Source organism: Malaya genurostris, chromosome 2 (genome assembly GCF_030247185.1).
Source record: "Malaya genurostris strain Urasoe2022 chromosome 2, Malgen_1.1, whole genome shotgun sequence".
In the NCBI taxonomy this organism is placed as follows: Eukaryota; Metazoa; Arthropoda; class Insecta; order Diptera; family Culicidae; genus Malaya; species Malaya genurostris.
The window spans coordinates 125885039-125957127 of NC_080571.1; the positions used below are offsets into that span (position 1 = coordinate 125885039).

Below are 72089 nucleotides of genomic sequence, written 5' to 3' on the forward strand. Positions count from 1 at the left end.
TCTGTATCCTACATGAAATTCGCATGGACGTATACAAATCAATATATTATAGGTAATTCTGTATGAATGGCAACTCTGTTGGTAAATGAAAAAAAAACACAGTCTAGATGACTGAGTGGATGTTTTTGATAGGGTAACGTGGCGCCATCATAACACATGTGAGTACTGTCCCAACTGAAGGAATATTCGAAATGACCGTTAAAATGATTGAAGAATCTAATTTGAGTGTCCTCTTATATATATATATATATATATATATATATATATATATATATATATATATATATATATATATATATATATATATATATATATATATATATATATATATATATATATATATATATAGTAACGCACAGGTGAAGCAAGTCCTCAAATCAATTCGTAAAAAAAGTAATTCATAGAATGACTGGATTTTACAAGAATGGCTTAACCCTGTGGCAATCATACATACTAATTCATTATTGCAAGTTTCAGCGTAATTTTACTGAAGTTTGTCAAGCTGAAATGTCAACAAATACATCCAACAAAAACTGCTAGCTGACGTTTCAGCAAATTACAACTGTCAAAATTTCTTTGAAAAATCAGTGAATAATTATCCTCTTTTCTGAACATTTCAGTGAACCAATGCTGAAATTAATGACTGCATTTAACAAAAATTGCAGTAGATACGATGCACACACACAGAAAAATATTGTAAAAGTAACTAAAGCTTGGTTTCACGCAACGATTAAGTTTATTGAAATAGAGACAAGAGAGAATTTAGTTTCAAATAGTAAGTATTGTTGCTTGAAGCTACAAAACTAGACATTTGATTGGATTAGTTTGTTTTGATAAAAAATTTAATAAAAAATAACTACTTTACTTGTGCGTTCCCGTCAATTACTTGACAAATAATTTGTGTTTGTTCCAATCTTACATTTTAGTTTTGATTAAAATGATTTGTTTCCAAAAAAAATTTAAAGATTGTTTTTGACGCATAGTTTATTGATTTATTAATTTTTTAGCAATTCCAATTCCTCATATTTATAATGTTCCAAATATTTACATACCACAATCAAACCCCGGTATATTACTTTTTATAGTATCCAATGATTCAAATGTCTCTCAGTCCAACTTTACCAGCGCACATTCATGATTAAATTATAGACCAAATGACGATCTATGATTAAATTATAGACCAAACTGATTATGACAATGACAATGACACAAGACACAATGACAATGACACAAGACACGATTCACATGGAGTAGAAGTTTTCTACATGTATGTAGTGTTTATTTAAAAAATAAGTAGATAAAAAATTTTAAAATTCTCCAGTAAAACTAGACTCCATATCGTTATATTAAAAAGGCTCAACAATGGACCTCATTTCTGCCAAATTTGTTGAACGAAAAAGAAAATGGCGCTCGGTTTAATGGTCTGTTTCATAATCAGCAAACGAGGGTCCCGTGTTGGCCGTTGAACGATTAATTGACCGTTGATTGGACCAACGATACAACGTATTGGACCAACGAAAGACCACCGTTGAACGCTTTTTTCTAAGAGGGTGAAAACGATCATAAGCATGAATGAAAGATAACGCCTACAAATGAACTAAAAAAAGTTAAAAAAAATCCAACCGTTGAGTTTTATTTCCTCTCTTTGTAAAGTTTATTTTAGCTTGCTTGGTTCAGATCCAACATCGATTTACCTGTATGAGTTATTCTGAAAATATAGCAACACTGTCGCGCTATACTATTTTTAGCATATATCTTCAGCAAAACGAGGGATACCGAACAAGTCACGATTACTGTGTCGTTTTGAATAAAATTGCATTATATTAGTATCAAATTTGCGCAATTTGCTTTTCATTTCTTATCAATTCGAAGCACAGATTTAATTGAAAAAAAGAGGTTCGTTTTGTTTGATTTACCTGTAATACGTAGAAAAATTTATTCTTTTTTATACTACTAATATCAAAACCAATCTATTGATGAACCCCTTACTAAACTTCATTATTCCGTTGACACTCCAGATGCAGCTAGGTAAAATTTTGTCAATTTGTTGAATGTGCTAGCGGCATGAAGGTCGGTGTGCGTTTTGAACACATTTAGCAACTGCGTTGTTTTCATATAAGTATGTAAAATTGATATATTTAATAGTGAGATGTGAATTATGATCCTTTATGGAAATACGGCAAGAAGCAAGTTAAGGTTCGATAAAAATTAATTCAGTGAGGCTCGTTTTGTTGGGTTCAAAACAAATTCTGCTTGGTAAAATATCCGCACTAAGTAGGCGAAAACAATGATTCTATTAGAACTCATCAGTGCCGTGTTGTCTATGATTACGATGACGACTCTACTATTGTTTATGTTCTTCATCATATTTCTGGCTTCGATGGGAAAATCAATAGGTGTTAGAAGAATGTACGTAGATTTGCTTGTCAAGGTATTCGAGGTAAGGCGTTTTTATTTATTTTGTTTACTTCTATTTTACGTGTTATTTGTTAAAACCAAACACAGTTCATTATTCATCAACAAAGACTAGGAATGCTTGTCTGACCAAGAAAAAATATACTTTGATAATGTACGAGCTTAACAAGTTTTGTGTTTCCATTTGGTTAACTATGAAATTAATAGTCGATTTTTTTTCGCTACGGATTTGATTAAAATTACATCTAAAGATATTTATTTGAATTTAGATAAGAAATTAGTGTATTTTGAAGGGTAAAGAATGAGTCTATATCCATTGGTGTTCTTGAAAGTTTCTAAGTATCGTTTCCTCAATAAGGCTGCATGACCATGTGCTTTCCAATGTTATCAGTGTCACTATTTACGAGAGATAATTGGCACGTGTAATAAGCAACTGCTCATTGACCTGTACTATATTTTCATCTGGCAGAATTATATTCAATTTAATTTGACTGTGCATAATGCCTATTATTTCGGTGCTAACATATGATTAGGGCACATCGTACGATGGGCCTTTTCAAAAGTTTCAAAAAATAATGCTCATCACTCGAGTTTTAAGCATTGAATTCAAGCATATCGTACGTGATTTCGTAGATTCGGTTTCCATCTACGAGATCGTATCGATTATCGTGCACATGAAAATTATGCATATGAGTAATATGCATTATAATTTGTAACATTCGCAAAGGCCTGTTTTACCTTAAAAAAATTTATGATTGCCAAGAATTAATATCAACAGTAAATATATGCGACTTATATGTCCGGCATTGTTCAGCATTTGATTATTCTGGTGTTTATTTTTTTAATATTTGGAAAATAGATTATTGATGGTTCGAAAAAACATATTTTAAAATACCATTATGGTATAAATTGCAATAAATTGACGGTTCTATTGTATTGCTCTAGGCATTTGTTAGTGAAAATGTAAAAGAACATGCGTAAGTCTTCAACATTGTCACCCCTAACTATAATTAAACTATGAACACGCTCATTCTTTGCCTTTGATACGTGAAAGCAGTTGCTTTTTGGTGAACAATGATGTTCAAATTCATATATGCATGTATATGTTTATACATATGCATAAATACATTAACTTCACCAATCTATGTATGTATAAGGATATACACATATGTGTTCTAATACGTGCATATATGAATACACACACATAATAATAACATAATAAAATACCAAATGGATCCTCCTCGCAGTCTAAACTATATCTGTATCGCAAGAAATATCTGCACGGTTATAAATTTCCGGCGCGTCTTAAGCTACGTCCTTGCATTACATTCCTTTCGTGGAATTTGGCCTTTCTGTTTCAACAGACTTTGCAGCCGATTCATAGCGTACAGAATCATTGCATGGCTAGTGCTAGGGTCCTATTGACACTAAGAACCCATTCAGGTCGAGGCTCGAACATACCGCCAACCCGGATGCGTCTTAAACTTAGCGTTTAACCCGAAGAAAGATAAATTTAACATTCTTCCAAATTCAAATCATATTAGTAAATCATATTTCCAGCGCTTTCCATTGTATCGTAGGGTAGGCCCAATAAGTAGGGAGAAGAGTATCGTATATATTATAGTCTCTTCGTTGTTTCCTCAAGTTCCCGGGCTGACGGTTCAATGCATAGGACGCTGGTCTTACAAGCCAGCTGTCGTATGTTCGAGCCCCGATCTGGAAGGATTCTTAGTGTCAGTAGGATCCATAGTACTAGCCATGCAATGATTCTGTACGCTAAGAATCGGCTGCGAAGTCTGTTGAAACAGAAAGGCCAAATTCCACGGAAGGAATGTAATGCCAAGACTTTGCTTTGCTTAGACCCATATCAATGCTACAGAATTGATTGAATTGACTTCCACAAACTCAGGTTCTACTGTAATCTGTACGTCAGATGTGGTATGTTCGAGTCCTGACTTGGACGAATTCTTCAAGACCATAGGATCGTATTACTGGTCATGCAATCTTCTTGTGCAATGATTCTGTACGCTAAGAATCGGCTGCGAAATCTGTTGAAACAGCAGGTTTATTTATCGAAACGCAGTACCTAGACTTTGCTTTGCTGTCAAATAGAATCCTAAACATTTGGTTGATTATTAAGATCATTATTGTCTATTATTTGGATTATTTGAGTTACAATGTCTTTGTGATTACATTGTTCACAGTTCCATATTTCCAGTTATCTTTAAATTGTACTATTCCATTATCACGTAACTATCGTTTGTAAGTTTTTGTAAGCCACTTATCTGCATTGGATTTATGAAAACATCAGCCAGCAGTTCTCCAGTCCTCAGTCGATTTTTACATTTCCACTTGAAACAAGTTCGCGAACAAAATGATGGTTCTTTTCAAAATGCGTCGTACAATTATTCACTTGATGACATCGTAACCATACTAGCTGACAGGATTGCCGAATACGACAAAATACGAATTCACGCACAATCTGTATTAGAAGCCTAAAGAATACTCAAAGAAAACATTTTGCTTTCCGATTCGTAGCGAACACAATAATGCTCGTAAACGAAAAAAATAATATGTTAGACTAGTGTCATAAATATAATAACACATGGATCAATAAGTCCCGAGACTAAAGCGGAGATGGCGCTCGTAGTAAACCAGTAACCACGTCTTTCTAGAGTACTAACCTTTGCTTGAAACGGGTCAAAATTTTAAGTCGATCCGACCAGAAACAGCTGAGTTATCGAGGTTGGAGTAAAGTCGTTTTGTAGTTTGTTTGAAAAATGGAAAAAACTGAGTTTCGTATTTTGATAAAACATTGTTTTTAATGGGTAAAAACACCGTGCATGCGAAACAATGGATTGAAAAATGTTATCCGCACTCTTGTCCATCAGAAGCAACGATTTGTCGGTGGTTCGCCGAGTTTACACGTGGTCGTACCGACACAAATGACGCGGAACGCTCGGGGAGACCTGTGGAAGCCGTTACACCGGAAAATGTGAGTGAAGTGACAAAAATTATAATGGAAGATCGTAAAGTGAAGCACCGTGAGATTGCTGAGATGACACAGATATCATATGGAAGTGTATTTACTATCCTTCATGAAAAATTGAGTATGAAAAAGGTTTTTTCCAAGTGGGTGCCGCGATTACTTTCGACAATGACAATGCACCCTGCCACCCTGCACAAAATAATGGCGAAATTGAACGAATTGGGCTTTGATCTGCTTCCCCACCCCCCATACTCGCCAGATTTAGCCCACAGTGACTACTGGCTCTTTGCTGATCTTAAAAAAATGCTCCAGGGAAAAAGATTTGGCTCAAATGAGGAGGTCATCGCTGAAACTGAAGCTTATTTTGAAGCGAAAGATAATTTTTTTTATAAACATGGTATTGAACATTTTCTTTCTTTGTTTTCTTTTCATGTGTTACATATACAAGAAAATTGGCGAAAACGCATGGTTAAGTTCGAAGGTGATTCAAAGCGGAACTCCAGATTTTTTGGTAGCTGGTCGTTAGTACTATTGTTTCTTATGGCTGACTGTTATGATTTCCTTCATTATGATGCGGCCAAATAAACTTTGTCCATGAACACCGCATTAGTAGCACTATTCGTTAAATTGTTTCTGATTATTTCCAGAAAATTCAACCGAACTCTCTTTACCAATAATTTTTCTTGACGATCTGAACGTTTCGATTCTACAGCAAGCAAATTTCATTCACATTTTCTAGTGCTGTCACCAGTGGGTCAAATGAATCTGGTAACTTAAAAAACAACTGAGCTACCAAATCACTGAGTTAGTGTGGTACCGACCTTCCTAAGCTTCCTGGCTAAGTTGTCGAACTCGATGCTGCTTTCTTTCATTCGGAGATATACCTCATCATTAACGTCTGAGTCGCACATTATGGGTAAACGCTTGAACTAGCTTGAACAGAACTATTAACTTGTAAATTTTCACACGTGACTTTTCCAACGTATTCTACAGTTCCTTGCCTTTTGAACTTTATACGTGTGTACGTGTGTCCTGTGCTATAGTTTTACTCGAATGCAGCATCTCTTACAAAAAGCTGTGATCCTTTAAACAATTCAGAAATCCATTTTGGCCATTTTTTCCTTCCGATAAACAGATAAACGTTTGTTGTACCGATTCAAAACACGAGATACCGTAGATTGTGATGAGAGAGATACGGATTTTCCAGGTACATGCGCAAAATTATTTTACGGCGCTGCTATTCCTCCGAGTCCATCTTCTCAACGATTGCAAAACTACTACTGTCACTCACACAGTGTAAACATTACACGTTATATTAGTTAATTGCGGAATTCCATGTGCTCCTTTTGTGTAGCATCCATAACCTAATGGGATTCGATTACCGGAACAAGAAAAGTCAACTTGTAGAACTTGACCTATTCAAAAATAACCTGGGGATAAGCCGTTATGAACCAAATTATTCTGATACCTGATGATAACGCCTTTCTCCTGTCATTCAAACAGTCTTGTTATAGCATACTTTTTTCATTAAAAGAACTTCTGACACAAATTTGGATTGATAATTTCTGACAAAAATTCATTCAGATTGATTCGGTTAGTTTACAAAAGCTTTTTTCAGCACTTACTAAAAGCTACATTATTACATTCTTGTGAGTCTGCTAGAAACGATGCAATGATATTTCCACGATAATTGTTCAGTTCGTTTTCATTCGTATAGTAGGAGTAAAAACTAAAAAGCTGTAGTACACATTTATTACGTTCTAGACGTTTTAGTCAACACCGTGAAGTAAACCATATTCTGGGTTTATTGACACTAAAAATTTCAAATCGAATTATAATAAAACAAAACAAAAATGTTATCACATACACCTTCGATTCGTACAGGCCATAGATTAATTGGTTATTCATTTATACATGTTAAGGAATTGCATCGCGTATCGAATGGAAACATCTCACCCTATGTCACATACGTAATAGTTAAACTATCTTCAATAAGAGTCATCACCCGATGACAATCTCAAGTTCAAGGCAAGTTCTGATCGGAATAGTACCAAAGTACACGCATAGAATCATTCGAGGGTCATTATCTAACCCTCGCACACGGTATATCAACGAAAACATGCATGAAAGCTAAGTAGGTAATCGCCATGACGCCTATCAAATAATTTAAATTTCATAATATTCATCGTGAGCACTGCTACGACGTCGAGTTCACATTGTTTTGTTCTTTTACCAAACGGGCTCATAAGTAACATCTGAGCTCGAATGTTTGTCCAAACGCGCAATGGTTGACGCGTGATCAGAGAACACCTTATCACCAGAACCCATTATACAGCTTGTTACGATTCGATTGTTGTTTTGTGCGTTAAACATTTTTCAATCATCAGGTGCACCATAACTGCTATTTCTAGTGTTGAACGATTAGATAAGTTAAAAGAAAGAGTAGGGCAATAATTTTTCTTACCCTGTCATACGATATTGCCTGATATTTCTCAGAGCTGCTAGGATCGAAAATGTTAACGGAAATTTGAATAAGAACTGCTGAATCATTATGGAATTGAATCTGTTGATAACGAATAGAACCTACATAAATTGGACGTAATCGGAATGAGCACGAAATTGCGAAAACTTTTAATGTGGAACACTTTTGTTTTCTATGTAGGAGTGCGAATTAGAAACTCAACAAAAATACACTTTGAAATGTCAGGTTTTGAACAATTACAGCTCAGTCAATTTTGTATCAATTATCAATATTATGTCACCATTTGATTCAAAATATTTCTACGAATTGATTTGAGCGTTCATAGCCATGTATTTTTAATTATGTATCATTGAAATGTTGATTAATAGCTAGCAGTGTCCTATTTTGTTTGAAAAAAATCTCCGGCATACCGAATTTCCCTGCCATAGTCGACGGTTTTGAAGGAGTAAGCGATATATCAAAGGGAAAGCATCGCTCTGATTGGTCAATCGATGCAAATGCGAAACTGTTGGAAGCACGCGAAGCTGTAAATATAAGCAACATTATAGCGTTTCAGTCCTACGCGTAGCATGCTAGATCTAGGTTGTTGCAAGATCGGATGAAATTCCATGTTATGTCGTTTCGCCTGAGAAATTGACAACTACCCCAGGGTAAATTTTGAGTGCATAAGATTAATTTCTAATTTATATAAGATGAGCTCGATTGATAATGAGAAATAGTTTGTCGTTGCAACCGAAATCGCAGAATGGTAGAGAAACGCTATAAAAATAACTGCTTGCATACAAGCTTGGTGAAGAGAAGCTTAAATATCGATATCCGTATCGCAAGCATGTACAAACATATAATTGCATACATTTGGGCTATTGCTTTAATTTCGTCGGCTACAAAACAAATACAAATCACGACAAATAGAGTCAATATTCTGGGTTCGCTTGTTCGGTGTTGGTTCCTAATAAAGATCAATATAAGCAGACTATCGTGCATTTGCGGATTCAAAAGTGTGACGATTAATTGAAAATGTCGATCACTAGAAATTTCGGTTGCCTTGGTCCACATCAATGATCCTTGTAGTTTTTTAGCGTTCGCATCATATTTCTAACCACTGATTCAAAATATCAATGTTAACCTCTATATTCAATATATTTTCTGGTGATTATGTTTTATACATTTGATAATCAACGACCAACGAATTTTTTTTATCCAATTCTACGACCTACCTAATTATATTTTCGATTTAAATAAAATGAATCAACCAAATGCTCATTATCCACGCATATTTTCAAAAAAAATTCATCAAACCAAGTATATGATAGGACTGTTAAACCACAAATTAGACCGTGATGAATTTATTACATATAAATTTTGTTATATCATACAAAAATAATCATAAAGAGTGATTTTTTAAGAGGTATAGGATTTGATTTTAAAAAAAGTTGAGAAAATTGTGCAATCTTTATTAGAATCGATATAACGATCAATATAGTTTATTGTTTAAACATGATTTGATGCAAATGTTGCCCGCGGCTCCGCTTTAGATGACCCAGTTTGACATAATCTCTTAAACATATCGGCCGGATTTCATGAATAATACCACCGGTCCGTAATCCATACCAAACAGTGACTTTTTTGGGATACGTTGGTAGCTGCTGGTATTCACTCCAGATGTGGCAACTTTGCTTGTTGACGTATCCATTCAACCAGAAATGAGCTTCGTCGCTGAACACAATTTTTCGATAAAAATGGATCTACCTTCCACTTTGCCAGCGCCCATTCATGATTAAATTATAAACCAAACGACGATTCATGATTAAATTATAGACCAAACAGAACAAGTTTGACATAGACACAAAACACGATTCACGCGTGATCTCTCAAAAACCATGTTGTCATAAAGATACCAGCAAAAAATCACACTTTATTTTGTAGACTACATTCAAGTTTATTATCACATTCGTATAATTGCTCTACGTTTTTTTTCCAGAGTATTGCAATTTTCAATCATTGCATGTTTACGTAACTAAAACTCTTGTATCTGTGTTGCAGAATCCGAGTGCGGTTTCTGGTCTCCATGTTTCTATCCAGTTTTTGCATTCAAAAGATATAAACGGGGTTTTCAAACTAAGTTGCACTTATCCGATTTTTGCATTCAACCGTTTAATTTTACTAACGGCGTTTCAACCTACACCATCTACACGGCGTTTCAACCTACATTTCTACACCATCTCTATATCTCGATTTCTCGTTAGCTTCAAATAACGCTTCAGCCTCAGCGATGAACTCGTCATTCGATGCAAATCTCTTTCCAGCAAGCTTCTTTTTTAAATCTGAGAACAGCAATCGGGTACTGTGGGCCTAATCTGGTGAATATGGTGGATGCTCTAGCAATTTAAATTTTAAATCATGGAATTTAGCCATCAATTTATGACAGGATCCTGATGATTTTTATACCGGGTCTTTTTAATTAATTCAGTTTCGACTATAAACCGACCCACTACTGTTCATTCGGCTGACTGTCGATTTAATAGGCGAATGATGGTGGATCCATGTTTCATTCATTATAACGTATCGACTCAAGAATTTCGATTTATTACGGCTAAACCTGCCCAAACAGTCTTTTGTACCAGCGATACGCGGCACCCAAATAATTTTTTCATGTTCATGTGTTCATGCAAACTTGTGACTACACTTCCATTTGTTGTCTACGATGTCATCTACTTAACACATGGATCAATAAGTCCCGAGACTAAAGCAGAGATGGCGCTCGTAGTAAACCAGTAACCACGTCTTTCTAGAGTACTAACCTTTGCTTGAAACGGGTCAAAATTTTAAGTCGATCCGACCAGAAACAGTTGAGTTATCGAGGTTGAAGTAAAGTCATTTTGTAGTTTGTTTAAAAAATGGAAAAAACCGAGTTTCGTGTTTTGATAAAACATTGTTTTTTAATGAGTAAAAACACCGTGCAAGCGAAACAATGGATTGAAAAATGTTATCCAGACTCTTGTCCATCAAAAGCAACGATTTGTCGGTGGTTCGCCGAATTTAAACGTGGTCGTACCGACACAAATGACGCGGAACGCTCGGGTAGATCTGTGGAAGCCGTTACACCGGAAAATGTGAATGAAGTGACAAAAATTATAATGAAAGATCGTAAAGTGAAGCTCCGTGAGAATGCTGAGATGACACAGATATCATATGGAAGTGTATTTATTATCACTTCATGAAAAATTTAGCATGAAAAAGGTTTTTTTCCAAGTGGGTGCCGCGATTGCTTTCGATAGAACAAAAACAGCAACGAGTCGATGATTCAGAAATTGAACGAATTGGGCTTTGATCTGCTTCCCCACCCCCCATACTCGCCAGATTTAGCCCCCAGTGACTACTGGCTCTTTGCTGATCTTAAAAAAATGCTTCAGGGAAAAAGATTTGGCTCAAATGAGGAGGTCATCGCTGAAACTGAAGCTTATTTTGAAGCAAAAGATAATTTTTTTTATAAACATGGTATTGAAAAATTGGAAAAACGTTGGAACCGTTGGATGAATAAAAAAAATTTTGCAAAAAAATGTTGTTTCCATTGTTAGTCTCGGGACTTATTGATCCATGTGTTACTGCAACATAGCTTTTCGATTTTCCATGACGATAGAATAAACTTTTAAAGCAATTTCTGGAACTCATTCGAAAATAAATGATTTGTTTCGAGCGGAGTCCAGATAATGCTTATCAAGCCCTTTTTTGCTTGCGCAGTCATTTTTTACTGTGCATCAGCACACGAAATTGGTTTTTCTTTATTGTTACTAATTTTCCAAAAGTAGCGTAACTGAAACTACAATAACTAACGCGCTAATTAAGCAAATGTTATAAAATTTTGGCATCTGACTTATTGTTCGACGTGTTTGAAGGACCATGTATTCAGACTTCGAAGCTGTTTGACCAACAATCTTTATATTATTCGCTACTGATACAGATAAACAGATGGCTGAACCGATTTTCACAATCGTGAAAGAATATCCTGCATCATTGGATGTTATCATAAATAAAATAAACCCAGATTCCCCAGTGTAATAGTAATGTAGTTTAGCAACCTGTGACACCAAAAGCGCCGTCTGGTGGAGAATGGTTGCGTAAATGCTCCTAAAATGCATGCATTAAGGTGAAATGTAGCGTCATGAAATGCGCGCAAAATTGTTTCCGCTTCAGTTGAACGAACCGTCACACAAAGCATAACAAGGAAAACCAACACATATAAACCAGAACTTTTTTCAGTGATTGAGCGCAGTGGGCTTACCTCCCGTTATGTTGGTTTGTAAAAAAGACTCGACGTAATGGATTTTTAAATCCTTTACACTTTAAATATATGCTAATTCAGTCGTTATTGTTAGTGATTACTCTTACACTAGATCTATGAATCATGAGTAATTATGAATAACTAACATGAAGTTATATGTATATGTATTGACTAACTTACTAACCATGTATATGCCTGAGTTTATTAGCAAGCATGGACTCTTCTTCAAAAGAATGATTGAAGACAAGAGAAAATTCAAGTATTTTCGATATCTTTGCCAGTAGTCCACCAAGTTACATTGTTTGTATCACAGGTTATATAAAAGTTATATTTTCAAATATTCTACATGACCGATAAGACTTGGCTTGTATTCATTCCATTCAGTAACCTGTCATGGTTGAAGTTTTATTTTTGTTTTAAACTTGATACAATCTAAAATAATACCTATTATATGATATTACACAGCCAAGTATTATCGCTTCAGCAACATCAATGCATTGAGCTCAACAGAGTTGGACATTTTCTGCTTTATGAATGAGAGTTACTTAAAAAATAAACGATTTCTTACAACACCCATTTTATTGTATTCAACTCGTTTTCATTTTACACAAAACCCAATGCTGCATGAATTATTTGATATGTAATTTTTGCTCAGGATATAATGCCACCGAGTCCACCGTGCATTTCTCACACCACCTCAATACGAAACAGCAGCGCGCAAGCAATAAAAAAAATGCGGAAAAGTTTATCTAAACATTTTCAAATTTCGGTTGTTTTGGCTAAAATTTTATAATTTTGAGTTGCATTTTCAGATTTTTTGTGAAATTCTTCTACAAACACTACTTTTCAGTTCTAAAACCATCCCACCAGAAACTTTTCCTGGTGAATGGGAACTTAAAATAAACAAATAATAAAACAATGTATATTAATTCGCTATCATTTACATGTTTTCAGTGTTAAAGTCCAATGACCATATTGGTTCTCGATATTCTGTTGCAAAAGTTAAAAAAAATAGCAGTGAGAATGTCCAACATGGAACTCACATCGATTTCTCAGAGATGACTTAACCGATTCAAATGAAAGGTTTTACAGTACCATAGCTTTTAATTGAATAGCAGAGAACTGACATCTAAGCAAGAACATATTTTCTTCAAAAAAGATGATGTATAACATATTAGTAAAAAATAGTTACAAATTCCCGTTGCGTACGATTTTGTATGCATGATTTTCCATTGTAAGCAAGTTCGAACCAAGAGCCCATAAGCGATTGCTGGACCGCCTGAAGTGTTATTAAAGGCGATTTACTACTTGGATATCACTTTTCCAAGCAACAGATAAATTTCTTACACGCATTAACATCTTTACGAGGATGTATGTTCTCTATGAAGTTTATCCGGATACAGCTTCCGGATCATTCTGTTTCACCTGACGCAGTCGATTCTTAGCATACAGAACCATTGGTATATTAGTGCTTCGATCCTAAATGGTGTACAGACTCAAATTGCATCACAAGAGAATATCCGGCCAAATCATCCATTCAACCGATCATCTCAAAACTTTCTGGGGATCAAAAATATTATTTAACTTTTCAATCTTCCGAGTAATGACATGAGGCTAAACCCGGACTGAAACGCGTAGGACCATTGTGTGACCTTTGAAGTGGTAGTAGTTGATTTTGAAAGTATTCCTTTTCAATTGGCCGCAGTTCCGGTGCGTTCGGTGGATTGAAGTCCTTTGGCACACTCCTAATCATGCATTTTTAGGAGAACTTCGATATCTTATACTTTCTAACGCCTTCTTAAGATGAACTAGTTTCATCCAAAATTCTAAATGAAAATTCCCTATGGGTGAAAAGTTACAGCCATTTGACAGTGATACAATTTGAGTCCGTATACCCTTTATTGACACTAAGAAACCTTCAAAGTAGGGATTCGAAGATACGAAAACTGTCTTGTATGACCAGCGTCCTGTGTAAAGAACCGCCGAACCGGGATAATACGAGTGAAAACGCGTAGAAATCGAATGTGGATAGGTCATTCTGTCATTGTCGTAAGTCATAGCTTTGATTGAATTCCAACACAGCACAATATTCCTCGGAAACATACGATTTTGAAGCTACTATCCCGCTTGTGTGTTTCGACTGAATATGAAATTTGTTCTCAAAGTTTGCTAACGGAGATTAGGGTAACATTCATATCTCACCATTTTCGTTTATTTTGAAACATAGCAAATGACTTTCATATACTCTGACAAAAGCTAGTTAGATATTTACTACGAACTTTAAAGGTAATAAAAATATTATTATTAGAAATTATATAAACCTGTAATGTGAAACTCAAAGTGATTCAATAACAGGTTATAGCCGACTTCGAAGAATGTTTGAGTTGATTCCTTTGATAAAATTGAAACCGATTGCTTATCTTAGGCAAGTGGTGTTAGATTATCATATGATAAAATAATATAAAATGACAGCCTTCTGTAGATTTGGAATTAGTGGAGTAGAAACATCATGACTAGTAATATCAAAGTGTAATCATGCTTGTAAAGGAAGGTCTTGGTATTGCATTTTTTGTGAAATTTGACCATTCTATTCCAACAGACTTCACTGCCTATTCTACGCGTACATCATCGTTGCATAGTAACGATCCTATTAACAATGTGAATTCTTACTGATCTGGGCTTGAACATACGACAAGTCTAGTGTTAAGGACTTCAATTCAAAAAGTCAGAGACATGTTTTATCAGTACTGTGTCATATAAAATCATCGATTAAAAAATTGATTGTATTCGAGGAATACCCCCAGAAAGATAAGATTAAGAATACTCATAGAAAGATAATATGATAGAGCGTTTCCACCGAACCGATGGTTTGTTTTTAATTTATATTTTATATTCGTTGATTTGTCTGAAATTTTGTATAATCAGTTCATCGTTCATCGTTTGACTTTAGCCTAACTTTTGAGAAGGTCCTGAGCTGAGCTGAGCTGAAGTAGATCGCCCGTAGTTGCACTTCGTGATTGACCGAATGAGTGGAAATGTGCAATGAACCAAGAAAATGAAGCTTGGGAGAAACAAATCATTTTCACTGTACATACCCACGCACTCCTTACTTTTTATTAAATGATCAATAACGACGCTGGCTACGACCAAAGGCTGTGCTACTGAGGGAAAGAAAGGAATATTAGTCCGATACTTATTGTTTCTAGAGACCGCGGGTGCCACTGTATCTCCACGAGCATCACGGGATAGGAGATTTGTTAGTAGAGAGGGAAAGAGATCCGGATATGTTTTGGTAAACAATATGATCTCAACAAAACCTGATTTTCGATACTCAGTAGAAGTATAATAAGTAAGAAAAATATAAAATATCTCCGAGGAACGATCTCACCAGTATCCCTTTTCTCCTGCTGGCTCTGCTGTCAGTACCGCGAGATGAAACACGACCACTGAAAGAATAAAATAAAAACACTCGCGAATGTGTCCGCTGCAGACCAACCCTTGACCTTCAGTCTGAATGACACGTAAACTTTCACACATTGTATAGAAATCCGACAACACCGACAATGACAATTAACATCGTTGAATTTTGGGGCGGTAAATTCTCAGTTTCCGCCACTTGAGCATCTTTAGTTTCGCGGATCAATATTATTCAATAAATAGCACTCTCACTACTAAACACACACTTGCTACACCTGCACTATCACTCAAAATAACTATTTCAACCAAATTTTTAACTATACGTATCAAACAACACATTGAAATTATAATTTTTTGAGAGCAGCACCAGGACAACGCATCGCACTCCCAGTGATGTCTACTTTCCTCTAGCCTAACTTTTGAGAAGGTCCTGAGTAAAAAGTATTCGGAAATTTTCAAGAAACTAAAGGGTGATCTTTTGCTGGTGTCGTGTTAGCCACACTGTTTTTGAAAGATCACGCGTGAATCGTGCCTCGTGCCATTGTCAAACTTGTTCAGTTTGGTCTATAATTTAATCATGAATCGTCGTTCGATCAATAATTACTCGACTCATACTTTTCTCAGCACAATATTTACCAATCCTAAGCATTCAGTTCTGATTCAAACAATAAGTTCAATTTTCATAAAAAAATAAAATAAGTTTTAAGAAACTAGCCATCTTTACACGTTTTCTTCGCTGTTCACTGCTCGTTTTGCTTTTTTGTACCATATCACTTACACGGTCCCAAATACATCAATCGCTTCACTGGATCTGGGTGTGACCGAAAACAAACCCTGTCAGCTTGGAGCGAAATCAATCTTCAGTTCAGCAACGCCATCACACGGCATCACATTCAACATATCATGTCAATTGTATGGTTGCGCAGCCCTGCTATTTTGGCGCGCACGAATTTGACATTTCTCCTCTATGTATGAGATTTGATGCGGATATACCTGAGGGCGACATGCTCGCAAAAAAGGTTGTTGCCAATGATTTGTTCGGGAAATGTGAGAGCTGGATATCTTGTTAACATGATGTCTTTGCCGAAACGCTCACACTAGACAGAGGAGTTTTTAGCAATGGGTGTAACAGGTGTGTTAGACCGACAAAATAGATTTTTTCAGGAGTCACGCATAAACCAAGACGTCGGTTGTGTTTTTTTTTTCATAAATACGTTTATTTATTAAGGAAATTACATAAGTTTTTCTTCGTCGTAGCATCACTTTTACATAGAATTCTTATCCTAATATAATACTAATATAGTCACAAGGATTTGAGTTTAATAAAACATATTCCTCTTAGTTTTTAAATATCATATTATTTGAACCAAACGATTAACTGCTATAAATTATATAATAAGCTGAAATTTTTATACATTTTGTTGTTTATTTCATAACCTATTTCGAGTTTGTTTGTATCAGCACATCATTTTTATTAAAATTTTGCTATTGGATGAATTAATGGACGCAGTAGGAGTCAGAACTAAGACTCAATAGGGTCAATTATTAAATTAAAACTTTAATTGTCTTTATGAAATGATAAAGAAGTTTCATGTAAGAAAGGTTACGACAAGCAAGAATGTCTCGAACTGGGACATTGGATGGTCTACCTTGGGTACGCAAAGAATTTATTAGTTGAGATCTGACATCACGATACTCCACGCATGTCCAATCGACATGATCAATATCGCGATATCCTTCGCCACAAGCCCAATGATTAGTCTCGGAAAGTCCAATTCGAAGAAGGTGTGCATCTAACGTGTAATGTAGTCTGGACATCACACTAATTAAGTCCCTACTCACAACCAGCCCCCTGAACCATGCTTTTGTCCATATTTTAGGGATAATTAAGTGCATCCACCAACCCAGATCATCTCTGTCCCAAGAAGCTTGCCAGCTGGTAAGTGTTCTTTGGCGAAACGCGCCATAGAATTCGTTGAAAGCATTCGGTCTCTCATAAATTTAATCCTCAATAGCACCACTTTTGGCTAAAATATCAGCTCTTTCATTGCCTGGAATGGAGCAATGAGTCGGGACCCAAACTATTGTGATTTGATAATTATTTTTCAATATGTCGTTCAGGCACTGTTTTATTTTATCCAAGAAAAACAGTTCATTTTTGCGAATGGCTTCAATTGCGCTCAGACTATCTGGGAAGAGGAAATAATGGTTTGGAGATAATGTGACGATTACACTCAAACTATAATAAAATGCTGTCAACTCTGCTATAAACAGATGCTGGTTTTTGAAGCCTAAATGAGACCGAAACATTAATGTTGAACATACCAAACCCAGTAACTTCTTCAATTCGTGATCCGTCCGTGTAAAATATTTTCTCAGAGTCAATATGCCTGAACTTACTTGAAAATATTTATGGGATTTCCATCGAGCGTAGGTGCATGGATGTGTCGAAAAATAACGAACATTTAGGAGGCTGACACGGACAGGAATATATTTTCCTGTGACATATGGTACGTCGGTTGTGGTGCCGAGGCATTTTTTATTATGAATTGTAAACAATACGCTTTTAAACGTGTTTTTATCAAAACACGATCTTTTAGAACTGTTGCTGCTGTTTTTGCCTTTCTCATATAGAAAGGTTATGCAATCACTTGAAAAACCGACTAGTACAAGTGTCATATACCATTCGACTCAGTTCATCGAACTGAGCAATGTCTGTATGTGTGGATGTATGTGTGTGTATGTGTCAAATAATCTCACTAGGTTTTCTCGGAGATGGCTGAACCAATTTCAACAAACTTAGATTCAAATGAAAGGTCTCATGGTCCCATACGGAATTCCTGAATTTCATCCGGATCCGACTTCCGGTTCCGGAGTTAGATGGTAAAGTGTGTTAAATATTGTACACCGTTACTTAAACTGACGAAACAAAAACCGTAAAAACATGCTTAATCCACCTAGCAGTGAGATGATATCTTTTTTTATCAATCCACATATATTTTTTGCATTAATATTCTTCGTTGTTTTAGTTCTCATGGCATTATTTTAATGACCGTCGTTTTAAGACACAGTTTGAGATTTCAGTCATTCCGACATTACCGTGTAATGTCGAAACTGCAAATCGGATCGAATTTGAATTTAAACGTGTGACAATCGAAGGAACATTCCATGAAATGTCGAAGTAAGTTCCACTTTAGAACCGGCATAACCTAAAAGAATTCGTATAGCCAGAAATAATTATGACGAATGAATTGCAATAATTTGAGTCCAACTATGAAGCTTTGTTGGGATGGTAATTTTGTATATCGGTTTGAATTTCAAAAATAGCATCACCCTGCAATTACAAAATCGGAAGTCAGAATTGGAAAAAATTCATTAATTTTTTATGGGTTCATAAATTCTATAATTTGAATTTTTGTTTTTGAAAGTCGATTTGGCCTTTTTTGAGAAAACGATTGAGCTTTGAGAAACGATTAGATACTGGAACCGGAATTCAGAAATCGGTGTAGCCGAATTCAGTTAAATTCACCTGAGAAGCTGTATAGTTTACATTTGATTCAAAATGTTTAATAATCAGTGTAGGCATCTTTGAAAAATCGAAGCCTTAGGGGACGGGTGTGCAGTGTAATGGGTAAATCGATGCCTTTCGCGCAGCCTACCTGGGTTAGATTCCCAACCCCGCATGACCTTAAGGTTAAAACCTCTACAATCGAAACAAAAAAAATCGTAGCGCGAATTAAATTTTTAAATACCTTCCGAATCGAAAACTGAATACCACTAAAACCGATATAAGTTTATTTGGTTATCTATTATACACATCTGCAAACCCGATAAACCCGATTAATTTATGTGGAATGAACATTTTTAAACTAATCACCATGTATCCCTCTAAACCGGAAGTTGAATCTGACTAAAAAGCAAGATGTTTTACAGGATCTTAAGACTTTTCATTTGAATCTTAGATGGTTCTTAGATTTCATTTGAATCTTAGATCGGTAAAGCCATCTAAGAGAAAAATAAGTTACACAATTTTAAATTCGTTTCACATATCATCCTGTAGTTCCGGAACCAGAGGCCGGAACCAAATATGATTCAGAAACCTTGTTCGGGAGCTAACAAGCTATTCATACGAATCTGAGTTTATAGAAAACCATTGAGTCATCTCCGAGAAAATTGAGTGATATTATTTGTCACACACACATTCGCTGATCTCGACGAACTAATTCGAATGGTGTATGGATGTTATGTTTTTTCAGCATTTATTGCTTTAAGTAGTTTAAATAAATATAATTATGGAATTACTTTCAACTTGAAAATACTGCCATCATCTGGTTTACATGTCATATTCGAACGAATATGTTGCCAAAAATGAACCATGCTAAAATCGGTCCGAGGCAAAAAGTCACGAACAAAGGTGCTGTACACAGTCTTTTTGGTACTTAGAAACAATTGTATGTTACAGTATAAAAACTCATGTTTCACGTTGCTCCCAAGCATTGCTTTGTCATACAGCGCTCAAAACTCCTACTGCTGAAATAGGGGGATAAGTCACTTACACAAAAATGTCGACATCTCCGTTTAAAATGGACGGATTTCAACAATCGATGGCTTGTTGGATAACTATTACCGTGCGGAATCTAAGTCTAAAAACATATTCTGTTTTCAAGGTCAATTGTGACAGATATTGGCGAAAAACCAAAAATTACTGCATATTTCCGGATACAACAAAAATTTAAATAATCGTTTAGAGTACTATGGCAAAATTGTATAAAATCATCAAAATTTGAATAAAAACTAATAGAATTTGTACGTCATGTTAGTTGGTGGCCGTACGAACTGACATCGATTATACCGGTTCTTGGGTTCCAGTACCGGAAGTGCATATAATAGTGAACTCACTTTGTTTTCCTAAGAATGACCAACGCGAGCAAAGCACTGTTTCATTCTGTATTTTTTAATAGTTATTGCACAAACAATCCAGCAATTTGAATAGAATACCACAATATTATATATGAGAAAGGCATCATTACACCACTAGGTAGATTAAAACAGGTTTTTTTTTAATGTTTCTGCTCAAATGTGTAAAGAATCTATATACAAAATCAAAGTAGACTAAAATATTTAAGATAGCTTCGTTCAAATTTTAGCACTTAAATTGATCTCAAAAAATGAGAAAAACTAAAACTACTTTCTGAAGTTTACAAAAAAGCTTTTTATTTTACATTTTTTCTTCATTTTATTTCCGCGCAGAGTCTCAAATTTCACGAAAAAAAATTGACCTATATCTTTTTTATCTGTTTCTGTTGATCGATGTACCTCCGAAAATATTGTGTGTAATAATTTCAAAACAATTTCAAATCTTGTTGAAAAGTGTTAAAAAAAGATATGAAATATAATAATTGTTGCTTTTCAACTGTTTTTCCCAAAATAAACAAACGGCTTCATTTGAAGAAAACAAAATCATCAAATTGAAGAAATTTGGTTTCGATCTTCTTCCTCATCCAGCATATTCTCTAGATTTAGCCCACAGCGATTTTGATCTAAAAAAGATACCTAATTTGAGGACAAGGACAAATAATGCTATATGCATGGCATCGAAAAGTAACAAAAGCACTGGAAAGAATTTTTGCACAATAAATGTTGTTTTTCTAGTTAGTTCCGGGACATTTTGAACGATGTGTTATATAGAAAAAAGTTTTTAGACGATCCTGCTGCTTTTCCGCTGGTCACACGAAGAGGAAAAATTGCATGGAATGAACTGAATATGTAATATGAAATATATTGCTATAAAGGCTGGTGTCTTTTTTTCGGAAGACATCTCCATAGAAATGACGCGTGTTTGACACATTTTTCTCTTGAACTTATGCTTTGTGATTGTGAGATAAACAGTTTTTCACTAGAGAATGATGGCAGATGATCGATATAAGTCATATCATTCCTAGACTTCATCATCATTTCTGTAAGATCATTCGGCGCCATAATATCTCGTGTTAGATTTAATATCCCATATTTTACTATTGAAAGCAAATCTGTCGGAAAAAAAATGTTATATATAATAATATATGTATGTTTTTGGGTAAGAATGTCGGAATGTGCCTAGTTTAGCATCTCATAGTGAATTAATCATCGATATCATTTTAATGTTATCATGTATAAGAAACAACTGATTTCCTTATATGAAAGTTATAATTTAAGTGAACCTAGAATACCTTGCGCTAGCATAGTTCAGCAACGCAGGAAGTATTTATCTACGATTGGTATACATAGCACATTGCACAAACGCACTAATGATAAATCGTGTTCACCTTCCAGCCGGTTATCCTCGAAAGTTTCATCTACTATGCACTAGGCGTAGGAATCCATTAATAAATAAAAACTAACTGCTACGGTAATATTGCATACTAAATGGATGCTATAGTTTCGTCAAAAGCATATAACGTTTTGTTCATCTCTCAAAACGCAATACATATGACATAACCACTCATTTTAAAATACGCGATATTAATGATGTTTACGATATCGGTATGTTTAATTTGAACGAAATCATAATTAAAAAGTATTTTTTTTCTATTTCACCATCACCAATTTTTGTTCTGATGAGTTTATTGATAATTTGATATCATACAGTAATCCTGTGAATATTCTATTTGTCAGCGATTTCTTTGTGTGAATTACTTTAGTGTTTCGTGTTCAGCTTCGAGCGTATATCGAACCTATTATTCAATATACTTCTCTTGAAATCAAAATTACAACAATAGTATTTTCATTGCATTTTTTATCACACAGTATACAAGTTCTGATGGCATCTTTGCCTTTAATCGAATTAAATTAGCTGTTTCTAAATTTGAGTTCAAAATATATATATATATATATATATATATATATATATATATATATATATATATATATATATATATATATATATATATATATATATATATATATATATATATATATATATATATATATATATATATATATCGCGCACTTTCAGATACTTCAGTTATATTCGAATTTAGAATGAATTAAAATAACTCTAGCGACACAAAACATTACTATTTATGATGGTAAAAAAAAACAAGAAAAGAGCGACACCGATTTTGCTGTTACTTGTTATACGAATTTAACAATTTTTGCGATTTCTTTTTTGCGGTAATGTTCTAAGTTGTGTGATATAATCCCGCAAAAATAGATCTTAGATTCGAATATTATTCATGTGCTGAACAATTATATCCAAATTTTATTTTTGTGTATTTTTAATTAGCTCAAATTTTGCATAAGTGTTATTTATTGCCAAACGAAACAATTTGCATCATCGTTTGCCATTTCAACTCTAGCCTTACTTTTACGAAAAGACAAAGAAAAAATCACTTGAACATTTTCCGTGGACCCGATCAATTTGGTATCTTCTGCAATGTATATGGTAAATATAAGGACTATGTAAAAAAATTAGTACTGGTGACAATTTTTATGTGTTTTAAAAATAACACTTAAAATTCAAATATCTCAAAAAATGTATATTTGATTTTTGTTTTTCAAAAAAGTGAAAACTTTTTATTTTTATTTTTGTAAGATCAGGAAAAATATAACAAACTTGCGCTAAGAAAATAACAGGTATGTTTATAACAGAGAATTGGGAAACACATTTTCTGATTCTTTACGAAAAATATAGACTGCCTTTCTCATATATTTTAAATTCTAATATTAGAAACATATTATAGAATGAATACTATCTTTTGATTAACTATTTATCTACTGTGTCAAGAAAATTTGTTTCTATGTTAACAAGATTCAAGGATCATCCAAAATCGTTAAAAAAATTTAAAAAAAATCAAACCGCTGTATCTCTAGAGATGTAATGTTATATGTGACGTAACCGACAAATCCCAGTGTTTTTTAATGCAACAAAAATTCTCGGAGATAAATGAATCGGTCCTGACCTATACTCGTTCGAAAGTTGCTATTAGGTTATTTGATAAGCTCACAATACTAATGGCCGAGGATAGAATCTTACAAATGTTTCAATGAGACAATTTAAATGTTAAAAGAAAACATCATCACACCACTAGGTGCATTAAGAAGGGTTTTTGTAAATCGGAATTATGAACAAAATCGTCCAAAAACTTTATTATGCCGTATTTAAATCACCCCCTGCTATGGAAGTTGGTTCCTGAAACCGACGCATTTTGTTTTGGTGGCGTTGTTGCCAACAATATGTTAAGCTGCGTTCATACCATACAATCAAACCACACTGGTGTCAAAAGTTAATTTCTTCAAACCCAATATAAATATAACTCTAGTCTAGTATTCTCTATAAAACAAGTAATTTGACCTCTTTTTGAATAAGAAAAAGAAATTGTGGTTTATTATAATTTGATTATATTCCATCGAAATCGTTTCATTATGTTGGTGCAACCGCATGAAGAAAAATGTGAACGTGTGAACACTGCTTAAACATAGCATTTGACAGCGAACTAGAACCAAAGAACCAAAATTTCCGGCTTCAAGCCAATTGTATACAGATGACAATCGTGCCATCGGGGTGATTCAAATAACATTTCAATTAAAAGTGACGCAAAACTACCCACGTTTCGACTATCCTGCTTCCATACTGTCCTATAACACTTGCGGAGATGCAGTGGTATCCGTGGTCTCCAGAAACGAGAATCGAACTAACATTCCTTACCTTCCCCAACAGCACATCGTTTGGTCGTGGCCAGTGCCGTCATTGACAATTTAATGAAAAGTTTTGAGTGAGTGAGTATGCACAGTAAAAATGATTTACTTTCCAAACATCAGTTTTTGGTTCGTAGTTCATTTTTACTCATTCGTTCAATCACGAAGTGCAACTACGGGTGGTCTGCTTCAGCTCAACTCTGAGAATATTTTTAAATTAAGACGAAACTGGAGTTTTAAATAAAATATCACAACCGGATGTGCTATAATACCTTTCCCGACTCTCGTACTTCCAGAACCGCAAACTGAAGACCGACGCAACAAAAATGAGTTTGACACTCCATTGAAAAGGTTTACAAATTTTGTCTTTGTTTTCTATAAAGAGGTGCAAATTCGGTCAAACAAACCCGTACAATGGTCAGGTTTTAAACATCTACAAGTCGACAGTCACTACACAACCAAAATTGAATTATTGACCCGATTTGCTCTCTGTGCAGTTCGTTAATGTCGTAGAAAAGGTTGCTGTGATTTCATAGGAAATCCGCGATTCTTTATGGGAAAGGTTACTATATATGCGAACATGTGCACAATGTGTGGATTTAGTTTGAGAGACAATTATTTCCATCGGATTTCGGCTTTATTTCCGAATGTAGGGGAAGGTGTTCGGTTGCCGGCACCCCACCGTAACTTTTGACAGAAAGCAGATAGCGTCATTACGACTGTTTGAGACGACGATCGGAACGTTGATCCGTCGGTGATGGATTCACAGCGGAATTTTGGTTTAAGCGGTGACGGTGAATGATTCTTCTTGGAAGAATATCACGGCTTTCGGTGAACAGCAGGAACGAATTATAAACGCGTGTGATAGCTTCAATACTTTTAATACGAGTCATTCAGTTGACGTTTGTGTTTCTCTGTGTGAGTGTGAGTGTTCTGCTTTAGCAGAGTGTGCATATAAAAGATGGGATGTAAATATAGGGTGTGTGGTTTTAACATAAGATAAATATAAAAGGTAGGATGTGAGTATAGGGTGTTACAAAATTCAATATGCGCAAAGTGTAATACAATGAAAGTATTCATTTATTTAACATTCGTGGAATCCCGAACATGCCGGCCCTCGTTGAAACCGTCCGTTTCAACCATCATCTGCTAGTGGAGAGACGACTAGGATCGTTGAATGTCCTCCACGTCGATAGGAAGCACAGCGATTTGCGTGACTGCTCTTTTATAAACACCCGTTGCCGTTCGCACCACTACTATACGGACATGTTCATCTGGACCGTGCACTTTTTGTATAATCCGCCCGAGCGGCCACTGAAGCGGAGGAATATTTTCTTGTTTCAGTAAAACCAACTGCCCGACTCGAACATCCGTTGTAGCTTGCTTCCATTTCGACCGTTGTTGTAGCTGGCTTAAGTAGTCCCTAGACCAGCGCTTCCACAAATCTTGAACGGATCGTTTCATATCCTGTAAGCGAGATAAACGATTTGTATTCAGTTCGATTAAATCAGGCTCTTGATTTGAAAATAACGGTTCTCCAATCAAGAAATGTCTTGGCGTTAGAGCAGAAATATCCTGTGGGTCATCCGATAACGGGGTTAATGGACGAGAATTGAGGATAGCTTCTATTTGAGTTACGACCGTTGCGAACTGGTCCATGGTGAATGCCTTGCAACCCATGATGCGACGGAAGTGATATTTGAACGATTTAATTCCAGCCTCCCAAAGCCCACCGAAGTGAGGCGATCTGGCCGGGATGAAGAGAAACTTGATTCCATGGTCCGTTGTATAGTTTTGCCATTCCTTGGTTTGAAACTGTTCGCGGAAGGCTTTATTCGCAGCCTTGAGCTCACGATCTGCCCCGACAAAAGCAGTCGCATTATCGCAATGTATTTCGAGCACACGACCTCGACGAGATACGAAACGCTTGACGGCGTTGATACACGCGACCAACGTTAGATCAGCGACAACCTCGAGGTGTATTGCCTTCACCACTAAGCACACGAATAACGCGACGTAGATTTTTACCGACGATCCTCTCCCAATCAACGGACGAACGAGAAACGGCCCACAGTAGTCCAACCCGCTGTAAGCGAATGCTCGAGCAGGAGTTACCCGCCTAGATTGAAGTGGAGCCATTTGTTGATGTGCTGTACGTGGATTACACCGATAACAGGTTCTACAATTGCGTACTACCCTGCGAGCAAGACGACGCCCATGAAGCGGCCAGAATCGTTGACGAATGGTTGCCAGTAGTAACGTTGGTCCAGAGTGCAGTGGATGTGTAATGACCGTGCGATCAGCCAGCTAAGCTTGTGATTTACGGGTAGTATCATTGGACAACGCGAATCATACGGAGCATCCTTATACTTGAGACGACCATCGAGTCTGAACACTCCCACTTCATCCACAAAACAGTTTATAGATTTTAGTGCAGATTTGGAATCAAGTTCTTTCGGATCTACTGGTATGTTACGACGATCTCTGTAGATAAATGATTCAGATGGGAAAGCGGCACCTTGCGCGAGACGAACAAGAACTTTCAGACCAAATTGGTATTCGCAAGGGGTTAATGGTCCATGGATCCTTTCCTTCTTAGATGTTTTACAATTGTTGTAAAAACGATAGCAAAATGATACTGTTTTGATTAGTTTCCCCAGATCAGAAAACTTGTCGATCAACGAGCAATCCGCCTGATTGACATGAAGCGAAACGACGACACGAGCTTCTTCGTCGATCATCTGTTGGATTGGTTGTGCTATGACGCTTTGAGGCCATTGTTCCTCTGGAGCCGTAATATACTTCGGACCTTGCCACCATAACATATCGCCCAGAAGTTGACTTGCTTGAGTTCCTCGAGAGAGCCGGTCTGCCGGGTTTACCTCGGTGGGCACATGTCTCCAAGGCGATCCTTTTGTCAGGCGCTGTATTTCCGCAACTCTGTTTGAAACGAATACCTTCCAGACGTTGGACTGCGACTTAATCCAGTGCAGTACTATTGTCGAGTCTGTCCAAAAGGTAACAGGGTTCGAATATTCAGTGGTTCTACGAAGATGGTCCATCAGCTGACTTCCCAATAGAGCTGCGCAAAGCTCTAACCTTGGTATCGTCTGTCCTCGAAGCGGAGCGATACGAGCCTTTGAAGTTAGTAATTGTGAGTGTAGTTTTCCGGTATCATCTGGTGAAACGACGTAGATGCAGCATCCATATCCTCGCTTGGAAGCGTCACAAAAACAATGCAAACGATATTCTCTTCTTGTGTTAAATAATACTCTTCGTGGTATTTCAATTGAACGTAGACTTGGTATGTCAGAACGGTAGATCCTCCACCAAGTACTGTGGTTTTCCGAAAGTGGCTCATCCCACGATAAACTTTCTGCCCAAAGCCTTTGCACGAACATTTTTGCGTTTGCTACTACTGGACCCAAAAGGCCTAAGGGATCGAAAAGACTGGACATTTCGGAAACAACGATTCTTTTCGTAACTAGACTCTGGTCTGACATTGAAGGTATTTTGAAGTTGAATGTATCCGACTGAGGAAACCATAATAGACCCAGCGTTTTCACAGCCTCAGAACGATCAATTTCCAACTCTGCAGAAACTTCCTACAATTCTAGCGTATACTAGCGAGTACGGATGGTTCGTTGGAAGCCCATTTCCTAAGTACAAATCTGGTTGAGCTTAGCATCTTCTGTAATTGCTCACACGTTCTTCTGAGCAGCTGTAGATCATCATGTCCAGATAGCACGTCGTCCATGTATGTCCCCCTTTGTAAGATAGGGACCGCTAATGGAAAATGTTCTGCCTCATCACTGGCCAACTGATTTAAAATTCGTGTAGCACAGGCGCGTATACAGGGGGGTGTTTTAGGGGTTCAAACCCCCTCCGAAACTCAAAAATGTGATATTATGTGAACTCTTTTTTTCAAATAAGTAAAAAATAAAATGAATAATTTTCAACAAACGACTCCACAATAAAAAAATTTCAAATAATTATATAAAAAGTTCCATTTGTATGGAAATTGATCAACATGTTCTGAAACACCCCCCGAAATTTTTTTCTGGGTACGCGCCTGGTGTAGCATGATACGGTGAACTGGCGAGACCATAAGTAACAGTTTTCAATTGGTAGGTACGGATTGGTTCGGATGAATCCTTTCTCCAAAGTATTTGCTGGTAGCAACGGTCATGCGGATGGATCCAAATCTGCCTGAACATTTTCTCAACATCAGCAGTAATTGTGTAACGAGGTAACCGAAAGTTTATGACCGTAGAGTACAATGTAGGTTGAACGGTTGGACCGGGAAACAGAATGTCGTTGAGCGATAACTGTGTCGAACCTCTACTTGAGCCATCGAATACAACTCTTATCTTTCTGGTTGAACTTTCTGGACGGTGTATGGCGTGGTGGGGTAAGAAATACTGTGGGCTACACGACGCGCGCGAAATCACCTCCATATGACCTAGCCTGCTATACTCGTCCATAAATTTGCAATATTCCTGGCGAAGATCTTTATTTTCAGCAAACTTCTTCTCCATTGACAGGAACCGACGCAAAGCAGAAGTGTGCGAATCTCCAATCAGGCTCAACATTTCTTGCCGGAACGGTAGACGAACTGTGTAACGTCCGTCAGAACCACGAAAGACGGTCTTCTTGAAATGCTCCTCACAAACTTGTTCATCAGATGTATAGGCTTTCCCATTATCAAAATTTTCCATCTCCCAGAATCGTTCGAGTCGAGAATCGAGCAGGTCTTCCGAGCAGACATGGCTGCTTTGTGTTGCAACTGGTTCGAGGATTGGCTCCATAACCTTTCCGCAGATAATGTATCCCAGAGTGGTTTTCTGAAGAAGTGGGTAACCATTAGATAACGAGACTTGCTGATTTTCCAGCAAATTGAAAAACAACTCGGCTCCGATGATGACATCAATCCCTTGACTGATGTTGAACTGTGGATCCGCGAGAGGGAGGTGTAGAGGAATCTTCCATCGTGTGACATCGATGTGATGACTGGGAAGCGATACTGTGAGCTTAGGGAGCACTAAGCAATTGAGGTTGTAGTTGTAGTTGCCAAAACGAGACGAGAGAGATAGTGCGACACCATGATGAACGGTTACGGTGGATTGTCCTATTCCACTGACAGGCGAGTTTAATTTGGAACGTTTTAGACGAAGTTTCTGACACAGCGCTTCGGTGATGAAACTAGGTTGAGAACCGCTATCGAGAAGCGCCCTGGCAAACTGGAAGTTGTTATCCGCATCTCACACTTTTATAATTGCAGTTGATAACATCACTAGATTATTACGAAAAGTCGTTTTCACTTGAGCACTTTGACAGGAGGTGTATGGATGGTGATTGTTTACGTTAACGAACGATCTGTCAACCGACGACGACGAGGGAGCGATATCGACAGAAAATGCGTCCGAATTTTGCGGCGAGGCGACGAGTGGTGAGGCTACCGTGTGCCTAACCGAACTGGCATTCGAGACCGACGATTTATCGACTTGCGAGCAAGATGCTTCAGCGGATTGGCAGGATAGGAAAGATGTCTGAGTTTTCCTTGTGAATGGTTGCACAGGTGGTAAATGCAACAAAGTATGATGTTTCTTGGAACAGCTTTTACAGGATCCGCTGGAGCAATCCTTTGCAAGGTGAGATGTTTTGAGACAGTTGATACATAGCCCATGCTTCTTTACAAATTCGAACCGTTGTTGTGGTATTAGCGTACGAAACTGGTCGCACTGGAATAATAAATGTACTTGCTTGCAACTAGGACACCTTGTAATGTTCTCTGAAGCAACATGGGCTATGGCGAGACGAGGTTTATGTTTTGGTTCCGAATGTGGATTGCCATGATGAGAGATTGTTAGGGTTTGTATAATTCACGATCTTTTGTGTACAAAATCAAGGAGTTGTTTGTATGTAGGTTTGTCTATTTCCGATATTTGAGTTTCCCACTCCCGCAGTGTAATGGGATCCAGGCAACTACTCAGTCGTTCCACCAGGAACGAATTCCAGTGGTCTTCCGCATTTTCGAGCTTGTCCAGTAGTTGAACATGACGATCAAATTCGTCAGCCAACTCAGACAATCCTGATGACGATTCTCTTTTCAACGAAGACAGTGCTAACAACCCCGACATGTGTCGCTTAATCAGAAAACTTTTATTTTCGTACCGTTCTCGTAACATCTTCCAAGCAACGTTATAGTTGTTGGCTGATAGTTCGAGTGATGACAAAATTCCAGCAGCTTCTCCGGAAAGCGTCGCTCGTAAATAATGCAGCTTATGTACTGCCCCAAGTTGCTGATTATTATGAATCAGTGACACAAAAAGATCGCGGAAAGATACCCAATCATCAATTTTACCTGAAAATTGTTTCAATGAAATTTCAGGTAAACGTATATTCGCAATTGGTTGAGCCGATGCTGGCATCGATGGTAAGGGGGGTGCCAGAGGTGGGCGAGTAGGTAATTTGCCCTGCAACGACGCCTTCAATACAAAATACATATTTTGAAATTCTCTACGTTCATCCGAAAATTGATCCTCAGCGTCTTCCAAAACCTCGATTTCATCTTGGATCAATTCAAAATCGCGCCACAAGTCATCCAAACGTTGGATTCTAACCGGTAGTTGATCACCTTGAGTGAGATCAAATTGCTCGTCGAATGTTTTAATCAATTCGGCTGATCCCAAAACATTTGTTCGCCGACGGTACAACAATTTTAATTTGGTCATCTTTGTAGTGGATGGTTTCGGCCGTCTTGGCGGAGTCATTTTTGTATCATACAGCATCAACACGAGATAAAAGAAAAACGTTACCTTGAACTTCGGCAGGGTAAGAGTCACCTAACCTCGCCAAAGTAAGAATCCTGCTGCTACTCCACTGAGGCGACGAAAGCACGCCGTGATCTCTTTTATCACACGACGAATTATACTGTTACGACGTACGATGTATAAAATCCAGATACTACTGTTGCTGCTGATCCCAGGAAACCAATTCAGCGATGAGAAAGTGATGACAATCCTGCAGCGATCCACGTGGTGATTCTTTGTGCAGACATTGAGGTTATCAGCAGCTCCAGTGACGATAATTGCAACGGGAAATGTCCCGGGTTTCGGCACCATAACTGTTTGAGACGACGATCGGAACGTTGATCCGTCGGTGATGGATTCACAGCGGAATTTTGGTTTAAGCGGCGACGGTGAATGATTCTTCTTGGAAGAATATCACGGCTTTCGGTGAACAGCAGGAACGAATTATAAACGCGTGTGATAGCTTCAATACTTTTAATACGAGTCATTCAGTTGACGTTTGTGTTTCTCTGTATGAGTGTGAGTGTTCTGCTTTAGCAGAGTGTGCATATAAAAGATGGGATGTAAATATAGGGTGTTACAAAATTCAATATGCGCAAAGTGTAATACAATTGAAAGTATTCATTTATTGAACATTCGTGGAATCCCGAACAACGACAAATGTCATGTGTGTGTGTGTGTGTGTGTGTGTGTGTGTGTGTGTGTGTGTGTGTGTGTGTGTGTGTGTGTGTGTGTGTGTGTGTGTGTGTGTAATAGCAACACATTTTTTTGTGCCGAATACCGAAGCAAACAGACGCTTGTACTTTTTGCTACGTTCAAAACAAATTTTAATTGCGTGAAAATCAACACAAAAGTTTTTACTGACTTTTTTTATAGCATCATAAATTGCAGAACATCAATCGGAAAGGGGAGTGGATTGAATATTTATGAGGTGAAATAGATCTATTTTGTTTTTTTTTAATACCGGATGCTATCAAAGTTTTCGCAACCAAAGATTTGTTTTGTCATTTTCAAAATGTCTACAGATTTCAGTTACCGGCACTCCAAGGTGTTCGGTTATCAGCACCCCATTTTCGACAAATCGTGAAAAATTGTCAGTGATATGCAGGCTGGTCTCGAGACAAAGCAAGCCACAGTTTCGGCCAAACATCTAGCTGGTCATACAGTAGATGCTTTGGCTAAGAAAAAAAAACGTGGCCAAATCAACACCAAAGGTGCCACCATCCAAATCATCGGCCAAGAGAGCCAAGGCGAAGTCACCATCAGACAATGAAGACTTTTGTCCGAAAGGTCCTCAAAATGTATAAATTCGAATTTTTCTTTGAATAATTGCATTCTTTACTAATATTTTTCCGAAATTTCTTGGGGTGCCGGTAACCGAACACCTTTTTTGAAATGGTCAAAATTTATCACTTTACTAAATTGATAATAAAGGTTTTTTCAATCAAAGGAATCAACATAGTTTCTTACTCAGTTGTTAGCTTTCGATTGATGTATAGATGTCCGCATAACGTGCACTAAGTCAGAAGTTATGAGCTTAAAATAAAAGGGTGCCGGTAACCGAACACTGTCCCTTATGTTTTGCAAAGATACAAATAAGTAAACGTGGAACACAAATGCACTGTCAAAATATTCAAAACAAAAGTTAACAATGATTTTGATAATAGTTCTGTAGTCCTACGTTAGCAATTCGAACAACTCCTCAAACCGGTCGTTTGAAGTTTTTTGCGTTCATGTTGTAATTTTAGAATCGGAACTTCATGACATTTCATTAAACTTTAAATTTGTGAAAATCGATTCAGTCATATCAAAGAACTCATTGAGAATTTCATGCTAGTAACAGAATTAGAACAAATAAGCTCAAGTGGCACGTTCCCCTGGTTATTTGGAGGTTCGACCTTATGTGCGGAGTTGAAAATCGAACCCAGGTAGGCTGCGGAAAAGGTACCAACTTTACCATCACGCTATACACGACCCCGATTCTGTATCATTTTTGCATTTTCCGAAATATTTTACACTCATTACCTTATGACTCTGACTGCAGAAACCGGATCAAGATAAGATCTTTCATATAAATTTAAAAATGTCGGATACAATACTAGTCAAATAAACTATATGACAGTAATAGATAGGACATTTGACTAGTCGTAATAGTAGTAGTAGTTATAATTTACACTTTTAATTTTATTGTAAGGTTGTTTTTTGCCTTTCTCTATAGAAAGGTATTAGAATTGCTGGAAAAACCGACTTTCGAACGGAGCCTCGGAGACCCATAGTGTTATATACCATTCGACTCAGTTCGACGAGATCGGAAAATGTCTGTGTGTGTGTATGTGTGTGTGTGTGTGTGTGTGTGTGTGTGTGTGTGTGTGTGTGTGTGTGTGTGTGTGTGTGTGTATGTGTGTGTGTGTGTGCACTTTTCGAAGATATTTGAACGCGCTCAATTTTCTCAGAGTGACGTAACCGACAAAAAGCGTTGTATTTGAACGCGCTCAATTTTCTCAGAGATGGCTGAACCGATTTTAACAAACTTGGGCTACTGTTGGGCCATTGATCAAGTTCGAAGATCAAATGGCTGAGACTTTTGGTTCCGGAGATATGATTGTATAAGTGACGTAACCGACAAAAAGCGTTGTATTTAAACGCGTTCAATTTTCTCAGAGATGGCTGAACCGATTTTAACAAACTTGGGCTCGTTTGAAAGCTACTGTCGGCCCATTGATCAAGTTCGAAGACCAAATGGCTGAGACTTTTGGTTCCGGAGATATGATTGTATAAGTGACGCAAACGACAAAACACGTTGATTTTTACCGCTCTTAAATATATAAGGGTGCCAAAATTTTGGGATCACCTCTATTTTCGTTAAGCTCTAGTGCTCAAAAGTTTAAGCACCTCGAAAAAAGTCTTCATGCAAAATTTGAGCTAAATCGGACATGCGTAAGGGGTGCTGCCCGGTGGTAAAGGTTTGACAATTTTAGATCTTGAAAAAGCACCATGAAATTTCCAAAATCGAAAATTTTTTTTGATGCCTAAACTTTTAAAACTGCATAAAACATCGAACTTTAGTGGCATCTCAAAAAAATTTTTTTTGAAAAAATCAACTTTCTGGGACTAAGTCCCAAAAAGTCGATTTTTTAAAAAAAATTTGTTTTCGAGATGACACTAAATCTCGACGTTTCATGCAATTCTAAGCCTTTTGGCATCAAAAATTTTTTTTCGATTTCGAAAATTTCATGTACTCCCCCCTATGGTGATTTTTCAAGATATATGAAAATTCCACTAAGTGGACTGAGACTTTTTTTAGATTAGCATCACTGTTCTAGTACAAATAGGCAACGCAAATGTCAAGCACTAATTTGGAAAAATGCTTTTGTGAACTACTCGAATCAATCTGAATCTATTGGTGTCATAATTAGTATCCAAATTTTTTTAATAAAAGTATGAAACATATTTTCATGAGACTGTTATGGAAGAAGAGAAAGGCATTATCACACCACTAGGTGGATTAAGAAGGGTTTTTTTTTATTTTCCAAACAGTAATTTTTTTTTCTATATCGTTACAGTACGGTCGTCAAAATATTGAAACCATTCGCAAACAACAGTATGCTCACTTAGATATATCCGATCACAACACATCACAAAAAAATAATCCAACTAATAGTCCTAGTATCGAAAAGGAAGTCATACTAAAAGGTGACACAGAGAAAGCACAGTCTAATGGAGATGCATTCAAAATGGGAAACTCGGTGATTAGTCGTGTCGAATCTCTTATTCTTGTGCCGGATGTAGACAATACGCGAAGTAAGGACCGTGAACCAAACAACGAAGATGTAAGATGGTTGAAATTATTATTATTATAGCCACTTGAAGCTCTATAAGCTATTTTAGGACAAATATTCTCTTGAGTTCAATTTGTCCAACTGCTTGGATTACGTCAAGTCTGGAATGGAAGCCATCATTGAAGATGAAGTAACCAGTCGATTTGAGGCCGAGGAACTGAAAAACTGGAACCTTCTAACTCGTACAAACAGACACTATGAATTCATTTCCTGGCGACTTACTATCATCTGGGTCATAGGATTTTTTATTCGATACGTGGTGCTAATGCCTTGTAGAGTATTTATTTGTTTCATCGGTGTAAGTATTGATATTCTGAGTAATATTCCGTTATTTCAAGCGTGTTTATTTTAAAAGTTAAAACGAATATGACAAAATTTGTTGACTTCTCTAGAAACCGTCAAATTCCCAGGATAATGTTTTTTTTTCATTTTTCACACTTGAATACCTTAAACTGATGTAGGTTGTATATTGCGTGATAGGCTTCGCCATCGTTGGGATAATCCCTCAACGGAAACTTCGCATACAGGCAAACGAGTATGTGTTTAAGCATACCTTTCGTATTATATGCCGTTCCTTGTCCGCAGTGATTCGTTTTCACAATGAGGAATACAAACCAAAAAAATGCGGATTTTGTGTAGCAAATCATACAACACCGATTGATATAGCAATACTTTCGACAGATCACTCGTATTCATTGGTAAATTAAGGAGGAACGCATTTCTCCATATTTTCTTTTTCCTTATATTGATTCATTGAACTTGAATTCTCTGGGTTGGTCATTTCGTCTACACCGTGATGTCTTACTGCTCGAATACATGATTGCATATTGAATGCTTCAGTCTTGTAAATTAATTTACTTTTTCATTTTCAAACTACAATAAACACTTTTACTTTGACTGCGACGTTGGAACGTTGATGCACTTGTACTCGTCCTTAAGCACTCATTTCCAACACAAATTGTCTGTAAATTGGCTTTACATAGAATCACAAACACATACATTTTAGAATACATCTCAATACACAACTTCGACCTCATTGTATATACTACAGCTATCCATCTATTGATCATTACCCATTTAGGTATTATGGTTGACATTATGCACGGCACTGGTCGGTTGCCTGCCTGACGGATCCACTAAACGATGGATGGTGAAAATGGTATTGATTCAATGTTTCGGTGTACTTTCGAGTGCATTATCATCCGTCGTAAATTATCATAACATCGAAAATCGCCCATTAAACGGTATCTGCGTCGCGAATCACACAAGTCCCATCGATGTTTTAATGTTGATGTGCGATAACTGTTATTCATTGGTGAGTAATGATATGATATGCTTGCGTGGATTGCATCCTTATTCTATTCTTGAATCAGCATAATATTTTTGCGGGTAGTGATAGTGCTAAAAATAGCTATTCCTTAGAAGTAGTAAAAAAAAATTGTAATAATGTTTGCTTTTTGTGATAATCAATAGATTGGCCAAAGACATGGAGGATTTTTGGGAGTTCTTCAAAGAGCTTTGGCTCGAGCTTCTCCTCATATTTGGTTCGAACGCGCGGAAGCTAAAGATAGAATGGCAGTAGCGAAAAGGTATAAACATTAATTTCCTCTGCTGAAATATATTTTTTATTGATTTTTCATTCATAAATATTTTTTATTGCATTCTAATATACTTTATAGGCTGAAGGAGCATGTTTCGGATCCCAACAATCCTCCGATTCTCATCTTTCCAGAAGGTACTTGCATTAACAATACATCGGTGATGCAATTTAAAAAAGGTAGCTTTGAGGTTGGCGGTGTTATCTATCCAGTTGCTATCAAGTGAGTAACCCAAGCTTTATATGATAAAACCAATATAGTTTGAGCGACAATATTGTATACTACAACTGTTAGAAGCTGCGCAAAATAAACAATATTAACTACCTAATGCTAGGTGCATTTATCTTAGTTAGTTGCATTCACCATAGTAAGATACATTTACATTATTTAAAAACCACCAGGAGCAAGATTTGGTCAGCACATACATCAAAGCAAAACGTGTAAGGCGATTTTTTTCTTGTGCCCCCTACACGCAGAGAGAAATATTGTAAAAGTAACTAATTTTGGTTTCACACAACGATTCATTTTATTGAAATACTGACAAAAGAAAATTTGTTCTAATATAGCAAATATTGTTGCTTGAAACTGCAAAAGATATTTGATTTTTCTCAGAGGGTTAGTTTGTTACAATAAATATTTTGATAAAAATAAACAAATATTTTACTTGTGCGTTCCTGTCAATTTCATGACAAACAATTTCATAAAAAAATCAACTTGCACAATCGGTTCAAATAGTTCACTTTAGATAAATGTAATCCCCTTTCATGGTGGGCTTGACGGTATTGCAAGCATCATCAGATACAATCAATTAGCATTACAATATAATATAAATATGTATTACAACTTTTACTTTCAGTATTGAAATTAACGATTGAGATATGGAACTACTTAGATAAGATGTTGATTGCATTACACTACACTAGAGCTTAGCTGAGCTTTGTTTTATGTTTCATTTTCATACTACTGGCCTTAATTACCAGTATGAAGTGGAAATTGCGATGACAACAGATGAACGGTAAATCGAGTTCATCTTTAACGTTTATTAGTGGTTTATGTACCATGGAATACTGTGAAATGAGATGGAATATTGTTGAATAGAATAAAATAACATAGACTGAATATGTGAGCATACCACTGTGTCGTTTTCGTGTAGGACTTGAGGAATGAGGTGATATGTGAGTGAATTGTGAGTGGAAGAGAATGCAAGGACATTAATAAAAGGCACTGTGTCAGCTCAGAACTAACGATCGACCAATAGTAGAGATAGAAGTCAGGGTGGCAAGTAATCGGGAAAATCGATAAAACCGGAAAAAAGTCGGGAATTTTAGTGAAAACCGAAAATAATATTACTAGATCAGATATACATAACAGTTGTTCGCATCATGATTTTTTTCAACAAGTGAAAAATAGAAGACAATACCAAATTTTGCGTTTGACCGAGATGTTCACTAAAAGTGTTGAAACAACTTGTTGTCCCATGCAGGTTGTATGTTGAACATTTCATTGGAAATTAGGACTTACAACATAAAACAAGTTGTCGACTTTGATCTTATTCACCGTTTGTGGGAAGTATTTGAGTTCCTTCTTTGAGAGCTGGGACCATTTTAAAATCTGTGTGTCAACTTGCAAAACCTTTGTACCATCTGTGTTGCATATTTTCGATCATAATCTGTGAAAAACATTTTGAAAATCGGCCATATTTATGAAATATTCATAAAAATCTGTAGAAATCTTTGATAAAATCTGTGTTCTGTGTTCAGAATCTGTGTGGCAAAATAGGCAACAAAATCTGTGGTTTTACTGAAAAATCTGTGAATATGGTAACTCTGCCTGGAACTAGTATAGAACTCTGAGGACCAGTATAGAATATGAATATGATTTGGAATATGGATTGATTTGTTCAGGGTCTAAACGATAAAAAAAATCATCATTTTTGCATTTTTTTCCAGAACTATCGTTCAACAAAATAAATTCAAAAGTTAACCCTCCCCAAAGTAACAAACAACGAAAAGGAAAACGTTGGGGTCTGGTTTTTTATATGTAGAAAATGTGTGCAAAATTTGAAAAAAAATTGGTGCAGTAGTTTTTGAATGACGATGGACACGGACTTTCAAAACCTGCTTTCGAGAAAAATGCGTTTAAAGTTGTTTGTCTATAAAATTAATGGTAACAATTGTTATGAAAACATTTGTCTGTGTAGAGAGGAAATTAGTCTCTCAGCCCAAATCGAAATAATTCCCCAATCAATCGGTTCATTTAAAAGAGAGGTAATAACAAAGAAAAAGCAGTGCACTCATCATTTGGGTTGTCGTCACGTTGCCAAAAATCACGTCTTTCTCGGCGGTCTCGCCGTCCGTTCTGTTTCCCATGAAGTTCAGATTTGCCGCAGCAGCAAAAATTCCTCAGGCAAATTTCCCGGGTGATCTTCGTGCGAGGTGGGAGTCGCTTCCGTCCTGTTTCTTCTTCTGGTTCTGCCTGTCGACTCCAGCGCCAAACCACGGAATCGGCTCTCCGGATACCCTCGTGCTATCCACGATAATGTGACGATTGCACTTCCAGGGGAAACGCTGACCCCTCGCTGATTCTTCACCACTTCGGTTTTCACCGCCTCCGCACAGGAATCCGATTCACAACGGCCCTGCCGTACTCTCCAAAACTGCTTGCTATGCCGCTGCAGTGCGCTCACACAGCGACGCCGGAACCACTCGGGAAACGCTTGACACGGGAACTCTGGATGTTGGCGTGGTGATTACTCCCAATTTTTGCTGTGAACGGGTCAACATCCAAGTCCGTTGATTTTATCGAAACCACCGATAAGGATCGCTGACCAGGACGTTATTCACTCGGGACTCCCGAGACACGCGGTTTTTTCAGTCGCTTGCTTCACTCTTTCCCGGCCTTCTTTTTTGCACGTCCTCTCACTCGCGTCTTCACCCAAAAAACTGAGTTGTCATTTTTTCCCTCCGTCCGGCCGGCGTATTCAAAATAATAATCAGTACCGTTTCGCTCTTCAAGCGAGTTTTCTACTGATGTATCTGTTTTAATGCAGAGTGTTTCGTGCACGCTTAACACAAACCCCTCATGAACCTTAAGTTACTAACTTAACTGTAACACAATTAATTACTCCAGTGAGCCCATAGGGTCTAAAATTTTCAAAAAATCATATTTTTTCATTCATAATTTATTATAATGAAACATTTCAAGAATGTTTTGTCAAGTTTTGGAGTCAATCGAAGTAGAAATCTTGGACCTGTGCGACGAGCTCTTGCTTCTTCGCAGAATGAGATAGCCATAGATAAAGGTCCATAACTTCCAGAGTTTCGTTCCAATAGGCTTGAAAATTTCATAGAATATTCTGGAAATGTTTTACTATAAGACAATATAAAGAAAATAATAAATGATTTTTCAAAAGTGTTAGACCCTACCCGCCCCTTAAGCCAAACCTTTTTTACGATATTTTGGTTACTTGAACTAAATACAAATTGTAAATATATCCTATTCTACCTAATGAACAACTCTAGAAAAGAAACTGTTTAACATATTGTTAAATTTATCAATACCAATCTCTGGTTAGTGAGTTTTTTTATTGATTACCGGAAGCAATGAGATTATTGCTTCTGGAAGAGAAAACGTCTATTATGTCGAACTATGGGTATCTGTTCAGTACTTAACAGAAGTATTTCACATCATCACAATAATTTGTGATGATATTTTTATTAGGGCTACAACGAATGTGTGTCGAATTCCGTTGATTGTAGGTTTAGTAATCAGAAAAATAAAAGAGAGAAATGTTAACCACTTAGTCGTTTGACAATTCTGCTGTCCGAAAACTTAAATTCGAACAAATAATCTTTACGCGAGACGAAGTCAGCTAGTAGAAGATAAAGTTGGGCTATTTGGAAATAAAACTGGTTACAAACAAGCAGAGAGTTCATCATGAAGAACTCATACTTTCTGATTATTTTTCTGATTACTTCTCGAGATGCCTAGCAGTTAGAATCCGATTAGGAAAAAAAATTTATCGATATCTTGTGCGTTTTTACAGCTATCATTTGCTTTATTTGCTCATCAACGCATTGAATTTGTAAACATGCTGCACTTCAAAAATGAGATGTCATGACGGATGTACCTATTGTTTATTGACTAACAGATATGCTCTTTTTTGGACATAGGATATCTGTTTAAAGCTTGAATTAAAGGGAATATTTATAAAACTAAACAGAGGCGACTTTGACCTATTCCAAAAACCAGGATTTTTTATCTCGCAAACCGGGAAAACCGGGAATTTGAGATTCACTTGCCTCCCTGTAGAAGAAGTTAGAATCTATTAGAATAGAAATAGGGTAACGGCTCCCTATTTCATCTCATTTGTAAGGATGTTACGTCTCGCCTTGCTCCATATTAAGAATTGATTCACATTTCTTGGAAATTAAAATAATATTCATTCTTAAAAGGACATAATGCCAACTGTGACACAACTCATGTCATTAGTAGAGTCGCCATTTTACTAGATTTTCAATCCACGAATTGTGATCGAGTCGGATACAATATCTTTGCTTCGGCTCTAAGAAGCAATATGATGTGAAGTGAAGTGAAGCCACCATCAGTTCAAGGACTTGCCAGTGGATGCGGGTAGACTTACAGTAGCCCCGATATGACTCATCCATTCACCTTCTTACTATAGCTGTTACCGAAAAGCGAACAAAAAGGGTTGGGCGGATACGTAAGTAGAGTCACTTACTCGTATTCCGCGGGAATAAAAGATGCTCTTCCAACCATAATATCCACTGCATAGATGAAGCATATCGCTATACATGCTTGAACCCGCCTGATGGTTTGTTTGAGAAGGGCGCGTCAGACTCATTTCAAACCTTCAGAAGAAAACAAGTTTCCTTCAAGTGACTTGGGCTGGCTATCCACAATCCCTCGTCCAGTCATCAATTCGTCCGATGCCCTGATGCTCCCTCCCCTTTACGCCCCCGTGCAAAATGTTTTATATTGATAAATACAATGAAACATAGTGTAATGATATTAATATAACATAAAATTATAGATAATGGATTACAAAATAATATAATATAACATAATATATTATAATATATTTTAATTTAATATAATATAATACAATGTCATTCAATATAATATAATATATTATAAAACAATATATAAAATAACAGTTAATGTAGAATGTCAGTTATGCTCTTCTATCTTCGCAATACTGCAGGAAGTAGAATATTTCTCTTCTAATAACAATAATAATATCCACATCTATAAAAATAATATATGTTATTATTATTGATGACAAATTAATAATAATAACAATAAATATAATAATGAAAATGATAATAAAAAAACAATATAATATAGTACACTGAAGTCTTTTTTTATGCGAATTTACGTACCGCATAAAAAAACCGCATAACTCTGAAAGTTCGCATAAAAAAACCGCATAACTTTGAAACTTCGCATAAAAAAAACCGCATAACTCTGAAAATTCGCATAAAAAAGACCGCATTAAAAAAAGACCTTAGTGTACAATGAATTATATAATAAATAATAGAATGAATAAAATGATATGTTGCGATATGCTATGATATTATATTACTTGAATGTATATGTCATTTCTCATCCTCTCATTCTGCCATCAACGCATTCCCTCGACCAATTGTCACCACAGACATACGTGTAGACATGAAACAGGAACCAAGCTCACATTGTGACGACCTTGATATTTAGTTGAATGTTTCTTTAAAAATGATAACTTATAAGGAAAACAGAAACGCAGAGGTACGTAGTACTACTCATAATAAACCCTATAATATAATATAATATATTATAATATAATATAATATAATATAATACATCATAATGCAATACAATATAACATAATATAATAGAATACAATATAATATAATATAATAAAATATAATATAATATAATACAATATAATATGAAATAATATGCTATGATACAATATAACAGGTAATGTCGCAGTGTAAGTTACGCTCTTCTAATAATAATAATAAAAATAATAATAATAATAATAATACATGATGTAATAACAACAGAATTATATGTTGTAATATACTATGATAAACACTGCACTTTATGATGGGCTTCAACCTACAAGCCATTTCGCACCCTCTCATTCTGCTACTAACGCAGAAGGCGATAGCACCCAGTCGACACCGTTCTATTGACCAAATGTCATCATAGACGCTCGGGGAGGCATGAGATAGGGACTTGTGAGGACTTAGTTATCTCACCATTTGACGACCGCTTCGGCTCTAAGAAGCAATACCACATAAAAAAAATTGTGCACTACTGCTGTTATAGCGACGCGACAACTCGAAGCGAATGGACCTATTTCAATTCTACCCTACGGGCCAATCTATCGAACAGGGACAGCAGGTCCACTTTAATCAGTGGTTTTCGTATACGAGATGACTTGATAAACTAAGGGAAATATATGTTAAAAATAAACACAAGAGCACATGATTAGGACAAAGGAACACAAGACTAACAAAAATGATATGGTTAATAACATTCTTCATATCAAATGAAATCACATTGATCTTATAATAATCGGTTATAAAAAATGTAACGATTATCGCTTCGAATTCGATGATAGTGCAAAATTTCCAATATAATGTTTAACACAGTCGAACAATTATGTTGCCAAAAAGGAACCGTGCTAAACACAAATCGAGCCAAAATACTACGCTGAAGAGTACTGTGTTCAATTTTGTGTCTAATTTTGATTCCAAGCATCATTTCATTCATGCTATTGGAATATGGCGAGAAATTGATATCTCCGGGAATAGTTGACGGATTCTTACTATTTACGAATCGTTTAATTGGTAGTACGATAAGGTATCTGATTTTGGAACAAGTTTTTAGCTTTCAAGGTCAGTTGTGACAGATATTGTTTAAAAACTGCAAATTTTCAAATAAGAGTATGTATTCTTCAGAAAGTAATCATTAGATTGAAAAACAATAGCATATATACTTCCTGAAAGACCTTTCATTTGAAACTAGTTTGGTCAAAATCAATCCAGCTTTTGAGATTCATGTCTCTTTATTTTGCACACACATACATACATACACCGAGATTCGCTCAGTTCGTTTTCTAAAGTTTGAGCGAACTCTAAGCCTATTTTTAGTAATCATAAAAAATATAAAATTTCATTTTGGGACCTCCGAAAACAAAAATACTTCATATTTCGACCTATCCATTTTAATGAGTTCATGTGTTCGGCATGATTTCTTTTTATAATATGGTCTACAACTTCTCCGAAGAAATGAATTCTCTATCATGCATTATAGGCAAATTATAACTTTTGCCTCACTTGTAGGTTTACTGACAATTTTAATTATATCAAGAGAAGGGGACAATACCAATAAAAAAATTAGTCTGAAGGCATTTAGGTTCCAGAATCCACCTCTGAAGTGCAAACAAAAAACGCGTGTTGGTTGAATTGTGACCACTGTTCACTGGAATAAAGGAAAGAATCGCTTACACTAATTATCAATATCTCCGTTAAAAATGGACAGATTTTGACAATCTTTGGTTTGTTGGATAGCTATTACCGTGTACAATTTAAGTCCCAAAAAATATTCTGTTTAAGTCCAATTGTGACGGATATTATCAAAAAACTGCCTTTTTTACATAAAAGTTTGAATAACTTGATACCTTTCTCATATCAATTATACTATCACATGTAATGTCATGTCAGGTCATAAGTTTAGTTCTAGAATTATGGAATTGAAATCATTTTTAGAATTTTCCGAAGTTAGCTCCAGAAGCCATTTTCCAAATTTAGTTCTAGCATGTAGGTTCTGAATTCTGGAAATGAATACTGAAACTGAAAGTAGGAATTGAATTCTGAAACTGAATTCAGAAATTCAACCCTGATTTTGAAATCAGTTCAAAAATTTAGGTTCGGATCTAATATTTAGTTTCAGAATCCAAATCTCAAATTCACATCCTGAATTTTGTGCATGCATTTTGTGGATGAAATCCTAAATCAATTCGATTTTGGATTCGAATCCCGAAATAAGAAACTAAATTCAGTTAAAAATATAGTCAAGAACCCGGTTCAAAAATCAAGAACTAGGAATCAGTTCCAGAGTCATAGTTTTAAATTCTGAATCTGTAATCTGGAACTAAATTTTAAAATTGAAGTATGAAATTAAATTCAGAGCTTAAAATTAAGTTCAGAATTCAGGTGGACCAGAATCCAGGTTTTGAGTTCAATTTAATAAAAAAATCAGTTCTCTGCTACTGCTAGCCACGACGTCCGAAGGCGAAAAAGAGCACGACCTGAGCGTTTGAGGTTTTCACCAACCCATGCAGAGGGTTTTTTGTTACTAATTCTGGTTAAAGAACCTCACCACGATGTGCAGTTCCGTCTAGCGCACTAGACAAACAACGATTTTCGGTCAAGGTTTACCTATTATACCGCCGTCCGAGTGCGCAAAAGGCAAACAATCGTGATGAGTTTACTTCATTGTTTCAAAATTTTGAAAAAAAAACAGTTTTTGAGTTATTTATGGAAACCGGGAACTAGGATAGCCGGAATCGATTTGTTTGGTTGTCTACTGCTGATACTGACTCAGTAGACAGCCAAACAAATCGATTGGAGTAGTTTTGAGGCCAGTTTAGGAAAGTTTGTGCAAAAAACGTTACATACACACATACACAGACATTTTGCATACTCGACGAACTGAGTCGAACGGTGTATGACACTCGACCCTCGAAGCCTCGGTTCAAAAATCGGTTTTCACAGTGATTGCATAACCGTTCTATATGAGAAAGGTACAACAGAAACAATAGCGTAAATAATTCTCGGAAGCTCTTTCATTTGCAACTCGTCGAGCTGAATCGATTGGTATTTGACAATCCGAAAAGTTTTCCAAAGTTTGAGCGAATGCTGTACCCACTTTTTTATTAATAAAAATTTAAAAAATTGACCTAATTTTAGAATAGTTCCAACAAATGTGACCTTTATTAACGACAGTCTTCTTGTTGTCATATGTATATGAATTTTTCTCGAACGTCTAGGAACTAGAAGAGAATATTATCGTTGGGCATTAAATACGGCAAAGTACCCAAAATAGTAGTATCATCAATTACGATTTTTACGTTGTTCGAGAACCGGCCTGGAAGGATTCTTAGTGTCAGTAGAATCGTAGTACTAGACATGCAATGGTTCTGTACGACAAAAATCGGACTTTACTTTTACGTCATAAGATCTATTCAAAATCAAATAATAAAATTCAAACATATTACCGGCATTTTCAAAACCTGTTGTATCGAATTTTGGTTCTACCGAAGCACAAATGCTTCAAAAAATTGGAATGATTTTATATAATGTAAATAGAGCGTTAAATCAATATTTGTGAGTACCCGAAACACTGAATTTAGATAAAGGTTACAAATTTGAAATCTCCATAAAAGTGTATGGTATTGTAATTTTTCACGTTGCTAAATTACCAACAAAAATAACTTGTGCATATCTTCCAGATACGACGCTCGATTCGGTGACGCTTTTTGGAATAGCTCTCGCTACTCAATGATGCAGTATTTATACATGATGATGACATCGTGGGCGATCGTGTGCGACGTCTGGTATTTACCATCAATGACGCGGAACGAGCATGAGTCAGCGATCGATTTCGCCAATCGAGTGAAGAGTGTCATTGCCAAGCAGGGCGGTCTGGTTGATCTCGTGTGGGATGGTCAGCTGAAACGAATGAAACCGAAGAAAGAGTGGAAGGAGAAACAACAGGAGGAATTCAGTAAAAAGCTGAAAGGCGAATGAAAAATATCAACGAAAGCGAAAAACGATGACATTGTTCGAAATAGTCTGCCACTTCGTCTATGTTAATCGATCGCTTGAAACACACAAAATGATTAAGATATCAAACGTACGAGCATGGAACAATATAACGACGCTCTAGTCTGCGAAAAAAGACAGGATAATTATCAGTAACAGCCAAAATTATGTGTTAAATATTGCAGGTAGATTTCAATGTTACTTTTCTATTTCAAAAAGAACAAAATGATATTTATTCCTATGTTAGATCTACAGATATCAGACATAATTTAATAGTTACGAAAAACTTTTTTAATGATTCTGCTGGTCGAATTATTTTGTTCTAATAGTTTGAAGTAATTTATTTGCATACTCAGCATTAACAAATGGCTCAAATGATGTTTGACCCAATTAAACAAACCGTTCAAGCTGATTATTTGAATATCAATGCTAATCGTTTTCTTGGTTCCCTGCGCAGAGCGTATGGATGACTCAATAAGTGCTGAGTATTTTAAAATATTTGTGTTTTACATTATTTTCTATGTAACATTAAATAATAAATAAACTACTGAATAAGACTGAAAACCTTGCAGTTTCGTGGTTAAAAGGTGTGGTTATGGTGAGGTGAATGAGAAATGTACTAAGAATAATGAGCAGACACCATTTCCCGTATAGGGCAGGCAAATATCGTTACTATTTTCAAATTTAAAAGCACAACTGCACATCAGAGTTTACACAGAAACTTACAAATTTTGTCAGATAGACAATCACTAGACACGAGATGTTTTCTTTTCGTATCAATCCTTCATGCGTTGTTCTGTATAATTCAAATGCGCACAGATGTCATGTTTTAAATTGATCACTATGAATTCTTCTTAGGTTGTATAATTTGATTTCTTAAGTTTGATAACAAATGTTGAATGCTACAACAATCGTTAAAATATGTTCCGTTGAATAAAAATGTACTACACGTTCCAAGCTTCTCACCGTAACTTTTCTTACTTTTCTTTTGGAAACCTTTATTTAAATTATATTCGATGCGTTTTCTTGTGTAAATAGACTAGGTTTCTTGATATTAACTATTGTCAATAGTTTGGAGTAGAACAAATCTGTGGACAAGGAATCATACCAAAAAGTTTACGAGTATAAAATCGGCAACTAGACAAACTTTCCAGTGCTCTAACAACAGTAACGAAATATATGAACTTTACGAAATTTGTAATTTTAATACTTTGTCGAGAAGAAAAATAAAGGCTAGGAATGTTTGTTAAACACCTTGTATCTTACTCAATTCGTACATTTATCATCATTCATTATTTATTCAGAAACCAAAAAATCTACGGTGATGGATTCGGAAATATTCTTATATATATAATTGTTAGCATAAATTCGAAAACGATTCTATTCTCGCACGATAAGGGATGTTCATGGTTAAATGATCGTCACAGACCAAAGATAGAACCTTTCGATCCATAACACATACGTAACTCAGGTAAACATAGTAAAACAGTTGATCAAACTTTCAGGTTAATTTTTTTCAAGCAGTGCATAAAAGTCAATTTTATCGCTCAAGGTATCAGAATAAACAATGTACTAGTTAATAGACGTCACACATTCGGTGTGTCGAGACATTGTTCACTTTATTAAAAAGTTAGTTTATAAGTTCATCTCATCCATTCCACATGACAAGTAGGTTTATAATTTCCTCTACAACAAAACAGAATTGCGGAAACAATTTATGCCGTAATAGTAATAAACAAATCATGACAATTATAGGGCAAAAATTCATCACTTGTGACTGAAAACCCAACTCAAACCATAATAATGTACATTTTTTTCATATTCCAATAAAAAAAATTTAAAAATCACATAACGGTTCACCACACAACAGTGTCGACCACGAGTCCTTCCTCTGGGCGATACTCTTTCGCAAAATATCGAAACTTTCACTGTTTCATTCATTTTAATCAATTCTCTCCGTCTGTTGCTCGTTAGTGATTATTAGTTGAAAATTGTGTTCAAGACTGCTTTATGTCTTAACACAGACTAACATACAGGACACTCGAACTGGATTCTTCAATCAGTTTAACGGCCATTTCGAATATTCCTTCAGTTGGGACAGTACTCGTATATGTCATGATGGCGCCACGTTACCCTATCAAAAACATCCAGTCTGTCATCTAGACTGTGTTTATTTTTGCCTTTCTCTATAGAAAGGTATTAGAATTGCTGGAGAAACCGACTTTCGAACGGAGCCTCGGAGACCCATAGTGTTATATACCATTCGACTCAGTTCGACGAGATCGGAAAATGTCTCTGTGTGTGTGTGTGTGTGTGTGTGTGTGTGTGTGTGTGTGTGTGTGTGTGTGTGTGTGTGTGTGTGTGTGTGTGTGTGTATGTTTGTGTGCGTATGTGTGTGTGTATGTGCGTGCATTTTTCGAAAATTGTTGAATGCGCTCAATTTTCTCAGAGATGATCCGATTTTAACAAACTTGGCATCGTTTGGAAGCTACTGTCGAGCCATTGATCAAGTTCAAAGATCAAATGGCTGTGACTTTTGGTTCCGGAGATATGATTGTATAAGTGACATCACCGACAAAAAGCGTTGTATTTTTACGCGCTCAATTTTCTCAGAGATGGCTGAACCGATTTTAACAAACTTATGCTCGTTTGAAAGCTACTGTCGGGCCATTGATCAAGTTCAAAGAGCACGTTGCACTAGTGCGATAAAATTTTGTGTATTTCTGTTCGCAGAAAATTAATTTTATCGTTCTAGAATGAATCCGTGTGGCGACGCCGCGAATCATTATCGGGAGTCAATGTTAAAGTAATTATAATAGAAAATCACAAAATAATCGAAAATAATAATAAAATCGAATCATAACCTATACGAACTTAAATGAAAAATAATATATATATATATATATATATATATATATATATATATATATATATATATATATATATATATATATATATATATATATATATATATATATATATATATATATATATATATATATATATATATTTATATATTTATATGACATCGGTATTATATCATGGAAGTATTTCCTCGATGACAGCAAACTTTTCAGTGCATTGTCACGGAGAATGTTTTGTTAAAGTTTTGTGCATTTGTCTTATTTTTGGCAGTCGTAAATCTTTCGGAATAACCGTAATAAACAGCCCAAAGCTTGGTCAAAAATGATGACATCTCCAAAGTAAGTATATATTTCCATTATGTGAGTTTTTCAAGAGAAAATTGTATTTCTTTAACCTATTCGCATATAGTGTTTCGCAATTAGAAAATATCACTTGTTGTCCAGGTAGGGCCACTCGTGTAGTCATCATTTTTTTGTTTAGTGTTTTGAGACCGTTTTTCGCTTGTTTTCAGAATAACGATACATCTGGAAAGGGTAAATTTCATTGGAACATTGGAAGTTTCTCGGGCTATCAAGTCTGTAATGTTGGAAAACGAATCCATAAAAGCTGCTGCCGGGCGGTACAATGTGAAAGCAGGATTTCTTGCTACGGGGATTTGCCCATACAATCCTGATATTTTCAAGGATTCTGACTTTGTCCAAGCTGTTTATAGTGGAAAAAAATGAGTGAGCTGTTACAGAAGGAGCCGCTTCTTTCATCATCATTCACAGACTCTCGGCCAATTCTGAAGTGTTCCTGCCACTGATAAACGGCTATTTTCTTCAGAGTATCGTTGTAGAAACACTCTTCTAACATTTACATTGCCGTCGCACCATTGAAACCGTTTTTATCGCAAAATTTAATGCAAACTCGTTGTTGCAAATTCAATTCCCTACTGAAAATTATACAAAATCGGGGACACGCACAATCGCAGTTGTGCTCAATACAGCGTAACTTTTACAAATGTCCTGCTATCAAGCTGAAAATGACAGATGTGGCGACCTAAAAAAATCTTATCGGGTAACTGAGAGCGCAGAAGTAGCAGTTCTTCTCTGCCTTCGACGTCTTCGTCTCATAATTGCACCTACGATTATTTCATTGGTCGGACCCATGCAAGCGACCGCGCCAACGGTTAAATCTAATCCGGGACGCCGCCCAATGAAAGCACTGTTTTAACTTCTCCAGAGAGCCGTGAAGAGTTGCGTGAAAAACAATCTTGTATTTAAGATTCTAATTTTGTCGTGAATACGACTTACTTTACTATGGGATGCCTTTTCAAAATTTACCCTCTGAGAGAGTGATAAGTTTTTGATCGTGAATATCTATTGTTGTATCTAATGAATCAACATAATTCTTGCGACATGCCATCGGAAATATGATCACAATTTTATGATAAAATTTTCAGTTTTGTGAGTCTCAAATAATTCAAAATTAAACTTTTCTGAAATGTTTGGTATAAACGAGTATCAAAGAGGATAATTCATAAGGCGCGTTTGCCTTTCTCGTATATTGAAAGCTCATAGCTCAGTGATCTGTGAAAGGATTTTATAATCTAACTACCAATAGAATCGAAATTTTTCAATTTAAACGTGTATAGCAAAAGCATTGAAGTATTTCAATAGTACACTATTGAAAAACCTGTCTCATTTGATCCATGTCAACACCAGCCAATCAGAACGCGTTCTAAGGAAGAGAACAAAATATCTGCTGCTGTACAACAAATCGTCCGGGAAAAATGTTCCGAAAAGCGGTGAATATCGCAGTGAGTTCCTCAATTTGGTCCTTGTGAAAGCTAGAAACGAATCCCTACAACATATTGATAGTTTCTTTCAATGAATTATGCAAATCCGAAATGAAATAATCGACATTAAAATTCTGTATGCGGCTATTTTTATAGCCGTTAGGACCACCCATTAGTGAAAAAGCTACAAACGAAAACAGGTAGAAACAAGCCTCTCAACAAAACTTGAATCAGTTTGGATTGTATCGCCACTGCGAGCAGATGTGTTTTGTGTCGTCTGCACAATTAGTTTCGCTTTCGACAAGAGCGATTACGTCACAGCTGCCAGTCATTAGCATTGGTGAAAAAACAACGGTGGAGAGCATTGCACAAAATCAGCCGTTCTAATGGCTCTAAAAGTTTTCTAAAGAACTATTAGGGTTTGTTGTTCGCAAATCGTAGGGAAATATCCTCAGTTTACTGCAAATCTAGAACAGTTTGGTTAGATTTGTGCACATTTCGCTGTGTGAAACTCACAGTAAACGAGATCAAGTGAAGCCTTCTTTGTTTTTGCGAAAAATGTTCCAGAGTTTAATGTCGTAGAGAATTACGCAATTTGACCTTTCTGAATGCTAGAAACGAGTCCCTTCAGCATATTGATAGTTTGTTTCAATAAATTATGGAAATCTGAAATGAAATAATCAACATTAAAATTCTGAATGCGGCTATTTTTATAGCCGTTAGGACCGCCCATTAGTGAAAAAGCTACAAACGAAATCAGGTAGAAACAAGCTTCTCAACAAAAAGTGAAGCCTTCTTTGTTTTTGCGAAAAATATGCAAAGGGGAATGCTTGCATAATTCATACAATTGATCAATTAATTGATATTCGGAAGTGTTAAGGAACATGTCAGTTGTTTTCGTATTCACGACATCCAGTTATGTCTGTGACATTACCCACCCGCCTTTTTAAAATTCATATAGGTTCACGCACTTGAGACAAGTCGCCTGATTAATTTGATGCACATTAATCTCAGCTCCAGCATTTATCTCAAATACAAAATCAATAGCTAGAGTGAAATATGCTAATAATCGCGTTTCTATAAAAGTGGTATTGTTCATTTGATAAACTAATTTATTTGTGATATATTGCGAAGATATTTTATCCGATTCTATCAAAATGCGTTGATTGGAAGTGAAGTGCGTGGTGACTGATGACTGCTGACTACTGGTACAATAACCCTATCATTTCAGACATCAGCTTCGGACAACATCGTATGAACGGGAAGATGACTTTTTTACAACCAGCCTCGGGAGACGCTGAACGCCGTTCCTATCTTTTTCTGTACAATAAAGCAAAGGAAATGAATCATTTTTTTCTAGTTGTTCATAGAGTTCAGCACTTAGGTAAAAATTGTTTCATTATGGTCCCAAATACAAACGGCGGATGGGTAATGTCAGAGGCATAACTGAATGGCTTGTATATGAATAAAACTGACACGCTTTTTTCACACTCTTCTGAATATCTAAAATCGTTCTTATTAATCGATTGTGTGAATTGTGCACTTTCGGTTCCGTAATTACAGGGTTATGATGCTTCGTGATGTATAGGAAATTTTTGCTGTCAGTATACCTATAATGATAAAAGTAATAATAAAAATCCCCTAGGCATTGGATAATCAGCTACAGGGCGCGTCACCCGGGTGGCGGATGGAAGTGGATATCAATTTAGTTTCAAACCTAATCCAATTGAAAATTGGTTTTTGACTGGAGACTCTTGAAATAAACAATTGGTCGTTGGGTGATTTCAAGTAAGTCGTCTTACGCCTCGAATTGACTACCATTTCGAACTGACTTGGTACATTTGGAATGAATCATAAATTGAGGCATTCGTTCTGAACTGATGAAGTTTGTTTGAAAATGAGTCTTGTAAGGATGAGGATAAATTGATATCCTATGAGTCGTAAAGGATTATTCTAACTTTTCCGATCCGATTCGGTTCTGATACGGGTGCCAATATTTTTCCATGTATTGAAGCATGGTTTGCTTGTTTGTTGAGGGCAACTAGATCTAAGCTGCGTTCCCACAGCGGCAGTTTGTAAAAACTTTGAATGCAAAAACCGGATAAATACATTTGTTTTGGAAGAACCGGTTAAGTTTTTGTCCGGTTATTGCATTCAAAGTTTTTCTGTCCGATTCTTGCAGAAAAGATGTTTTTAAGCGATTCTTGCATTGCAAAGACGATGTCCGGTTTTTGCTCTCAATGTTTTTATCTGATTTTCGCATTCAAAAATGCTTAAACGGGTTTTACAAACTAAGTTGCACTTATCCGATTTTTGCTTTCAGCCGTTCAAATGTAAGAGGAAGTGCATGCAAGAACGGTAATAAAGGCCATCGTTTCAGCTCAGGACTAACGATCGACCAATAGAGGAGATAGAAATTGGGTAACGGTACTCCCATTCATCTGAAATCCATTAGACATTTCATATACGAAGACCATTAGTTAAAGTGAGATCTGTTGTCTGGTTCGATAGATTGACTTCGGGGATAAGATGAAATTAGGAGCATTTCGCGACGCTAAAGCTGCAATATTGAACAATTGCGGTACAAGTCTGTGCGAAGGAATCATTCAGGGGGGGGGGGGGGGTAGAGGGGGCTTAGGTTGAAGGTAAGGTTCAATGGAGAGTTCAAGGGGGGGGGGGGGGGGGGGTACAATATACATTGGCCCTTATTACCGGTGTCACTACACGGTGAAAACCATGGTGACCCTTATTATGGGTATCACTTCACGGTGGAAATCAAGTGAAGTGAATGTAGGTCCTTATTACGGAAGTCGCTTCAGAGATCAAAGTAATTACTTGAATGAACTTGATGTCATTATGAACGTCACCAACATTTTGTTGATAAAATAAGTTTTTTCCACTACAGTGATCACTTCACTATGCGTGATACCGGTAATAGGGAAAATCAAGTGAAGTAAGTGAAGTGAATGTGAAAGTGGAAGTGAGAACGGTAATAAGGGCCATTATACCGTGCCCTTGGGTGCGTTGTGTCAAATTGGTCGTGATACATTTCGATTGTGATTTAGAGTGCACCAGATGTTCAAATGTGCCTGAGCGGATGGTAACACTGTCAAGGATCAGCCGAAGATAACGAAATGTGAACATGCTGTAGTCAAACTAATAATTTATTACGTATACAGAAATACTAACATAATGATGAAAAAGAATGATATCATTTAAATGAAATCGCCCGTCGAACCATGATGAGCGGCCTTACAAAGATGTTGTTAAAAACGTGCTTAATACACCTAGCAGTGAGATGATACCTTTTTTTATCAATCAGCATGTGTTTTTCGTGTGAATATTCTTCGATGTGTTTAGTTTTCATGAAATTATTTAAATGACCGTCCTTTTAAATAAATTGTAACTAAAATTTTGAAACTGCAAGACGAATCGAAGATTTCTATCATGAAATCTTAAAATTATACCTTTTAATCTAAACTTGTGACAATCGGTCAAGCATTCCATGAGATGTAGAAGTTTAAGTTCATTAAAGTTTTTGTCATTATTTATGGTACTTCCAGAAACGGTATTCAGAGACCAGCATAACTGAAAATAGTTCGTATGTCCATGAATTATTATGGCGAATAAATTGAAATAGATTTGAGCCCAACTTTAAAGATTCTTTGTATTATCATCTTCTATGAAGGTTCGAATTTTAAAAACTCATCACCCTGTAATTTCAAAATTGGAAGTCGGATACGGATAAAATTGATCAATTTTGTATGAAACAATAATTTTTTTTAATTCGAATTTTTGCTTATTAAATTCGTTTTGGCCTTTTTTAAGCTTCTCTTTTCCCGATACTTTCAGAAACAGAACGCGAAAATCGGTGTAGCCGAAATCAGTTAAATTCGCCTAATGGATTGTTAACCATTTTTGGAAATCAGTGTAGCCATCTTAGAGAAATCGTAGTACGTTCCCCATAAAATTTTTGGCTGCCTTTCGGGATCGAATATATCATCCTGTTACTCTGGAATCAGAAGTCGAATCCAAATGAAATTCAGAAACCTTACATGGGAGCATAGAACTGTTCATATGAGTCAAAGTTTGAAGAAATCATTCAGGCATTCTCCGAGAAAAAATAATGAAATTATTTTTTATACACCGCTTATCTCGATGAAAATCGGTCCGGTCATCTCTGAGATCTCGATCTCCTTGTTTACAACACATACACACGTGGACATTTGCTCAGTTCGTCGAGCTGAATCGATTGGTATATGAACTTTTTTTGGAAATGGATGACTGAGCACAAGAAACAACGAAAACAAACAATACACATCAAGTATTACGAACAACGAGGAATAATAATTACAAGACTACCAAAAACAATACGAAGATATGATAGAATAAGTTGAATAGAACAACTAAAATTAAGGTAGAACAAGATATAAACTACGACCAAAGGTAAGAAAACCAACATAAATAAATAATAAAAACATAAATATAATTTCCTCATAGTGAAAGAGGCGTTTATATGGCGCGTATGCGTTAATTCGGTTTGATACAAACTAATAACGGGGAGGGATTGCATTTTGGACAGGGCTGTAAAGCTGATTGTAACCCTTTCTGCACCAAATAAGGAAACTATAAGGATAAGAGGAATAATAAAAATCCAATCACGATGCATTATATGTTGCAGTTTATTACCCTTTTAATACAAAATATTACCACTTTTAATACAAAAGAACACGAGCGCAGGATTTCGCTCGTTTAATTTGTATAGCTAAAATGGTGCATACGATGTAAATCAAAGTAAAGCCTTGGTATTACATTCCTGTAGTGGAATTTGACCTTCTGTTTCATCAGACTTCGCAGCCGATTCAGAGTGTACAGAATCCTTGCATAGCTGGTGCTACGATTTTACTGACACAGCGAATCCTTCCAGGTCGGGGCTCGAACATACAACAACTAGTATTGCCCCCCCCCCCCCCCCCCCCATCCCCTGAAAAATTTCGTTTCCGGGGTGATACCTTCCTTTCCCCCCTCCCTCTTGGCGGCCCTGCCTGCACTAGCGGAACTACTTACTTCGTTTTCTCAGAGATTGCCTAACCGATCTGAGAACTGTTTCATTTTGTAGGTTATACTAGCCTATGCACAAACTTTTATGTTTTTCAAAAATCATATATAATTATATAAAATAAACAAATATTTGATACGTATTTTTTCATTACAATATACTTACCTTACCTTACCTAACAGCTATAGGCCTGGGGTGTCCTTTGCTGTATCAAGCATACGTCTCCACATAACTCGGTCCATGGCTGCTCGTCGCCAGCCACTCAAGGCACGGATGCTTCTGAGATCACCCTCCACTTGATCTACCCACCTTGCTCGCTGCGCTCCTCTTCTTCTTGTACCAGTCGGATTAGATTCAAGAACCATTTTCACTGGGCTGTCGTCCGACATCCTTATGACATGCCCAGCCCATCGTAGACGTCCGATTTTAGCTGTCCGTACGATGGGTGATTCTCCTAGCAGCTGTTGCAATTCGTGATTCATACGCCGTCTCCACGTTCCGTCTTCCATCTGCACTCCGCCATAGATGGTCCTCAGTACTTTTCTTTCGAAAACACTGAGGGCGCGGTGGTCCTCTGCCAGCATAGTCCAGGTCTCGTGGCCATAGAGAACAACCGGTCTAATGAGCGTTTTGTAGATGGTCAATTTCGTGCGGCTGCGTACTTTTCTCGATCGGAGGGTTTTTCTGAGTCCAATGTACGCACGATTCCCTGCCAAAATACGTCTCTGTATTTCTCTGCTGGTGTCATTATCGGCGGTTTCCAGTGAGCCCAAATACACGAACTCGTCAACAACCTCGATATCGTCACCGTCTATCAATATTCTTGGTGGGAGGCGTAGTGTTTCTTCTCTAGAGCCTCTTCCTCTCATGTATTTTGTTTTCGACGCATTTATGGCCAGTGTCACTCGTGTCGATCCTCGTTCTTCGAATCACACCTTCCAGGGCAATATTGAACAAGATACATTCCATCCATCCATTCCTGCGGTAGAATCTCCTCCTCCCAAATCCTAGAAATCATCCAGTGCAGCGCTCTAGCCAGTGCCTCTCCTTCATGTTTGAGCAGCTCGCTTGGCAACTGGTCATTGCCCGCGGCTTTGTTGTTCCTCATCTTGCCGATCTCCTCACTTATCTCCGACAGATCAGGGGCTGGGAATCTGTCGTCGGCTGAGCGTGCACCCAGATTGATCCCTGTACCGTTCTCTGTATCTTGTGCTTTGCCATTAAGATGCTCGTCATAGTACTGCTTCCACCTGGCGATCACCTCACGTTCGTTCGTGAGAAGTTTACCACTGGTATCTCTGCACATTTCGGCTTGTGGCGTGTAGCCTCTACGTGAGCGGTTCACCTTTTCATAGAACTTTCGTGTGTCATTTGCGCGGTACAGCTGTTCCATCGCTTCGCGATCTTGGTCTTCCTGGTGGCGCTTTTTCTTCCGGAAAACCGTGTTCTGTCTGTTCCGCGCCTGTCTATATCGTTCCTCGTTCGCACTAGTGCGGTGTTGCAGCATCCTCGCCCTTGCTGCATTCTTCTCTTCGAGCAACTGCTGACATTCGCCGTCAAACCAGTCATTTCCTCGATTCGATAACCTCGTACCTAGAACGGTTGCAGCTGTGCTACTCACGGCGGACCTTATGTTCCTCCAGCCGTCTTCAAGAGTCGGCGCGCCAAGCTGCTCTTCCGTTGGTAGCACTAACTCCAGTTGTTGCGCGTATTCCTCTGCAGTACGAATGCTACGTAGCTGCACGAGATTGAGTCCCGGCGTTCCTGTGCGACGAGTATTGTGCGCCGTCGATAGTTTTGAGCGCATACAAACCGCGACAAGGTAGTGGTCAGAATCAATATTGGCACTGCGGTAGGTGCGGACATTGATGACGTCGGAGAAGAATCGCCCGTCGATGAGAACGTGGTCGATTTGATTTTCCGTATGTTGATCAGGTGATCTCCAGGTGGCTTTGTGGATATCTTTGCGGGGGAAGAAGATGCTTCGAACTATCATTCCTCGGGAGGCTGCAAAGTTTACGCATCGTTGACCGTTTTCGTTTGTTACCGCGTGTAGGCTCTCCAGCCCGATCACGGGTCTGTACATTGCCTCCCGGTCTACCTGAGCATTCATGTCGCCGATGACGAGTTTTACATCCCGTCGTGGGCAGCTGTCGTAGGTTTGTTCCAGCTGCGCGTAGAATGCTTCCTTCTCGTCATCGTGTCTCGTCTCATGTGGGCAGTGCACGTTGATGATGCTGTAACTGAAGAAACGGCCCTTGATCTTCAATACGCACATTTTATCACTGATTGGCTGCCACCCAATCACGCGCTGGCGCATCTTGCCCAACACTACAAATCCCGTTCCTAGTACGTTGGTTGTGCCGCAGTTCTGGTAGAAGGTAGCCGCTCGATGCCCACTTTTCCACACCTTCTGTCCCGTCCAACAAAGTTCCTGCAGTGCTACGACATCGAAGCCGCGGATTTGAAGCTCATAATGCAGCATTCGGTCGTATCCTGGGAAGCCAAGCGATTTGCAGTTCCATGTGCCAAGCTTCCAATCGTAGTCCTTATTTCGTCGCGTAGGTCTTTGCCGATTATTCCGAGTCGTATTTATATCCTGATTATTCGTAACAAGTGTTTTCCGGGCGGCTTGTTAGGCCTGCACCAACCTCCTGTCTCGCCGGAGGGCCATCGTGTCAGCACTGTTTAGAGTCCCACACTGACACAAGGACGGTAATCAGCCGATCCTAACACGGTGAACAGACGCTGTTTTGAGCCGCCCCAACATGGGGAACAGACACTCGGGTAGGCTCGCTCTCTGTGAAGAGAAGGCAAGCCCCCCCTTCCCTGTCAGCATACGACCAAGGTCCCACCGGGATTGGTTACCCGATCTTTCCTATGGTTACTCGTACCCCAGCCGGCACCGCGGAGAGGTAGGGATAGGAGTTACTGGACAAGAGGCTAAGAATCACATTGGAGCCTGAATTGCGCATTGTCCAGTCGTTTACCTCATTACAATATAATACGTGGAATTTTCGAGAAATGATTCTTTGAGGTTCCACGTTCACAAAAAGAGTTTCTATTCTAAAAATCTAATAATTTCATTGCGAAAAAAAAAACGCTGAAATTGATTGAATTACATGTCATATTGTGAAAATACTTGATTCCTTTCAAGTCAAAATTCGAATAAAAATTTGATAACTTAACACTAGTGTCAATATGAATGATTTGACATTAAAAAAAAACGTAGGTTAACGCGATAAATACTAAGTTTTTTAAGATCATTTTACAGTACTTGCTCCGACATTTTTAGTTTTCAAAATTGACCGATGCTCGAAGCCAAGTTAATCTACATTAATCTAAACACTAAAATATCCATTGATATCAAAATTATGCAAATCTGTTCAGTATCAACGAAAATAACTCAAAATAACTGCTCAAGTCGGAGCGAGTAGCGCTGCGGCACGCTCCGTGCGTGCATGTCGTGATTGAAAAATTCACTGCTCCGAAAGGGATAATCTTCCCCAGTAAAGTCTAACATCGTAATAAGAACACATTGAAATTCGATTATGATAGCAACATCAGAATGAAATCTTAATGTGATATCGACTCATCAAATTTTCAATTGATATCACATCATGTTATCATTTTGCTGTTCGTTCAAAAAAAACTTTCAAGGCGAAAGTTTTGTGAAACTTAAAAAATGAAAATCAACAACAATTGGCAGTCATCGGTACCACGTTTGTCTGAAGCTGGTCAAACACCTCTCCCCTATATTAGGAAATAATACAATATACTGTAATACAATACAATATACTTTAATATAACATAACATAATGTGATATAATATCGTAAACCATAACAGAATGAAATATAATAAAATATAATATAATAAAGGACTTAGTTATCTCACCATTTGACGACCAACTTTGTGAAACAATACTGCTCGCCATATAATCGAACATTATGCTCGCGACGTGTCATTTCGAGAAAATCTACATCATATTAAGTTTTCCATGTGCTTTCACTGATAGCAAAATTAGTTTTCAGTATTATGTCACACAGCATTTTTTTGCTTTCGATTGTGCTCTTTTAACCGTTAAAACGACCAAAACGATAGCAAACTAAGTAATCGATATATGCGAACAGCTTAACATCAAATTGAATTTTCTTTTTGATCTCACACTCTACTCGGGTTTCCACTCTAAAACTTTTTCAGAATTAAGGCTACTTTTTTCAACTAAAAAAAAGATGTTTAATTCCACCTAGTAGTGTAATAAAGCCTTTCTCATATCAATCAAACTCTTATATATAATACTGTGGTATTCTTCATAATAATTTTCTTCGTTTTGAGCCAGTTTACAAATTTTTTTACGTATTTTGTTTCGCCCCTTTGAGTGCTGGTATAAAACACACTTTACCCTATAATTCCGGAACCGGAAGTCGGATCCAAATTAAAGTTTTGTATTGGGCCTTAATACCATTCATTTGAATCTAAGTTTGTGCAAATCGGTCTCGCCATCTCTGAGAAAAGCGAGTAAGTAATTGGAAATTAGAATTTTTACATATGACGAAATAAAATTGGTAGAATAAAAAAAGAATTTTGAAATTATGAACAGTCTTACTATGTTTTGCTCACAGTAGTATCACTTTATACTATACACGGATAAAAATCTATTACCGGTACCTTGATTTTTTATTCAAGAAACCATGAACCATGCCTTCTCATGAATTTTCATAAGCAAAATGATTTATATCATGAAAATATTCATGAACGATGTGTTATTGTTTATGATATCAATCATTTTGCTTATGAAATTAATAAGTCATGATTTTTAATCATGGTACCGGCAATGGATTTACCCGTGTACGCAAATTATTTTGTGTTTTATTTCTGGGCTTAGATGCGTGTTAAACTATGTTTCCTTCTGGTTCTGAAATTTACTTTTTCACACCTATATGCTAATACTCACTTGTCGTCATACTGCCCCATTATTACTCATTTGTAGGGGAGTGATAACACCTGGATATATTTCTGTACTTTTAGGTAGATAGCACAAAGCAATGGCAATATATAATCGAAAAAATAAAAAAATAATTCTTTCGAAAGTTTTTAATCTCGTGAGGTTAAAAATTTCATTTTTTTCATTTTCATCATTTTTTATTAAAACAGATAAAGAAGAATGATTTTTTGAGTTCTGATGAATTTGACCATGAAAAGAAAATGAAATGAAATTGCCACACGTTTCCGCTCTAACATTCTCCCCTTTAATGCTGTACGGTAGATCTATACCAAGGAGAAACACAATGATATCATGCGGAATTTCCCAAAAAAAAATAATGAATCTTGTATATATGCATAAGATATTGGATAAGTATTGCGTGGACGTATGAATGCTATGCCACGACTGTCAGCCGGTTATCACAGGCATGGGAGTCAAGTATTAAGATTGACGGGCGTAACAGAAAGCTTTTTATAACGACGGTAATCTTTCACCAAGACATCACATAACTAAAAATCTTATTGTTATTTTAGTAAGCAAATATCCGAATCCACCTTTTCTTTGAATTAATTATTGTTAGATTCATTATTTATTACTAGACCATTGGTAAATTCATCGGATTGTTACTTACTAAAGCATTTAGTTTATTTGCAATTTATTTTTATATCAGCTGTCCCGGAGAACTTCATATCTAGATTCAAATTATGAATTTAAACGATATTTAGACTGCAGAATAATCAAAGGACCTAAGTTATTCGCATTTCAATCCAAATACATTGCATTCATTTATTGAATTCAGTACTTTGATTGAGTTAATCTAACAAATCTCAGGCATTCTCACATACTATACCTATAAAATTTTTTGGGATAACCGATGAATTCGCAGCGAATGACTGATTAAACGGGATGCGGAGATGCTCAGTAAAATGTTTTTTTTTTGTTTTCCGTTATACGTCGAAATTGTTCTTCTAAAATATTTATATCGATAACGTTGCTTTGGAAGTCAAAGTTTTATGCTGGGGCATAGCATTAATAGAAATTTACGAAATCAACAAAATGTTATTCACAGTTTAGTAATTTTATGTTCTTATATTCTTTATTTCACAAAAAAAACCTTCTAAACATTGATAAAAGTCTACCTGCATAATTTAAAAAAATCCTGCATGCTTTTTAAGGGGTCACTTTTAATTATTCGTTGTGATGGGAAATATCATTAAGATCTAATTTCACTTTCTTTGTCACCATCTACTGACACGCTACTGCACTAAGATGTAATGCTTGCAAACAGATATCAATTCCGAACTACTTTTTGTAATCTTCATCATTGTATCCGCTTAATGATTTTTGATAAGTATTCCTTAGCTTAAATAAGTAGATCAAAACACGTATCCGTGTTGTAAGTAGTGCGTCTTAGTAAAAGTTATTATTTAATTGTGATAAACCAAACAAAGTTGATTAGAAATTCTACTAACAGGCCAACGCAAGAAAGGGATTTATGGAGTAGTTCATCGATTCAATGTGAATTTCTATTATTACCGAGAACAAACAGTAAAAACTAATTTTTGTAATCATACTTCTGATGTCTTTATATTAAAAGTCATGAATATTCATATTTTACAGAAAACAATTTCTCCTGAAATAATAATTAAAGTCAAACAATTTTACACTGTACACACAAAACATCATTTGCTTGCAAAAACACGAATTTCTCAAGAATGGAAGAACGCAACAAATGTTTTTGATTTTTGAACTCATTTCTAAACCGCGATCTTAACTGTAACGTTGCTAACAATAAACTGTCAAAGTTAGGATTCGATCAGTGGGGCGATATGTGTCAACAAGTTAGGCCCGAGCGAGTTGCGCTGCGGTACACTCCGCGCGTGCGGGTCGATATTGAAAAATTCACTGCTCCGAAAGTATCAATCTTTCCACTCTGAAACTTTGCTAAGATTGAGTTAAATCCATAAGCGGCCCTTACACGAGAATTATTTTTGACTTTTTTAATGATGACTAAGTAATGATGTTTCAAATTTGCATAGAAAACTCGTTATTACTGCACCTTACACGTTCATTAAAATGATATTATTTTTTAGTAATGACACTTTTAATGATCGTGTAAGGTCCGCTATATAGCTTCTTTTTTCAACTAAAAAAAGAAAAAAAAGGCCTAAGTTCGAAAAATTTTTTTGTTTATTAATTTTTAAGTTTTTATGAAACTAACTTTAAAGATTGTTTTATGGAATCACTTATGTCAAAGCTAAGGAAAAGACGCACATTTCATGTCTTGGACGAATTTTTGTATCTTTATTAGATTTTACAGTATAGGCTGTTGAAAAAAGGCTCTTTTTGCAAACGCGAAACTTCGAAAAAATCATATCTCGAAAATTCTACGTACCATATTGAAATAAAAAAATACGTGTCGAATATTTTCGAGTTCTTTATCGAAAACAAATAGTTAGATAAAAAAATTGGGTGGCTGATTTTGCATGGAATGCCATATATATATATATATATATATATATATATATATATATATATATATATATATATATATATATATATATATATATATATATATATATATATATATATATATATATATATATATATATATATATATATATATATATATATATATATGACCCCCCCCCCCCCCCCCCCCAAACCAAAAATTATAACCCATGGGAAACATTGTGATATAAATTGTACATGTGTTGATTTATCACCATGTTCTAAAACCCCCCCCGAAAATTTTCTCTGGCTACGCGCCTGATTATCACTAAACAATGCCTTATTCCTAAATTGGTTTCTATTCGAAATCATCATTCCATAACTTTCGTGGCTTTCTACTATGTGTACAAAAGAGCACGAACTGAATCTGATTTTCACTTTTATCTCGCTTCTATGCACAATGATGCTAAAAGTTAAACTGTTCCGAGTCGTTACTTTTCCTACTTATTCAACTTTATTATTTAGGCACCTTCGGTTCAGGGTTCATCATGCTACTGAGTGGATTCAACATGAACCTTCCACTATTGTATGGAAATGCAACGCACCATCTAATTAGGTGCTGGTCCCAACGAGTTTCTAGCTTGTTTCTCGTCAAATAATACTATACTGCTCAACAGTGTTGGGTTTCAGGTGTTTAAACTATTAAACATTATTTCAATAAACTAATTGATGAAATTTTTTATTTATGTGTTCAGCTTAGGTATCTCGGCGCTACCAAAATATCACGCCCAGTCGGCTGCTTCTAAATTAAAAAAAAAGTTCAATTTTTCAATATTAATACATTTTTTATGTAAACTTCCCAATCAGTAAATCCATCTGAGCTCTAAACTAAAAACAATTAAACTGATGCACAAAACGTCGTAACTTTGACAATTTCCTTTATTTTTAGGTGAAATTTGAATAGTTTTATTCAGAATTTATTCAACAACAATATATGTCCGACATAAAAAAATTTTAGTAGGTTCTACAAAAATGGTGCTAAATCGGAAAAAAATAAGAATCGGCGAAGTTTTCAGAATTTTTCGTTAAATTTGTGTTTTTCTCGTTCAATAAAAAGCCGCTTTTTTATTTATTATATAGTACAGTACAGTTTCAAAAAACGTCGAAAATTTTTAAATCGGTTGAAAGAATCCCGCGTAGATTTTTAGAGTGTTAAAAAAACTTCGAACACGGTTTCGTGTTATGTTCGACCAGATAAACAATCTCTACTATGAGCAATTTCAGAAATTAACAGCAGTAAGAGTGGCAAAATCAGAATAGACTTTTGTTCAATTTGATAGAAACTTGACACACGTTTTTGGAATAACAAATCATTTGTTTCACACGGATGGAGAGACTAGCTCAAGTCAACACTGATTTTTAAAAAGGGCCTATGTATTTTTGCATGCACTTTCTTCAATTCGTGATTACTCAAAAACTGCGAATTGTTCAAAAATAGTGTTCAAGAAGAAGTTGTAGGAAACCGATTGAGAACTCATAAAAAATGTAAAAAAAAGATGAAAACTTTTTCAAAAACCAACCGAAAAACAAAAAATGAGAAAAAAAAATGTCATTAATATTTTTTTTATATTTTTTTAACCCTTCACTGAAAGTTCACGAGAGTGAATCCGATTGAGAACTCATAAAAAATGTGAAAAAAGTTGAAAACTTTTTCAAAAACCAACCGAAAAACAAAAAATAAGAAGAAACATGTCATTAATATTTTTTTATATTTTTTTAACCCTTCACTGAAAATTCACATTGTGATGCAAATTTGGTTAGTGTAAATTGAAAACTATCAAAGTTACAGCTAAAATCAAGTTTTTTTTTCTAGAAAGTAGTCATATCGATACTTAAATTAATTTCTTTTAATCTATAAAATTAGGATTAAAAGAAATTAATTTGCTCATAACGACATTTCTCCTAAAAGCATCCGTTCTAGAGATATTTAAACATAAAAAACAAAAACCTCGAGTTTTTAGTAGGTTCTACAAAGCCGAAATCAAATAGCAGGTAGTGTCTGTTTCTTTTTTCATACTGTTTTTGTTTCGACTCATTTTACTCAACGTTTAACAATAGAAAAATGTTTTTTTTCATTGCTGGATCTCGTTGGCTTCTTCCTGGGATGAAAGGCGTTTTTATTGTTATCCAACAAATTTAGAGGGAGTATTGGTTCGCTATTCAAGCTCCAGTCCGTAGGTTCGATGTTACTGTTGTTCAACATGGGATACTAATGGTTTCGTTAAGGAGAATATTTCATTGTTGTTGATGGCTGTCACAAATGTACTAGGGTTGTTTGGGGTTGGTGTGAAGGAAGAAGGTGAGCAGACAGAGAAAACAGGAGAATCGAGCTGAGAAAAGCTCTAAAACTTGAAGAAGAAAATGATGCAGACTACAAAGAAAGAATAATAAAGAGACAGATAAATAATGGAGAAATAATACAAATAAGATGAGTATGTATAAAAAAATAAACATCTTGAAACCAGAAAAAGCACGGTTAAAATTTCGGGCGTTTTAAGTGCTCAACAGGTATACCCATTCTAAAAAATGTTATCATTGTTATTACTATTACTATTACCATTATCTCTATATAACTGACAACACTGACTGACGTTCAAACGATAGCTAAGAAACACAAGCACACAATATACATTATCATAAAAACATATCTACGACAATGACTAAAACTATAAGACACAACCATGAACATACATTATAAGAACAATTTTTTGTACTCTATTTGAATCAGCACAAAAAACAAGGACCAAGTGGGCACCATAGCCTAGGAACGTTTGTGTGTTGATTTAAAATAGAAGCTCATAGAACCAAATCTTATCAAGGGCTCAGTGTAGAATTGAAGCAAGGGTCTGCTATGACTACTTACAGAAAAGTTTTCCTATCGTCCTAGCAGATTTCATTAACCCAGCCACAAATTGTATCCGTGATATGCTTAGTACAAACATCTATAGGTTATGTCGGAGAGACGGTCTCATAACCTAGTTAAGACTCGTTTGAGCCGATTATTCAATAATACCATTTTCATTTAGGGTAACGGTACCCTCATTCATCTTAGCTCTATTATTCATCTCATATACTAAAACCATAACGTACAGTGAGATCTGCTATCTCTGTTCGATCCATTACTCCAAGGGTAAGGCGAAAATAGATACATTCACTTGGAGTGTTCGCGTTGCTATAACAGTAGTATTGCACAATTGTCGAGCGTTTTTTTTCTGCGGTATTACTTCTTACAACCGAAACAAAGACATTGTATTTATCACATTTATTGTTTTTATCACAATTCGTTGTTTGAAAGTATGAGATGACTATTGGTACTATAACCCTATGTCTTCATATGTGATTTGCTTGATACAATAGACCGTATGAATGAAATGTAGTAAAATCCACAGCAAAGTCCACAGAATATAACGCGGTTTGGTGTGAAAAGACAACAAGTTCGAACATGTAGTTAATGCTACTTCCGAATTTGAGCATTTACTGCATTCAGTATCGCCACGGAGCTGGAAAAACTAGACAAGCATGTACAAAGCAAGAAACATACTTACTGCTGCGAAAATACTGCTTTGTTTAATTTTTCAACTTCACTTTATCAGCAAGCACACGAGTAAGAATCTCTAGAGCTACCTCCCGAAAAATTGTAGTAAACACTACAGTTTTTAGCATGTTCGAAAGTTGTTCTGGAACGTGATCCACACGTAGCATTTATTACCGAAATTCAAGCTTGCTACTTTTTATTCATACGGCCCAATATCGAACAATGATTTTGTAAAATGCTTAATAATGGGTGAAGAAACACACTTCTCTATAGAGTGTTGTCTTTAACGGATACTCTATCTGTATTGATTCAGGAGTTTGTTGTCGTTGTGGATTTAGAATAAAATGTGTTAAAAAATTTATATAAGCATTGGATGGCTGTTTTAGTCGTTAGAATGTTTTCAGTCACTTATCAAAACAAAATATCCGGAAACAACAAAAGTCAGGTACATGTTAGTGTACGTGTTTGAATATATAACTTACTATTTCTCATCACACACTCTCATAATAATAGACCGGTGGATGCCAAAGCCTAAAATTTGTCGGATGCGGAAGCGGATGTTGATACTGCTGGGACTTTTATCGAGATCGAAGATCAAATAACTGACAGTTCTGGTTTTGAGCGTAACCCGAAAACCGCACTTTTTTCAAGCAGTGTAACCCGAAAACCAAAGATGGTCAAACCGATTTCAGCAATCTTAGGCTCATTTGAACGCTTCTATTAGGCTCTTTGTAAAGATAAAAAAGCTCATGGAGTAACTTATCCGACAAACGTATTTTTTCGCTTGTTTGAAAGCTATATAGTCGCACAACACATTCAAATCATTTATGGTGACCACTTCCCATTCCGAAGAAATCCAAAGAAAAACCGACCAAGCGCGTTTCTCTAACCGCACAATTTTGTCGATAAACGCTCTAGTCATTTAGACAATCTTATGCTCTTTTGAAAGTAAAAATATAGCCCACATCAAGTCTAAAAATTATTTTAAATAGCATAGCTGACACTTCTGGTTCTGGAGATGTAACCGATAATTCGCACATATCTCTCGAATATGGAACATTCGATTAATTTGGGCTCGTTTGAAAGTTGCTAAGTGCTTTTTTATTTTGTATTTGATAAAGTTCATATACATATATTGTTACTGATACTTTTGTGAAACCATCATGATCCTCCGGCAGGACAGGCGGTTGAGATACATTACCGGTAAAAAGTTTGGGCCCACTTATTTTATTTTTTAATTCTAATCAATTACGTTGGCTACTCATTGGATTTTGTCAAGCAAGTGCGTCTTGTTACCAGTCAGAGTGGAAGACAGTGTCAGAGTGGAGTGGTCGCCCTTTACAAGGCCTGTAGATCAAGCACGAACGTGTTCTAACTTGTTGTATCTAGTATCTATTATGTGATACATCCTTGTGCTGCAAAAACTCACTTCAAGCGTTATATTTACAATTGTTTGTTACATCTTTCTATGCAAAAAGACGAATAGAACATATTTCGCATTCGAAATCATAATGACTCGATCATATGTTTTATGCAAATCGACGTAATTCGAAAAATATCATCTCGTTTTAAAAATGTGAGTAGTATATAGTTACTGACATGTTTTATAATGAAATTATATTCATGTTTCATTAGTAGCGAAATGGGTCGAAAAGCAAAGCTAGTTGTAGAGACACGAGCAGCTATTGTGGCGAAAGATGAAGATTTGCTTCTAAATAGCAAAAAAATTGCTTCCAAATTGCAATAATGAGAATGTTACAAAGAAAGAGCCAAAAACAGAACAAAACATGGATTTTGGAACGTTTCATAAACATTATAAAAAGGACCCAACCTTTTGACCGATAGTGTAGATCTACCAACCAGCCCAGAAAACATCCATTACGAATAATCTAGCAAGTGATACGAATCGGCAACGGCCTAAGCGATGAATGAAGGACTACAATAGGAAACACGACACATGGAACCGAAAATCGATTGACTTCCCAAGGTATGACCAAAGACAAATAATATAGACCTGACGAAGAAGTTTTGAAAATTTTTTGAATAATTTTTTAGTGTTTCGGGTACCTTCAATAATGACCGCACTCACTACTTGGCGGAGCGTAAAATTGATTGTTTTGATTGAATTTCAATTAGAAGTGTATCGTGAGTTACGAAACCTGCTGTCAACAACAACAAACAATCCAGTATGCATAAAAATCAGAATTAAATTTTTTTTAATTTTTGTGCTTTTTCAGTTCCGGATTGTGATGATTGGCTTAAAATCTTCAAAATATACCCAAGTGAAGCATATTGTATACTTAAAACAACTTGATTTTTATTTTACCTATTCTGAAATTCGATTGTTATCACAAATAGTTTGCGGCTTAGACATACGACGAAATATATTTAACTGGTGTGTTAAAAGACAGCAACTACAAGCTCGTTTGTGATTCGAGGGAATGTGTCTTCAACTAGAATAAACAGATATTGAAACCTGTGTTAATCTATGTTTGATGTAAAGTTTCTCAGAGGTGAACAATCCCTACCAAATTAATGGCGCGAATACAAATGAAAAACTACGATGTTCGTGTAATAAAGTTGATTCTATTCACATTACAAATATCGCTTACACAATATACCTTCTTCTTCTTCACTTCTGGTGCGTCACCTCACTCGAGATGACGCCGATTGATGGCACAGCGATTTAGCTATATTGCCAATTAGTTTTCGTTTATAGTCCAATGGACTTTCTTTTCACTGGACTACAAGTGAAACCCTCGCTATGTGACAACGTGGAGTCACCGAAGTACGGATGAAAATCCTTTATTTCTCGCGAAATACTCGAATTTTCACTGCACTAACACGATACGACGTGTTCACTCGTTGAGGGTTTTACCGGAAGTGCACAATATTCCATGTATTCAGAATAGATGTTTGAGAATGTTTTTTGTAGCGGTACGAGATTCTGCATCAACAGAAACAGCTGCATTCTAGCAGCTTGAGAATTTGACAATTGCATTGTAAACAAGCGGTGGTGGGAACTCATCAGCGCTGCCAGTTCAGCATCATTGATGCCAGTTCAACATCATTGATGCTAGTTTGATCACGAAGGATCGTGATGTACACCACAAAAACTTCGTTAGTGTCTAGTCTGGATATTTATTTGTGGTATGACCGAATATCTATGCCTTGAATGGCTAACGAAGAGTGACCATAGACCGATCTACATGGAGACATTTGGTAGATTTAGCAAGAACACCACAGATCTAGACAAATACGTAAGATTATAAAATTTTGTTGACAAGAAAACATGTTGTTAAAAATTGAGTTTCTAAAACCCTGTGTTGGCATTACAATTCTCAAAAAAAACAGCTACCATCACCAATAATAATCGTCGGTGATAACCGTTTACATAATCATCTACGAACATCATAACGAAAATTGTTAGATTTTATGAACATGATTGTTGTTCTCACTGACAACACAACTGCTTCCGAAACATGAATAAAAACACCTTTTGTTTTAGGTATTTAAATTTTAATTTCCTGCAGAATTTCAACAGTTAGAAAAAGATATTTATAAGAAATTTTAGCTTACGTTTAGTTTTCTTCTTCTCGCTTACTATGGTTCGTTCAACTGTTGTTCACACGCAGGTGTTCAGGCTATATAGGTTAGAATAGTTTAGGTTTAGTGTTAGGTAATTCAGTTCAGTAATTAGTTTGTAATATAAATAACAATTCAATAGAATAAGATTTTAGATTCCGTACCTATGTTTTAAAGTTCACTTTTAGTATGTAATCACTAGTAATAAGAGTAAAGAGTACTTCACTGCACTGTACTGTACTGATACTGCACCGTGACTTTCAACTTTTTCAGTTTGACAGCGGTTCCTGCTTCCTCTTCGTTCCATTGGCGCAGTGACCTTTTGACTGCTCGATGGGGGCACCACCAACTGACGGGAGAAGCACGTTCGCAAATGGCGTAACACTCCCCCCCAGTATGCTGCACTTAGTTGCAGCCTACTCTGCTTTGCTTCGGACGTCTAACACAGCTAGCTTCACGGCTGGACGTTCGTAGACCCCTTTTACCGTTTGAACTGTCGCACGTCTTACCTGACCGTCACGGTTAGTCACACCGATGACGCGACCCTGTGGCCAACAGTTTCTGGGATGATCTGGATCAGCAATAATTACAATATCGCCGACTTCAATAGGTTTAGTTTTCTGGTACCATTTGGTTCGTCTGGTTATCTCCGGTAGATAGTCACGAAGCCATCGTTTCCAGAATCGATTCGCAATGACTTGGGATAGTTCCCACCCATGTCGTAAAACTGCTACGTTCTCACTGTACAGCGTCAACGGCTTTGAACCATCGGACGATCCGAGTAAGAAATGGTTCGGCGTCAGAGCTGCTGCAGATTCAGCATCAACTGGAACATGCGTGAGTGGCCTTGTGTTCAGGACTCCCTCGATCTCGATGAGCGCGTTCTTCAGCTCTTCGTCAGTCGGTCTGCGACCACCAACGATCTCCCCCAGGTTACGTTTCACTGTCTGTATCAGTCGCTCCCAGCTGCCGCCCATGTGCGGTGATACCGGAGGATTGAAGTGCCATGAGGTTTGAGCACTTGTGAACTCTTGCATAAGCCTTTCCTGATTCACCACCTGCAACGCTTCCTGTAGCACGCGATCTGCTCCGATAAAGTTCGTTCCTCTGTCACTGTAGAAGGAAACTGGCACTCCACGACGTACAATGAAGTTTCGAAGGGCAAGTATACACGAATCAGTAGTTAAAGAATGGGCAATTTCTAGGTGAACAGCTCGGATTGTAAGACAAGTCAGTAGAACCCCCCACCGTTTCTCAACCCTTCTTCCCAGTACGACTTCGATAGGACCGAAATAGTCTATTCCAGTATGAGCGAACGGACGTGTGAAGGCAGCTAACCTTGCCGGTGGAAGGTCAGCCATAGCAGGTGGATTCGCGACGGCATCCCGAATCTTGCATCGTTGACAACTACTTCGAGTTT

The 72089-nt window shown here is 36.5% G+C and overlaps 2 protein-coding genes across 3 annotated transcripts in view; one reads left to right on the top strand and one right to left on the bottom strand.

Annotated features, from left to right (window-relative positions):
- The first annotated feature begins 2031 nt into the window (after positions 1-2031).
- LOC131427629 (glycerol-3-phosphate acyltransferase 3) lies at positions 2032-47600 on the top strand. 2 transcript variants are annotated; one of them, XM_058591005.1, is made up of 7 exons: positions 2032-2440; positions 34637-34903; positions 34962-35210; positions 35374-35610; positions 36386-36501; positions 36592-36732; positions 46037-47600. In XM_058591005.1, the coding sequence occupies exons 1-7, from the start codon at positions 2288-2290 to the stop codon at positions 46332-46334; spliced, it is 1461 nt and encodes a 486-aa protein (XP_058446988.1). In that variant the 5' UTR covers positions 2032-2287; the 3' UTR covers positions 46335-47600. The 2 variants fall into 2 exon arrangements, with proteins under 2 accessions (XP_058446988.1, XP_058446989.1); XM_058591006.1 differs by lacking the exon at positions 35374-35610 and adding an exon at positions 35994-36227.
- Positions 47601-71085: 23485 nt separating this feature from the next.
- Positions 71086-72089, bottom strand: part of LOC131428813 (uncharacterized) — a 5979-nt gene continuing 4975 nt past the window's right edge. The window contains exon 2 of the mRNA XM_058592853.1: positions 71086-72089. This exon is cut by the window's right edge and continues 2721 nt beyond it. Coding sequence (XP_058448836.1) covers positions 71086-72089 — 1004 coding nt within the window.

What these genes read in the sequence shown, in the direction of transcription:
- LOC131427629 (XM_058591005.1), top strand. Translation starts at nt 2,288, where the DNA reads ATGATTCTATTAGAACTCATCAGTGCCGTGTTGTCTATGATTACGATG. An exon ending in TATTTATTTGTTTCATCGGT is followed by an intron (nt 35,211 to 35,373) that starts GTAAGTATTGAT and finishes AAACTGATGTAG; the next exon opens with GTTGTATATTGCGTGATAGG. An exon ending in CAGATCACTCGTATTCATTG is followed by an intron (nt 35,611 to 36,385) that starts GTAAATTAAGGA and finishes GATAATCAATAG; the next exon opens with ATTGGCCAAAGACATGGAGG.